At 38.9% G+C, this 59,760-nt stretch overlaps 1 protein-coding gene across 1 annotated transcript; it reads left to right on the plus strand.

Annotated features, from left to right (window-relative positions):
- The first annotated feature begins 5,932 nt into the window (after positions 1-5,932).
- On the plus strand, positions 5,933-46,821 carry LOC103049251 (sodium/calcium exchanger 3). The gene is made up of 6 exons (XM_015888944.3): positions 5,933-5,993; positions 11,839-11,856; positions 32,052-32,176; positions 33,407-33,506; positions 38,588-38,863; positions 41,453-46,821. The coding sequence occupies exons 1-6, from the start codon at positions 5,975-5,977 to the stop codon at positions 41,827-41,829; spliced, it is 915 nt and encodes a 304-aa protein (XP_015744430.2). The 5' UTR covers positions 5,933-5,974; the 3' UTR covers positions 41,830-46,821.
- Positions 46,822-59,760: the final 12,939 nt, after the last annotated feature.

A 59,760-nucleotide genomic window follows, 5' to 3' on the forward strand; every position in this document is an offset into this window, starting at 1 on the left:
AGAATAAAAATAAAATAAATAAAAATGTCCTGCATGTATCCCATCCTGAGATCAATATGAAGTATAAACATTTTAAGTATAAACATTTTAATAAATAGATAAATAAAACCTGTTCCTTCATGAATGTGTCTTCCCACGTAAAGCCATCTGTATCAGATGGAGAGCCATCATGAAGGGGCAATGGATTTTCTTTTTTTAAAACTAAAAAGTTCCAGCACTTTAGTTTTTCACATAGGAAAGGTATCCATTCATTCTTACTTCCTATTGATTTATTACAGAGTTCACCACAGACTCTTAGAACAGCTAAGAAACCATTAAATAAAATTAATACTAAAATATAATTATGATCATAAGCAATTAAATGACCCATAGCCATTTAAAAAATCCTAAGGAAGCATAACTAGGCTGGATGGCTTCTCACACTATCAGTTTTTCTCTCTTCCCGCCTCTCCAAACAACCATCTTGAATCCTAGAAAAGGTCATCAAGGGATCATTCTCAGCAGTGTGGACAATGTTGAAGTTGTAGTGGGAGAGGTAATTGCTTAAAATTATGCTTCACTGAACTCCTTTTTACACTGACAACATGAAAACTAACTAAATAACATGCAGTTATAATTTTAAATATGTGTTGGTCCAGGTAAAATGTCAAGAGTTATTCTAGCCTTTGCTATCACAATATATTCTTTCAACATTTACTGCTAATGTAGTATGTACCTTTTGTTGTTCTGAAATCACTTAAATGTTATTCCTACATGGAGAGAACATATTTTAAAAAAATACATCTTGTACCTATGTTTCTGTTCTTATAGTTTCTAAGAGATCTTTTCGTTTTTGAATTGGCAATGTGGGTGTTTCAGGATGTTGAAGCTTGGAAAGGTAGCATAATCACTGTCTTCTTCTGAAGTATGACAAGACTTTCATCAACAGTTCTAGCTGGGTTCCCGCAGAGATATGCTATTCAGAGAAATTAAGTAGAAATTCCATCCAGAATATAATCTCTCTAGGAATTTATAAAAAGCCTCCTTTTAATTGTCATTATTTATTGCAACCCACCCCCCATCCTCCAAATGTAATGAAAGAATGAATCTCTAAGTGCTTATTTGACAAGTTCAAAACATTTTATTACTTTATAAGCCAGCCTGCTCCAACCCAGTGATATGCTGAGACAGAAAAGCTGTGCTGTCTGAGAATTCTTAGTCGTATAAATCCAGCATATAAGGAATGGTAGATTGATCTAAACAGTCTCTTGCTATTTGGGAAAGAAAGGACATAGTTATGAAGCTAAAATAATGCCATAATTAGGACAATTTGACACTTTGAAAGAATTCTGATGTTCTAATATTTTGGATTGCTAAATATAGCCTTATAATATTTAGCTTTCATTGTCCAATAGCTTTTGAAGGCAGTAAGCTGTTATAAGCATTGAACCAGGCTTTGCTGATCTTGAACAAGGTAAACAAGTTTGAACCCAGTTGGAAACCTGTTTGGGAAATAGGAAATACAATGAATGTGGAACTTGAAAAGATGTCTCAGAAGTAGACAATCACAAACCACTTCCATGTGGTTGCCAAAAAAAACCTTACATGGATATGTTCACATAGGATATCTAATCATACTCTGATGTATCTTGGTTTTCAGGAGGGATGAAAGTCAAACAAGATATGCCATTCAGTGGCTGAATTCATATCAAACCACTCCTTTTAAACACTTTGTGGGATGGCAGTTCATTTCTGTCAGGGAACTCAAATTAAGTCCTTTTTTGTTCTAGCCTCCAAGATCATCAAGGAGTTTCTGTGACAAACATTGGGATTGAACAGTTTTTGCCCTTTTCCAGAGGTCTGAATATTTCTGCTTTGTAAGATTTCTGTACCTGGCTGGGTTGCTTTTCTAAAATGGGGGTGTTGAGGATCCCCTCTATTCATGAGATTTAGGGTTGGGAGCCAGGAAACAGTGTTTCCCAATCATCACTACATTCCTGGGAAACAGCCTCCCTCTGGAAGTTCAAATGGCATCCACTTCGATGGCCTTTAGGTGGGTAGTTAAGACTGAGCTGTTCTTCAGAGCCTTTGATGCCCAGGAGATCATTTGGTTGAAGACACCAAGGTGGATTGATTATTATATTTGTTATCATGTATTTCATGCATTTGTTTTTGTTGGCTGGCTGAGTTCATGGGACTCTGTAAACAGCTGGGAATCCTGATGGAGTCTGTGTAGTATATAAAACTACCATAAATAGATAAGGGGGAAAAAATAGCATCCACAAACATTGATGGTTTTGCTACTGAATATCTGTGCACAAATGTGGTTCTGGAGACCACAGAAGGCAACTGGGATGTCTGAGGCAGATCTCTCTCCAAGCCAAGTGTATAGTGGCTTGGTTCACACAGAATAGCAAGCCATGAATCACAAGTCACACATCTTAATGGCTGAGTATATATACCATCCCCAAACCAGACAAGCACATTATGACTTAGTGCAATGTGCAAATATATACCATTAATGTGTACTTTTATTATGTAAATAGTAGCCTTGAGGAAGGCTGAGCAGCACTGGGACTGTGGAGGATAGGAAGGAGGTGTTTTAGTCTTCTTTTCCACACTGGCAACAAAAATTACCCCTCTGGAACAGCTACTGGAGGCGTCCTTTGAAATACAAATAGTAGCTTTTCAGGGCAATTTTTGTTGGGATTACAGTAGGGTGGGAAAGAATTCCCCCACAATCAGCATGGCATATATTTCTAAACTTTTCAGTTATTAAGAAAAAAGCACTGGGTATAGATAGATAGATAGATAGATAGATAGATAGATAGATAGATAGATAGATAGATAGATAGATAGATAGACAGACAGACAGACAGACAGACAGACAGACAGACAGACAGACAGACAGACAGACAGACAGACAGACATTCTGATATGCTTTCTAATATTCTAGTAAAGAGCAGTTGCTTAAAGCTGCATCAAATTACTTAAAAACACCTTAAATGTACACTATGCATTGCATGAAGTTACAGCTTGTATAAATGCAGCCATGTATTTCTATTTTTAATTAAATGTGTAAGCTGCCAGTAGAGTTCTAGATATGAGTAAAGAAATGACTGGATATCTGAGATGTTTTTGCCAGAACATATTTTAACAATCTGTTTCCATTGTCTGTGCAAATCTTCTTCCAGAGTAGCTAGTCAGGATATAAAAATTTAAATCCTTTTGGTTTTTTTCATAATGGGTGAGTAAGCTTTGACCATCTAAATTCTCTCTTTTCTCCCTCTTTTGCCCAGCTTGCTCACTCCCTTCTCCCCATTATGACACTTATTATTTTTCCATTCACAGCAAAACTATTCACATCAAGGTAATTGATGATGAGGAGTATGAAAAAAACAAGACTTTCTTCATTGAGCTGATGGGTCCTCGAATGGTGGATATGAGTTTACAGAAAGGTGTAGTACTGGCTCTCCCAACTAACATTAACACTCTTTCCTCTTTTTCTTCTCTCCTACCTTTCTTTTCTCACTATCAATAGCCTCTTTTTTATTTTCCAACTGCTCTATCCTTAACACTGCTGTATCTGCGCAGCTTGTCACATGGTACTGATGGAAATGAGCAAGATGGTGCTTTCTTTAGCTGAGAATGCAGGGTTTGTGTGTGTGTGGGTGCGACTGAGGGATGTCAAAGCATATTCTTGAAATAACTGGGCACTGGGATGTTCAAATCCATCTTTGACACTACAGAAATAGGCCATGGAGCTCCACATTTCAGCATGATGCAAACATATATGCATATTGGAAATCTTCCGGCTAAACCTGCACATAGCATTCTGCTCTTAGCATACCAATCATTGTCCCAAGATCTGCACGCTAATAATAGTTTCCTGCTTTGCAAAAGAAAATGGTTATTCGTTTTTCTTTACAAAGCATGATGTTTTATGAATCGGTGGACTAACTTGCTAATATATCATTCTTGTCGTCTTGTAAACTCAGTTGGCATTTTTACTTTAAATCCATGCTGGTTCAATGTACCCTGGAAAGGATCTAAATATTTCCTCTAATTAAAAGCTTTTTATTTAAAGATAGAGTTGGCTGAGAAATAATGACTTGGCCCAGTTCTTCCAATAATAGCATATATGGTTGAACAGAGGTTGGAATTTGGTCTTCTCACATGTCCTGATCACTACTGCACATCCTTTCACACGCACGTGTATACACACACTTGCTCATTTTTCTCTAGATGGCCTGTCCTCAGCATACTTTTTACAACCTTACAAATTGTTAGATTCAGAGACTAAGTTCTGTTGTGACATTTTGTATGAAGCGCAAATATTTTTTCATGGAACCACCCAAAAATGCAGCTTCAGGATCAAACATTTATTTTGATATTAGCCTGACATCTGTGTGGCCGACTGATACGGAGGCTGCTGGCAACAGCCCGTGGACAGAAGCATAGATGTGGGGAAGTGGAACACATACAATATATTTTTTGCACAAATCCCTTTCCCTTAAATCAGTGTTGTCCAAACCTGGCCACTTTAAGATGAGTGGGCTTCAACTTCCAGAATTCCCCAGCCAGCCATGCTGGCTGGGGAATTCTGGGAGTTGAAGTCCACTCATCTTAAAGTGGCCAAGTTTGGACAACACTGCCTTAAATGCTTCTTCATTGTCTGTGTAGAGAGATTTGATCAGAAAATGGTTGCAATCAGTCTACATATGACTATATATGAGAACTGAAAATCATAATTAATCCTAAAAATACATTCAAGATTTTCTCACCATTCTGCATTTTATATGGGAGAGTTCCAAACATGGTACCTGTTGTGGCCGATACAGATTTCTCATTTGCTTTAAAGAGCCAATTTAATGTTGTACTTCAGTTCTCAACATTTTGTTGATATTCTGTATTTTATATGGGAAACCATCAGTATTCATTCTTTGTCATTCTTCATGTTTAATTAAGAAAGAAAAGAAGAGGCAGTAAAGTTTCTGAGCAATTCTGAGGCATGTTGATGTAGAAGTAAATGCCATTGAGTTTGATGGGGCTTACTCCCAGCTAAATGGGTATAGAATTGCAACTTCAAGCCTCATCCTTATTAGGGTCTCTTTCTTTAGTGTCATTTTATGATACTCATGCAGTTGTATTATATTCTGCCCATAACCTTATAACACTGAATTTCATGAACACTGAGCAGTTCAGTCAGCAAAAATGAATTATCAATGCTCAGTAGAAACTACTGTGTCAAGCATGGGGAAAGAAACCAGCTTCCCTTGCACAGAAAAAGATCTAGATGGGAAAGTCCTGGCCTGTGTTTTGGGCATGAGTCTGTCCGTGTGCGTGCATGTACTGTATGTTAAAAGGATATTTTAATGCTGTCTTATTGCACTCTCCGCCCACAGTTCAAAAGTGATGGCAGCGAAATGGTGTGAAAGAGAGAAAAATGGGCTTTTTACCTAACATTTTACCTAACAAGGAAGATACTTGTCCTATCTCTGACTGCAGGCTGCTCTGGATTAGCCATAGTTCAGCCAGTTGATAAACTGTTATTACCATGTGACATTTGACTAAATGTGCTGCAGAAGTCACCTTCCACTAACCATCAATATAGACCAGGTTCCTCTTCCTCACTCTTTGCCTCTCCCTCCTTTCCTCCTTCCTTCCTTCCTTCCTTTCTTCCTTCCTCTAATATTCTCTAACTCATCTAAAGATCAGCTCCAACTGATATGTCCTAGAAAGCAAGTGAAACACCACCAAGACAGTGGCAGAAACAGCTGCATGTGAGAAGGTGTGGTGGTGGTAGTGGTGGTGGTGGTGGTGTCGACCGCTGCTGCTGCTGCTGCTGCTGAATTTGCTTCCAACCAGGCTACCCGCTGTACACACATCTTTTTCTTGTTGTCCCTACAGGAAGACCATAAGGGTTAAAATAGTAGATGAGGAGGAATACGAAAGGCAGGAGAATTTCTTCATTGTCCTTGGTGAACCGAAATGGATGGAACGAGGAATATCAGGTGTGAGATCCTTTTTTGAAAAAGAAACCAAGCAAATGCAGATTGCAAAAACAACCTTTTTTGCTCCACCTTTTTCTCTTTGATTTTTACACAAACCAAGTTTTATTCTTTTCCCTCCTATATTCTCGCTCTCACCCTGTTTCGGTCCCATCTCTGCATTTTTGAGCTTAGCTTAAGATCCTCCTTTTGTGCAGTGCTTGTGCCTTACAGGCTGTTTGAACTTCCGTGCGTTTGGATCCTTCCCCTTTTTGCTCTCCTTTTTCCCCTGTGCTCCTTTTGGTAATATTTTTGATGTAATCTCATCTCCCTTTCTTATGCTGAGATGGAAAGTCCTTTTCTCAGAAGAATGTGTTAAATTGCATGGCTGCCTCTTCAGCTTGCTCCCCAGTTCTGAACTTTGCACAATGGTCCCATTATTATTATTATTATTATTACTACTACTACTACTACTATTATTATCATCATCCTCTTCATATGGCTTTGTAATTAACATTAGCTACTGATGATTTTTCTTATAAGTATACATGGATATATATATCTATATATTTCAATCACAATTAACAAGTGCTGCCAACAATAACAGCACAGAATGTTTGCAATTAATTCCCTTCTGTGGTGCAAAAAAAAAAATCTCCAAGTGGAGCAACATACTTTATAATAGAACTTCATAGAACTAATGTTAGAAACTTCCTCACAGTTTCATCAAAGACACATAAGCATGTCAGCAACAAAGCACTCTCTCCAAGATGGAAGTTAAAACACGTTTTGAGGCAGTCTTCCTTAACCCACTGCCTTTCAAATGTGTTGGACCACTCACCAGAAGGCCCATGTTGGCTGCCATCCCTAGGAGTCTAACATATCTGGAGGGCCACCATCCTGGGGAAATCTGCCTTAAGCTGAATCTGTTGACCTGCTTGTGGATCCCAGAAGTTTCACAAATTTGTCCGCCCTCGGATGTCTCAAGAGTCTCTACACAACAGTTCTTCACTCAAGTAGGTCACATCAAGAAAGTTCTAGTGGGCTTTCAATTGACAAGCAAAATATTTTGTATTCTCCATCACAAAATGTGAGCAACTAATAAAGCTCACCAAAAAAGATGCCTATAACAATGCATAGAAATTAAATGATGTAGATCAATAAAGAATATTTCATACTATACATTGTACAAAACACTCAGATTAGACTATTTTAGCTTTCTGAGAAAGGTGGTTTACCACTGATGCGTCAGAACTATGGAGCTAACTGTTGAAAAACAAAGAAATAACAGCTCTTAAGTATTTGTAATACCAACATACTGCTACTGCTTCTATCATTAGTTTTATGTTTTATTCTGGACCATCCTTCATTCAAGGGGCAATATAAAACAATTGTCCAAAGACACAATGCAGTTGATTGTTACTTAAAATTAAGGCATTTAAGCTAAATACAAAACCCCTTCTTTTTGAGCTTGGAAGTCTGTCACCAGCCATCACTGCCAGGCTTTCAGGACCCAAATTTTGTCACTCTGATGATTCTTTAGTTATAAATCTCCATCGAGTCCTTTCATACTCCAAATTTCTGAGTTCACACCTCTCTCTCTCTCTCTCTCTCTCTCTCTCTCTCTCTTTTCATCCCTACACCCTACCACCACCAGCCCACGCACACCTTGGGTACTTGGAATTTTTCATGTGATCTCTGTACAGCTAACAGCAATTCATATTAATGTGAAGTTTAAACGGTTTAAGTCATGAGAATATGCTGATACTATCCGAAAGGGGGAGAGTACTCGATATATTATGCATTCCACTGAGATGGGGTTCCGCTGGAATTGGAGAATCACAGGCTAGAGGTTGTTTGATTGTTTGCTTACTGGTGCAGTGTATCCACCGCTTCAGTCCTAGTGGACTTTAGGCAGTTTATTGATATTCAAATAACAGTAATAAATAATACACTTTTTTACATTAAACATTACTCATTAAAACTACAATAACAAATAGGTAAGTGCTGCTGGCTCCACAGTTCCTTAAGACCTTCCAGAAAAGCCAGTTTTTTATTTACTGGGTATATACACCATTCCAGTCAATAAATAGCTGGTTTACTTACCTCATCTACTCATCAGATTAAAAGGACACAAAATCATTATAACAATAACAACAACAACAAACTGTTACCACTGGGTAACAATTAATACAACAACAACAAACTGTTACCACTGGGAGGTTCCACAGTCAACAAATATTTCCCTACAGAAGAAACTATTCTATGTTTCAGATCTCAAAGACTCGCTGAAACAGCCAAATCTTAATGCCTTGTGGAACACCAAACACAGAGGGAACAATCAGATGTCCACTATTCCAGAAAAGGGGGTAGCGATAGAGAAGGCATATAAAAAGACATTTTACAAATGTATGCCATTCATACACAGACACAATTATCATTAAAGAGATTCTGAAAGCCAGGATTCTCCCTCTCACACCAATGATGGGCAATAACACACTGTGCACTCTGACTAAGGGAACTGAAACAACTTAAGAGGAAGTTGATGAGCTGTAGAAATGTTGGATCATCTTTCCCCAGGCTAATGTTACATGCCTTGTTAGGGTCTCGTGCAGTTTTGTCTTCTCACATCTTGACTTTGAGAAGAGATGCACTAATGAGTGATGAGAAGAATGTGCCAACACTTTAAGAGACTCCAAGCTTGGGCTCATAAGTTCTATTACAAGCCAGAATTGAGCTGAGTTCTTTTTTTATAGCAAAGGAAGCTGTGGCCCATAAAACCATTTTCCTGCTTCTGTGAGCAGTGTCCATCCCCCAGTACAAAAACTAAAATCCTTCATTCATAGTATTCTTCAAATATTCATGCACCACATTAGAAGTGGACGAGAGATAGGCTGAAGCACAAATGGTAGTCAGAGATCTCAGACCTTCAGGAGATGAATGTTTTAAGTCTATTACTCTTGTGGCCATGCTTGTAGCAAGAAGCCCAAGCCAAACCTCAGGGGGAGAAAATCAGCTTTGGGACCAAGAAGATGTAAGTAATGGAGAGGTATTTCCTTTCATGGGCACATTCTGTTCACATATGCAGGGGGCTGTGGGAAGGTGGATGGGTGGGTTTTTTTTAAATAATAAAAGGTATGTGTAGGAAAGGAAGATTGACCCCGTCCCCTGGTGCTTTCCCCCAGTCCTTTGCTCCAATGAGTGTTTTCTATCCCAGCTTTCCAATAACAGAGGTAGAAAGCAGAAGAATGTTCCAGTTAACTGTTTTGAGGGATGTAGGGTGCCAGCTGAGGAAGAGTGCCTTAACAATCCAGTATCTTCCAGATATTCTAGACAACAGCTTCCCATCTCCTTGTCACTGCCCATGCTGGTTCAGGCTCATGGGAATTGAAGTCCAAAAACTCTGGAGATGGACTGCCCCTGCTTTCTACTTCTAAAATATGACATTCTTGCCTTCATTTTATATTTGAAAATAGCCCTGTCAAATCTAGTTCCATCCTGAATTTCCTCCTGCCAAGTTAAAGGTACAGTCACAACACTGTTACAATTCAAATAGCCTTCTGGCTGCTGTCTTGAACAAGCATCAAATGGCCCTATAAAAATGAATTTATTTAAAAGGGCATCATTAACAATTCCAAATTCTGTTTACTCAGTGTACTTGGATAGGTTTTAAGTACTGGGCCCCTTCTTTAATGGATGTTTCTGTGCAAAACTCATGCAGGATTATTAGCAAGATGTGTCATTTATTCAAGGTCAACAACTACAAAGAGATTCAGGCTTCTTTTTAAAGGCCATTCCTTGCAACACTATTCTCCAGAGTCTCCGATCTCATCCCATAAACTTCTGTTAAGCCTGAAGCAGCAATCAGATTCTTCAGTTGCAACTGGCTGGGCCAGTTAATTCATGCAGCCTACGTGAATTTCACTAACATCGTATTAAGTGAAATGGTATGGTATAGATTAGGTTTTCTCTACTCCTTGGAATCAGATTATCAATTACAGGACAAATCTGTAAAATTAAAGGGGCAAAGTTCAGCTCCTGGTTCACACTGGTGGGTAATTTTTACTGAGACAAGTTTTTATTCCAAATGGTCATACTTCTCCAGATTCTTCTCAGAAAATCAAGGTAATATTTCATCCTTCCTGCTAAAGCTACTTTTCATATAAACAAATATAAAAAGGAGTACAGATGAATAAATCAGAGGGAACTTAGAAGTTAAGAGAGTTGTCTTTAGAAATAATTGCACAAACATAAGAAATTAATTCTCAATAGAAAATAAAATTCTAAGAGTCATATTGAGATATGTGAAATAGAAGGGAATACAATGAGATTAAATTAGAAATCTTAGCAATTAAAAGATCATTTATAATCTAAATTAAAAATACTATGAATAAAGTATGCCTATCAGAAGTATACTATCAGTTGGCAAATAGAAATTAAAAGAACCTAGCAGTCTTAGGATGAACTGATTATCCTAATCAGCCTGGATAGACCAAAACCATAAACTGACAGTTCAGAGTTTAGCATTAAAAGCCATTCCTTGCAATACTATTCTCCAGAGCTTCCCATCTCAGCTCTTTATCTCAAGAGACCAAGAGAAGCACAGATTTGTTTAAATTCCCAAGATCACTTCAAAGTTCTGTAATGATCTATACCTTATACAATGGAAGTTTTAAAAAGTCTAGACCAGTGTTTCTCAATCTTGGAAACTTTAAGATGTGTGGACTTCATTTCCCAGAATTCCCTAGCCAGCCTGCTGGCTAGGGAATTCTGGGAGATGAAGTCCACACATGTTAAAGTTCCTAAGATTGAGAAACACTGGTCTAGACAATAGGTTATGGGGAAGGCATCAATTATTCTTCAATTTAGGGCCCTGTTATAAAAATTACTTGTGTCTGGGAACTGTTATAAGAGGAACCTCATATTTAACACAGTTGCTAAATGAGTAGGACTGCCAAAAAAAACCTGGATGATCACAAGATGGCAGCAATCATTTAGAGATTTCTGTATCCCTTTGTTGCTATCTGGCAGGCTAGTTGTAATAGCCCCATGGTGGCAAAGCAAGAATGCAAGCGAGGTGAGGTGATATTTCATTCCCCATTGAGTGACAGTAATTCAGCTAAAGCGATACAAATTTAATTTCTAAGTGTGAATTGTTGCACTTCCATATTACTTTTTACTGAAACCAAAGTTATTTCCCTAGGTGTTGCCAATCTAAAGAGTTTTAATTGGCGGAAATACCTTCCCTAAGCCAGTAGCTGAGAGCCAGTTTGGTGTAGTGTTTAAGGAACCAGGCTAGAAACCAGGAGACCAGGAGTTCTAGTCCCACCTTAGGCATGAAACTAGCTGGATGACCTTGGGCCAGTCACTCTCTCTCAGCCCTAGGCACACCACTTCTAAACATCTTGCCAAGCAAACTGCAGAGGCTAGCCCAGGCAGCCACCAGGAGTCATCGCTGACTCGAAGACATGCACACACACAAAGCCACTAGATATTTGGGGCGAGTTTGGGCTCATCCCAGATTCTGGCCTTACACTGCAAATTTGTACACTGATTGCCTCCACTGTCCTCACCTCTTCAAGTCCTGTCCCTCCCACCCCACTGCCTGCACCTTTGTTCATGAGGGAAAGGGGGAACCTCTGAAACCCTTACAATCGCACCTGTTTGACACAGCTTCATCTCCATTTTGTGGCTCCTACGCATGCTTACAAACCTGCTTCTACCATGAGGCTACCAAAAAGCCATTGTTACATCAAGCAAGCTCATTATTATTTAATACAGTTATGTGCAAAATGCTTATGAACCTGTCATACAGAAAATAATAACTCTGTCCCTTCCTTCCTTTTCTTTTTTGTTTCTTTTTATATAGCTCTTCTCTTGACTCAAGGTAAGTCATTTTTTTTCTCCTCTCCCCCCTCCCCCTTTTCTGTTTTGATTTCTGCTCTGTCCTTTTCATATCTACCACCTAGATTTCAAATGTTGTCTTTTGTTGGAATGACTTCGTACTTCAGGGGTCTCACTACAACATTTAGTACCAATACTAGTGTTGAGAATATATGAACCTAAACTCTTGCTACAAATGTAAAGGAAGGTGTCCAGCTGGAGAGAAAGAACTGAGGGTCATGGGAACTGGGGCTGCATCTCTGTTCTCTGCACCCTCGAGGGAACCTGCCACAGGCCAAGGTGAACCCGTAGTGTCAAATTCATTTTGCACAAATGAATGTGATCATATACAGATATAGTAGTCTATGCAGACAAAAAGAATGATTTGTTTTCCTGATTTCAGCCTTGTCATTCCAGCTTAGTGAGTGGAACACAGAATGACGGTATGCCATTCCAGAGGCATCTTCAAAATCGGATGCTTTCATCCAAATGATGAAGCAGCACCTCATCATTGTGCCACACGCGCCGTACCTTTTGTATGTTTGTGTAGTGTCACAATGCTTCTACAAAGGGGGCGGGACTTAAAGTACAATGATACTTTTGTCATATCTCTGCACCATTTTGTTTGCATGGAATGAGAGGGTAACGGGTGGATCTTGAGTAAACAAGTAGGAATAATCATTTCTAGACTTGAGACCAGTTGTCCAAAGTGATCGCATTGATGACTGTTTGCCTCCTACAGCAGCCTTCTGGTCCCCTCCGGATGTGTTGGACTACACCTCCCATAATCCTCCCCATATGGGAATTATAGTTCAATAAATCAGGAGAGCTGCCCTCCTGATAAACATTTATTTATTGTGGTACCTCGGTTCACGAACGCTTCTGTTCACAAACAATTTGGTTCACGAACAGCTCCGTTTGCAAAATTTTGCCTCCGTTTGCGAACGCCGGATCGGGTTACGAACAGGATCCACGGCCATTTTCCCTCCCGTGACACGTGGTCGCGGCTTCCTGTAGGAGGGGGACTCTCCCTCCAAGCAGTAACCGCCTCCCCATCCGCCTTCCTGTCCTCCACACCAGAAGTCGCGTCGAGCAAGGTTAGCTTTCTCTCTCTTCGTACTGTCATATTTTTGCGGTTTAAAAACAAACAAACATATGGTTCAGAACGGATTAACCGTAGTTACATTGAACCTTATGGGGAAATTTGATTCGGGACACAATCAAAAATCGGTTGGCGACCAAATTCGGAGGGGTCAGAATGGATTAACCGTATTTACATTGAACCTTATGGGAAAATTTGATTCGGTTCACGACCATTTTGGTTCGCAACCAGAGTCGCGGAACGAATTAAGTTCGTGAACCGAGGTACCACTGTATTTATCTGATTCATATCCTGCCTTTACTTTGTACAACTCAAGGCGGTGTACATAATGTTCCTCCCTTGTATTTTCCCCACAACAACAACCCTGTGAAGTGGGTTGAGCTAGGAGAGAGTGACTGGCCCAAAGTCAGCCAGCCAGCTTTCATGCCTAAGGAGGGACTAAAGCTACAGGTAAGTGTCTCCCAGTTTCTAGTCCAGCACTTTAACCACTACACCAAACCACTTCTCTCAAACTCTCAAGCATGTGTTGAAGACTGAGTTTTTATTCACTTATTCAATTCATATTTTACCTCTCTGATCTAGTAAGCACTCAAAAGTGGCTAACAAAATTTAAGAGCACAAATAATATGAAAAGTTTGACATAGATATTAAAACAGAACAAATACTAAAAGTATATAGCAGTTAAAAAAAACTGGTGAAAGAGATGCATCTTTACAGATTTTTCTGTGCAGTGAGAAAGTGAAGATCAAACACAATTCTTGAGGGAGGGCATTCCATGGCCTGTGGGCTATGCAGGAGAAGGTCCTCTCCAGATGCTAGAATGATAGCCTTGAACAGCAGAGGCATCTTCAAAAGAGGCTCTCCTGCAGCTGTTAATGACTAGATAAAGTCATAATGAGAGGTAGTCTGCCAGATAAGGTGAAGCTGTTTAGTGCTTCAGATACCTTAAATTGTTCCTGGTAAGCAATAGGTAACCAATGCAGAGCTTTCATTGCAGGCATAATGTCTCTACATCTTTCATAGATTAGCAACCTAACTGCTCTGTATTTTACACCAACTGCAACCTCTGAACACTTTTCAGCATATAGAATACATTATATTAGTTAAGAAGGGATGTAACCAAGATGTGGATAACTCTTGCTAAATTCAGCTGACTCAAGAAGAAGGCAACAGCTTACAGACACAATTGTGCAAAGGCATCCTTTATTATAGCCACCACTGGCAAATCCAGTGATAGTTAAAAATCAAGGAACACTCCCAAATTATAAACATGCTCTTTCAGGTGGAGTACAACCATGAAGTGTATAACAGCCTGAACTTCAATCCCAGAGCCCAGTTCACTCTTTACCAATAGCACCTCCATATTGTCTGAATTAAATTGCAAGTCATTCCACTTCCAGACAATTAGTAACAGACAATGTACAAGGGTATGGATTGCTTCCTTGAAATTGGATACTAAGGAGTGTTTGGGTCCAGCTAATCAACCCTAATTACCAGGTTCGGGATTTGGTGCAAGGTGAACAGAACACCAAGACGAAAATCAGACTTTTTCTATCCACTTTATTTTAGAGCTCAAGCAAACTGGAGACTCCCAGCTAATGGAGGGAGTCCTGATTACGGATTTTACATAGCTTATATACTTTTTCTTCGCAGGATCCACGTGACAGTTTAAACAAAGAAACCAGTTAACTTCTTACAAACATCTGTTTCACCAGGTCACTGTGCCTTCAACCAAAAATGGGTTTTTTTTGTGTCCTTCACAACATCCTCCTGCTATACATTAATTATTACTCATTATCTATCTTAAACTTATCTTAACCCCAACCCCCTTCCCCTTATCCTATCAGGAGAATAACATTACAGGCATATAGATCTTGTATGTTCTGTCAGTTGCCCAAGCCGTGACCCCTTATCAGACTGACCACAGCTGGTCTCTTCCATCTCTGCTATAGCATCAAGAAAATCACAAATCATACAGTTATTTTTATCTTCAAGGATACAATGAAATCACTAAATAATATAGTTATATTTAAAGCTTAAAGATTACAAAAACAAGGTGGTTACAAGGAAACCATAAAGTACATAACTATCTTTAAAAATTGCATAGGCATGTCATTGGGAAGGAATACATCACTCTTGACAAGAATGTCATTGGGAAGGAATACATCACTCCCGACAAGAACACTGAGTACAGTTTCTATCACAGATGCACACATTCTCATATGCCAGCCCACCACCCATGTCTTCATATGCAGGTTCAACTTCCATATACTCAGGTTCACTATCAGATTCAGCTCCCACGCCCATTCCTACAGGAGCAATAGAGCTGGGTGTCATCATACTGACGACATCTCCACTACAAGACTTCAGATGATGTCTCCAGCAGTTTTGTATAAATGGTGAGTAGCATGGGAGACAAGGTGAAATTCTTTGGGATACCATAAATCATTGGCCTAGGTGTTGAACTGTACTCTGGATGTAGCATGACATGAAGGTGACCCACAACAATATCATTTTCAATGGTCTGAAAATCCACAGAGAAGTCCAGGATAACTAACAGGCCACAGCCTCTACATTCATTTTCTGGCATAGGTCATCTACCAAAGTGACTAAAACCATTTCAGTGCTATATCCCAGCTGAAAGCCCAATTGAAATGTATCCAGAAAATCTGTTGGTTAAATATGTCTGGAGTTATGGGGCCACTACCTTCTCAATTACCTTTCCAAGAAATTAAATATTTGAGACTGGCCTATAATGAACAAATCTCCTAGGTCTAAGGAGTGTTTCTTTGGCAACACTCTTATTACTTCTTCCTTTAGGCAGGAGAGAAACATCTGTCTTGGAAGGAAGCATTGATCATCTCCCTTAAATATGGGTCGACACTAATCCTATCTTGGCCAATTTAATCAGCCAAATGAGCATGGGGCAAGTAAATACATGAGGATGCTTCATATCACATCCACCTCTTCAAGATGTACAAATAAAAAATAATCCAAAATAAGAGAACAAATCATTGTCAAGGTTACATGCCCACAACCTGCCCCAACGCTGCCCATATCCACCAAATGTAACAACATGGTTTCAGAATTAGCAGACTGCTGGACAAAGCATCTTGTCAATGAATTGGAATGTTTATGGACCTCTCTACTTCTCTGCCTTCTAGGTCTAGCCTGCTGTACTACAACTTAGACTTAAGAGATTAATTCCATTAATTCCATGTTTCCATGGTCCATACCAGATCTTGGATAACAGATGCTTTATCAGTAGTTGCTCTGGCAGTCCTTTTTCAACAGCATCCTACCTTGATAATATTCTTTGCTCATCACATAGGAAAGCTTTCATTTAGCTAGGTTTGATGTGCTGCCTTCATCCCTTTACAAGAACTTCTCTGCCCCTGTCCACTGGGGGAAGTCAAATCAGTTGTTCATGTTTTCCTGTATTGGCCCTTTTATTCACTTGGCAAAAGGACTTAATTTTGCCTGTATTAACCAACTACCACAGGAATTTGGAGGATGGCTTTATTCTCCTTTTAGCGGTTAAGTCAAGGATGACTTCTAGGAGCATTATTATATAGATGTAATTAAAATATATGTTTAAATAAATGAAATATCTGTCCTGCAACTGCTCTTGCATTAAAGAGCAGGATTTCCAAGTTAGAGTTCGATGGGGCCACCATCACTGCCATCTTTAGTTAGATTACAACCTAGTAGTTCCAAAGATAAGAGTGCCTCCCTTCCTTTAACATTATCACCTTATCTCCTCCTGCCAGTTGCTACTATAATTTACTACCATTTTCCATAACCTGCTCTCCCTGACCTTCCTGGCACACCTCTTAATACCCAATGACAGCTCACCAGCAGTCCACATTCCTCCCCACAGCCAGAACCCACAAAGACATAAAAAATGAAATGAAATGCTTTCAGCCACTCATGGTAGAATCTTGCAATCTTATAATGCAAAGAGGAAAATTCTTAGCTTCATACCCACCAAGCAGCCTTTTCATAGAACAGTTTATATAATCCAGAACTATAGGGATAATGGGTTCCTGCTCAGGAACCTGTTGTTGTCTGATTTAAATAATACCACTGAGAGAAGCACTTGAAATCAGTCCATGCGCAGTATAGCTAAGTTATTTATGTTTTGAGGAAATGGAGAAATACAAAACAGAATGGTTTTGTTTTTTTAAAAAAAAGTGTCAGAGCAGAAAGTTTTGAGTAGGCCAAACTTTGGAGGAGCCTGCTGGTTGTTTTCTTCAGAGCTGAAAGCAAAAAATAGAGATTCTTACCACCACCACCAGCCAAACAGTTGCAAGACATTTGCTGCCTTAAGCAGAAAAGATGGCACCTCCTTTTCATTCCATGTACTGTAGTGTACATTAACCAACCACACCAACATTTGAATCTTATCTCAGTACTGATGATGGGAACAGTGCAGGAAACTTTCATGGATAGAAGGAAAGAAGTCTCTGCCAGAAGTCACTTGGGCCCAGAACTTACACCGTTGATGCAACCACAGTGGAAATAATTATGTAACTCAGCTGCTAACCTCAGTCAACATGATGCTCTTTATTTTATTCTTTAGTACTCAAGGGATTTATAGCTGTGGCAAAAACAGTTTATACAACAGTATGTGTGTGTGTGTGGTGTGTGTGTATACATACACATACATTACTATATATGAATGAGCTACTGTTTATACTGTAAGTGTACACTCCATCTTAATATAGAATCAAGACTGAGGAAGCCAGTATGATTGGTGACTTCTTGTGTGTATATAGGAAAGGATTTCTACAGCCATCTCTTTGCTAGGTTGTACAGTCACGTGAATCCCCTGTGTCCCAAAAAATCATCATGAGAATAATGGAAGTCTAAATGTTCTCTTCTTAGAATTCTAGCAGCTCTTCATTTCAGAAAATCTGTCACAGCTGTCCCCATAGTAATTGTGTAGCTCTAATTCAGTAGTGTGCTAATTTAATTAATTCTCCTTGAACCAAATAATATGTATTAAAATGATGCAAATCTCATGGTCACATTTTATCTCTTTTGCCAGAAAGCACTGGATAATTCACTTGCTTGCCTCTATAAGAAGTTGCTCTTGCCTTAATAAGTGAGGAACTGGAAATTCTGACCATGCTAGGAAAGAAGGGTGCCCAGAAGATTGTGCCAAATCCTTTTCCACACCACATGCACTCTAGGTAGCATTGTCTTGCTTCAGATGAACTGTCAAGTTGCTATTTCAATTAACTTCTGCAGTTCGTCTCCTTTTCATAGGTTGCATTGACATCTCTTGGACATGTGGACATTGTGCTTCAAATTCTGTTAATCTGTGACAGATCAAATCCAGAGCAATATAAAAATGCATCTGTTACTGCACAGGACAGATCATGACTAATAAGTAAAGAATGGAGATGACATTTTCACTTACTCTATGTCATGTTAGATTTAGAAAATGCAAGCATTTCAGGAGTGCTGGAAAAAAAATTACACTGAAGATTACAGTGAAGCTTGTCATCATCTTTTTGTGTGTAATTCAGCTTTCTCCAACCTGGTGTCGTCCAGATGTGTTGAGCTTCAAATCCGATAATTTCCAGCCATTGCATCATGCTGGCTGGTAATGATGGGACTTGAAATCCAACACAGCTGAAAGACGTACAACTAAAGAACGCTACTTTTAATTTTTGCCCTTCCTCTTTCCAATGTTCTACACTACATAGGTTTTTTATTGGCTTGACTCTTTGGCTTCCCCCTCCCTCCCTCCCTCCCTCCCTCTCTTATATTCATATTTTCTATCTTACAGTTTCTCTGTTCTTCAATATTTGGCAATCCTGAAGATCTGCCTTCTGACTTTTCTTGAGTTTCATGTGCAAAATGTGTTACATTTTTTGCAGAACTAGCAATACTTACTAAGATAGTTTTAGAACAATACAAATTAAAGCATACGTACCATACTGTGTGGGACACAGTAAAGCAGGTATACCACCAGCCATTATATAAAATTAATACTAACTTGGAACAGCTTTGTAATGTTAGCTACCATTTCAACACCAGTCACACTCATCGCTGTCTAGAGGTTTCATTCCCATGGCTCAGCATCCCAGGAGTGGAATTCAGACCCTCTAGCTGTTGTCCCATTTCACTTTTTCCTGCTCCCAGGGAGGGGCAAGAAAATTGGCAGCATCATTCATCCAACTCCTTGCTTCTAAAAAGATCAAGACATGCCAATTCAGCCTTTTAAATGGCTTTTGGTCATTTTAATATTTTAATATGGTGTCAGTTCAAACTTTATGCTTTTATCTAAGGCATTGCATTTATCCAATTTGCTATTCACCACCCTGATGATAAGTGAGGTGAAAAAGTGTGCCACAGAAATGGCAAATGGCAGTCTTCATGGCGTGTCTTATGACCAAAGTCTATTTACATACATTAGGTGCTTAATTAAGCAGGTGTTTTCTTTTTTGTCCATAAAATAAAGCAATGATGTTTTTACATTTGGTTGGGAGCCTATTTCAATAAGAGGAACTTCTCAATCTTCCTGGAAATGCATTGTCTGTTTCTCCTTGTCAAGAAAGAGAGCATTTTATCAGCTTCCTGTCCTTTAACACTTGCTTAGATCTGGATGAGAGGTGCTAAAATTGGAATTCTTTCCTTCCTAACCTTTTGAAATACCTGTAAAGCCAGGATGGGAATCAAGGAAATGCTGACAGTTTCGTTCCCCTGCTTGGCATCTTCAGACTAATTGGGGTTGGCAGCTAGAAATCTAGGGTGCAATCCATGTTGAAAGCTGAGTACCAAGGTTTATGCAAACAAATCAGGAATGGTTAATTATTTAGTTACAGTTTGGCAGTGTTCACCTTGACAGACTTGACCTGCCCCTCCGCAAAATCATTAGCTTTTTTCTCCTGCCTTATGGACATTAACCTGTTCTTGAAATCCCTACCCCTTGAAGCCTGCAGGTGATTGTGCTCTGGCAATAGCACAGCTGGAATTCCTTTCTTTCAGACGTTCATCTATTGCTTCTCTTATCTTGAAACAGTGTCTAAAACTCATGTTTTCAGTGTGCTCTACAGTATTCAATTGTGGGGTTTTGTTTTATTGTGCCTTCCTTCCCTTCTACCTCCTCCCCCCACAAGTGCATATATTGTGCTCTTTGTGAAGTTCCTTGACTGCCAGAAGCAGAAAAAATTGGCTTCTACAATACTAGTAATCGATGCTATTGTTCTTACTGTTGTCATCCTATGTTTTAGTCAGCAGGAGAAGAGAGTTTTGATTATTCAGAAGTATGGGGTATGTGCAGGCAGTTCAGAAACTATCATTCAGAGGCACCAGAATTTTACTAAGAGTGAAACAGCATGAGCAATTATGTAGACAAGGTGGGGAGGGGTTGCCAAAGAGCTCAGTGGGACCCTTTCACTTCTTAATTCTTGGGAGAGCTCAGTGGGCCATACAGTCTGTCAAATCATTGCAACCCACTCAGGCATTACCAAGTAATGGAGAACTCATGATCTTGCAGCCCATTTGCATGGGTATGAAGAATGTATGCCTTGATAAGTGCACACCTCTAAGCTATTCTTGGATGCAGCATTGTGGACCAAGCCTGCCTTGTCTCAGAATGCCTTTTATCAACTTACACTGGAGAGAGATAATGACAGCAATTATTTGCATTCTAATAACTTCATATTTGGTTTATCACACCATGTTATATGTGGACTGACTTTGCACATGGTCCACAAACCAGAGCAACTAGACCCAGACAGAGGAAGGCATAAATATGTGGTTGGTTTTCTCTGTATCTCCACAGATGTTTTAGATAATTTTTCTCCCATTGGTATGGAGAAAATCAATAGATTCACTTTGCGATGTACATGAATAACTTACTTGATCCCATGCAGCTATTTCAAGTGGTCTCCACAGGGTGGCTCTAATATATATTCTGGCTATTAGTGAAAATGAGAGTTAAAGTCCACGGAAGAATTGTTCAACTAAATAAATTGTTCCCATGCATATGGCCTTATATCCAAGTTTCAGTATCATCCAGAAACTGTGACATCAAAAAGAAGGAAGAGCCACTGCAATCATTATGAAAAACCATGACTTTGATCTGGCCTTTTCTCCATTGTGGTTTCTAAGGGTGCTGATAAGTAAAAATCATTTTTCCCTCTACCATGATGACCCACGTGGTAAAGAATATACCCTGTTGATTCTTTCTCACTCGTTCTAACACACAGGAGAACATTAAAGTATTAGGAGCCTGACTGGCAGTCATAGTAGTCTCTACTTTCTCCCATGTTCTTTTGTGCAACTATTTCTTACTCACTGTTAGGGTTTTTTTTAATATAGTACAGAATACTGTCACAAAGACTGTATTTGTTTTTCCCACACAAAACTCTTTATTGTACAAAATTAAACTATCTTATTCTATTATTTTCCTATTACTATAAGTTTACAACTACTCTATTTCTATTATTTAATCTATACATTTCTATCTCTGTGTTCTATTTCTATATTCCTATGTTAGCACTATGCTCTTAACTATTTCTTATGGAGTCCCTGGGGTTCTCTGAACTTGGTTGTTTTCTTGCAAACATTTCATTACCCGGCTAGGTAACATCTTCAGTACTAGAAGGAGCGATAACATAGAGATAAACAGCATCTACACACTATTCAAAAGAGACAATAAAAAGGAAACAAAAGACCGGAACATCCCCTCACCAATCATCACCCAGATAAACAGAGATTAACACCAAGATTATCACCAGACATACAATCAAGCAGTAAACAATACCCTAATCAAGGAACTACCAAGGGGGGGCGGGGAACCACCAACACAGGCAGGGCAAGCCACTGTATATAAACAGAGAGCAAACTCCACCCCCTTCTAGCACTGAAGATGTTACCTAGCTGGGTAACAAAATGTTTGCAAGAAAACAAGCTCAGAGAATCCCAAGGATTCCACAGTTCAACCCTGAGCTACACATATTCTCTTCTACTGGTAACTATTTCTTCTTTAAAGCTTTCCTTTTCCCCCAGGTCTTCAGCTCTTGTAGCCAATCTCAGTCCATTTGCATGTGAAAACCCTTTTCACTCCTTTACAGACTTGTGAATGGGCTTTTCTCTTCCCCCAGCACTCACAGTCCTCTGTTCGTAGAGCTGGTTTGTAGAGCTCTGCGCCTCAGCTGCTGCATGCAGTTGACTCGGTTTGGTTTGCAGGCCTGCTTGGTTTTGCAGACTCTCTCAGCTCTGCCTCTCAGCAGTCCTGCAGCTCTAAGACTTGACTCTTTCTCTCGACACACCCACACATATGCTTGTTTTCAGTTTCCTTTTTATGAAACAAACGCTCCAGTGAAGGAGAGGGTGGGGCTGTCCTAACCCCTCTTACCAGGTAGCACCAAAACCCAGCAGGGAAAAGAATACCTGCTGGCTCCAGGTATGAGTGCCCTCTTCCACACTCACACAGCCTAAGGAAGGGGATTCCCCATTCCAGAGATTTGGTGGGACGGATACAGATGTTGCTGTGGCACTTTGATATATTGCTGATGCCAAAAGGTGGAAGGATTTGTTTCTCTTGCAGTGATAAATCGAGATGGCATTGCCTGAAACGGGAACACTTACGTGCTTTGTAATATGTGCTGGCTCTGTAGAGTTAATAAACTTTGTAGCTGGGATTTTATGTTGCACCAAAGTTTTAATGATATATGAAGTCTATGCAGGGTTTTTGCTTCTGAATAATTTCTTGAGGTCAGGAATCATGCAGGATTTATCATTTGAAGCACTTTGTGCTCACGGAACAACCTGAACGCTTCATACAGAATACAGAAGGAACCCTCCATGTTACACTTGCTTGGCGTGCCAGCTCCGAGAAGAAAGGTCAGCATTCAGGAGAGAAAGGGGAGAGGAGAAAGTTCAGAGGAAAAGATGCTAGTTACCATAGCTACAGAGCCTACTGCTTTTGCAAGCACTGGTGTGGGTCATTTCATGTGACACTGGCAGGGTGGTCGCCCCTGGAATGCTCTTCTGAGATAGCGCTTGTCTTTGATGGGAAGCCAGGACTGGACTGTTGCTGTTAATTACTACAAGTTTTACAACACCTTGGCTGTCTATTGATTCCTACTGGCTTTGTGATCACTCCCAAGTCAATATGTTTTTAAAGATTAATTTAAATGATGCCCAACTGAATATTTCTGATACACAGAAAGCCATGATATAAATTCTAAGAGCAACAATAACAACCACAGAATTTAAAATTGGAAGCAGTTTTTGCAATATGATGGCACATAAAACATTTGGATTTTTTTTCCTGAAAGGCAAAGTCATTGTGTTGAATAGAGGTTATTACTTAGTAAGGGTTGTCGGACTGCAACTGGTACTGTCATGTTTTCAGATGGATTTCCATTTTCATGAAAGTGGCAACGGTCCCAGGCAGGTCCAGGGAGTGCTAGGTAGGGGAAAGCTGTTCTTGAATATTTGGCACAATTAGTGCTATATTCAGGCTCCTTAGATTTCTGCATATGAATTGTCTTGTCTCAACTTGTGGTCCGGTATCCTTCCCAGGCTCTGTACAATTCTACTATTACACAATTTTATGTCACAGATGTGAAGGGTAGACAACTTCTAGGGTTTTGTACTCAACCCAAATTTCAAAATTGGGGCGGGGGGGATGAATTAAACTGCAATTCCAGTATGTATCCATGTATTTTGGGGGATAGTAAACCACCTCTTTGAAAAATAATATATTGCTTTATTGAAATAAATGGAATATAAAGAAGAAAAAAGAAAACAATAGAATGGTAAATGAGAATAAACAATGGATAAAAGCAAGTAAGGGCACTTGGGGAGAGGGAGAGCGAAACATAATATATTTAAGCAACTATACTCAGTATTGTTACTGAGATATTTGTACAAATGTATGAAATCTACAAGAAAAAAATAATGTGGCTAATTAATGGAGAGGATATTTGAATACATCTGTGCTTAATTAAGGGGTTCTTCAAAGCTCTTTTCTGTTTTAATTTTCTGCACTTTTATATAGCACTTATGCAAATAAAGTTTTTCTTTAGTTTTCCATTGTTTGGATTGCCACAGTACTGTACATCTGGCACTAAGAGCAAGTGTTGTGTTATGTTGCAGCAATTAATAAATTGTAGGAAAAACAGACAATGAACCATCAGCAGGATTAATAATAATAATAATTATTGTTGTTGTTGTTGTTGTTGGACAACATTCAGCACCATGGACAGGGCTGGTTGCCTATAAGCCTGGTTCTAAACTGAAATTCCAGCAGGAATTTTGAAATATCTTGGTGCTTAGTATAAATTACACAAGACTGTACAAGCATCACATGATAAATTATTTGGTATATTTCAGTCAGATTTATCTCGCCAATTTACTTTCTTTCCATAATTCGCCTCTTGATATTATCTTTGTTTCTTGGTTTTCTCCTTTAAGCTCTCTATTATTTGCCCTCCCTCTTACCTTTAAGAATTTAGATTATAATTTCCTCAGACAAAGGTAGGGTTTTTTTTATTTATTTGTGGGTTTTTTTCTTATGTACTGTATATTGATAATGCTATAGAGAATATAGTCACAAAACATTTGTGGCGTCAGCACAAAAGTAACAGTTCTGTAAAAGTAATTACATCCATGCATGTAATATAATTTTTGACTTAGTAAAATAGAGAAGATGAAGGAATTAATGGGTTATAGTCAAGATATATCTAGAATGGAAATCTCCAGTTATGAAATGTAACAGGGGTTGTGGGCAACTGCATCTGTCCAGCTGGTATTGGGATAATTTTCCCAAACGTTTTCCCCATGCTACAATTGACTATAGCAGTTGGGAGATTTTTAAAAATTTATTCTTGAATGGACCTTCAAACTTTAAAATCATGATACAAGGCAATAAACCCAACAATTACAACAGTGAGAAATAATGCTGTACAGATTTAAGAAAAATCCTGGGAGAACATATTTTTTAATAGTAATTTTATTAAAGATTACTATTTACTTTACAACAGTAAAAACTAATACAAACTGAAAAAAGATAGAAGAATAAAAAGAAAGAGTAGAACGGGGAGAACTTGATTTCTTTTCATTTTTTCTTTGTCCCTTCTCACAAGATTCTTCAAAACTTTAACAAGCCTCTTTTGTGAATCCAATATAGGAAGATTATCCAGGTCACTCTCTTGGTTTATTGTTTGTATATCCCTTTTAATTATTAAGACATCATCCTCTTTCTTTTGTATGTCCAGTGTAGCATCTTTTTCCATGTCATTCTTGTAGCTTGTCATTTTTAAATCCACTTTCAGATCTGTCTCAGTTTTGTCAAGTAGAACTTGTTCTTCTTCCACAATATCTTTTAGACACAGCCTCTCCATAGAGACAGATGTCTCTGTTGACAATATTAAAATTAACTTTTGTGTCCATTGTTCAAAAATATCCTTCAATATGTCCAATGTTAGAATATTTTGCTTCATTCTATAATTGTAAGTCAAGTTTATGTGTTCAATTGTAATCTTTAGCTCCCTCTAGTTTCCTCTAGTGTCCAATTTTTAAAATCTTATCTTACTTTAAAAAAAAAAAATCAAAACAAAACCATTTTCCCACAGGAAGGATTCTTTATAATTAATTTCAAATTCTTATTTCAAATTTATCTGGACCCTTAGTCTGTTTTTAACTTTCTAAAATCAAAACACCCTTTTGTTGTTTATTCCAAAAAACTTCTTTTAAGTTCTTAAACTTGTAGATGAAACTTTCTTTCACTAAGGATTGAAGGAAACTCACCCAGTGCTGTCAAACTTGTCAACCCAAAGGTTTCTAATAGCTGAAAAACAATTAACAAGCAATTTCCAAAAGTGATTTAAAAAGGAAGAATGCAAACCCAGTGTTCTTTTGAAGGCACTGACTGTGGTTTGAGCAAGATGGCTATTCCCTCGTCTCCCAGAGCTCTAAACCTGCCAGAGACCACTATCTTGTAGTCTCCTCATGAAGAGCAACTGTCTGGAGCACTTGTGGGCAATATCAAGTCCTCTCCTTGCCCAGAGAGGGATTATGAAGAGCCAGTCTACTCCCCAACTCTTCATTCTGCCGTGATCATCAGCTCCACTTTTAGTGGAGCTGTCTTCAAGTCTGCCATTCTTCCTCTGGAAAACCTGGCAAACATATGAATCTTCAGCTGATTGGCAAGTCTTTGCACAATCCTAATAGAGTGAGGAGGTCCTGTATTGAAAATATTATCTCTGGTTGCCACAAAGTGAGTCCCTGGTAAATATGGCATGGTCAAAGGGGCAACCTCATTAGAACTTAATAACATAGGGTAAATTTGATGGGGGAATTGGATTTCCGACACTTTTGAAGAGGGAAGTTTGTTGTAGATCTTTCAGTTCCACCTTTCAGCTCATCAATTAATTAATATTTCTGTATTTTGGGTATCCACTTTTGTCACTTAGATACCACAAGAAGGGAGGGGAGGAGAGGAGAGGAGAGAGGAGAGGAGAGGAGTTGTGTTGTATATAAACCCCCAACTACAACCAGAACTTATATTGACTGATGAGTATGGTAGATATGTTGGGGTGGAAGTTAATTTGTATGGGGTTAAGACTCTGATATTGGGAATTTATGCCCCAAATGGAGGATAAAGCAATGTTCCATAAAGGACTTATGGACAGACTAATGGGTTTTTCTTATGAAAATTGGTGTTTGATGGGAGATTGGAATGGAGTGATCTCCCCACAAGTAGACAGAACTTCTGAGAAAAATATTAAAATTACACAAAGTAAACAACCAAAAGATTTTTTTTTAATTTGATGGACAATTTAGAGCTTATTGATGCATGGACACATAAAAATGGCAATTCAAGAGAGTATACTTATTTTATGAAAGGCATAGATCTTTTTCAAGAATAGATATGATTTGGATTTCAAATAATTTGACTACTAAGGTTCATAAAATAGAGATATTATCAAAGACCTTTTCAGATCATAATCCAATGAGTTTGATTTTTAAAGGAAAACCCAGTTCTTTCATATGGAGGTTAAATGGAGGTTAGGAAGAAACAATACTGGAGGATTGTACAAAAAAATTAAAAGATTTTTTAAAAAATAATCTTAATAAAGGTACAGACATAAGAATGGTTTGGGACGCAAGTAAAGCTTTCATGAGAGGTTACTTTATACAACATAATAGTGAAATCAAAAAAGAAGAGGCAAGAGAAAACACAAGCTGGATGAGACAAAAAAGAAAAGAGGAATTAAAGATGTTTCCAGAGAAGACAAATATTTCTCAACAAATTAAGCTTCTACAGTGACAATTATCTATGTTAACACTATGGGAAATGGAAATAAAAATGAATTATGCAAAACAAAAAAATTCTGAGTTTGCAAATAAACCAGGGAAGTGGTTGGCATGCAAATTATGAAAAGAAAAAGAAAAAAAATGATATTGAAATTACAAGATGGAGATACTATAATAACAGATAATGTGGCTATGCAAAAAGTATTTCATCAATATTATTCCAATTTATATAAAGGACAAGAAATGTCCCTGAAGAAAATAGATGAAAATAGATGAAGAAACAACATTTACTGAAGATTACAGAGAAACAGAAACGGATTATGAATGGATCCATAACAATAAAGGAAGTTTGCGAAGCTACTGTATAAAAAAGACTAAAACAGGAAAGGCGCCTGGACCAGAAGGCTTCTTACTGTAAATGCCTTGAGGATGAGCTTTTACAACCTTTACAAAATACAACTGATTCATTTTACAGAGGGGAAAGATGCCAGAGAGCTTGAAAGTGGCTAATGCAGCATTAATGCCTAAGGAGGAACAAGATTTGAATTTAACATGAAACTATTGGCCAATATCATTATTGAATAATGCCTATAAGTTGTTTACAATGATTTTGGCTGAGAGGTTGAAAATAATTTTGCAAGAATTTATTCATGAGGATCAATGTGGGTTTTTACCTAAAATACAGTTAAAGCATAATATAAGAAATATGTTGGACCTTTTGGAATACTTGGAACAACATAATGAAAAACAAGTCACATTGATTTTCTTAGATGCAGAGAAAGCCTTTGACAATTTGAATTGGGCCTTCCTGTTTAAAGTTTTGGAAAATATTAATTTTGGAGAGAATTTTATTGAATGGGTAAGATCAATCTATACTTCACAGAAAGCACAAATAATTGTCAGTGGAGATCTAACAAAACCCTGTGAGATACAAAAAGGGACAAGACAGGGATGCCCACTGTCTCCTCTCTTGTTTATTTTGGTTTTTGAAATACTGAATAGTGATGTAAGACAAGATGAGAGAATTGTGGGAGTAAAGATTAAAAAATAAACTTCTGAGTCAAGGGCATTTGCTGATGACTTGGCATTGATTCTGAAGGATCCACTAAAAGGAATAGAGACATTAATGGGAAAATTAAAAGAATTTGGTACAGTAGCAGGTTTTAAGATTGATAAACAGAAGACGAAGATGTTAACAAAAAATATAAAAATAGAGGTACCAAAAAAAATTGATTAAAAAAATGGGTTTTAAGATTGAGAAAAAAGTAAAATATCTGGGTATCACCATGACAAATATGAATTGTATGTTATTTCAAAATAATTATGTTAAGACATGGAATGAAGTTTAAAAAGATATGTTGAGATGGAAGAAATTACAAATGTCATTGTTGGGGGGAATTTCTGTGATAAAAATGAATTTTTTGCCACAATGATGTTTTCGTTTTGGACAGTAACTGTTTTGACAACTGATGAACCATTTAAACAGTGGCAAAGGGATATATCTAAGTTTGTATAGCAAGGGAAAAAAACACAGGTATAGGGTGCTACAAGATGCAAAGGAAAGAGGAGGACTGGTTTACCTGATTTGAAATTGTATTTTGCAGCTTGCTGTTTGGTTTGGATGAAAGAGTGGGTGTTGCTGAGAAATAGACTTTTCGAGTTAGAAGGACTTGACCTGAGATTTGGGTGGCGTGGGTATTTGTGGTATGATAAAGTTAAGGTTAATGTAGATTTTAAAAATCATTATGTTAGATGTGCCATATTGAGAACATGGAATGGATACAAATCCAAGTTGTTCCTGAAAATACCTTTGTGGCTCTCAGCACAAGAAGCATTTTATAGGTGACAAATAATAGGCAAACACAAAGGGTTAACATACCATGAGTTACTAGAATTCTATCAAGGGAATACAAAATAAAATCAAGAGAACAGCTGATGGCAGAGGGACATAATTGTCTATGGTTTTCCTATTTACAGTTTTCAGAAAGATTCGAAGTAGACAAAAGAATTTACGGTATTGTATATTCTACGACTGACTTTGAAACAGAATTGTGTACAAATGATGAACATGTGATTGCTAAAATGTATAAACTTTTATTGAAATTTGAAACAGAAGAACAAGTGAAAGAATGTATGATAAAGTGAGCTAAAATTTTTGGTTATAATATACAGATGGAACAATGGGAAAATATGTGGTTGAAAGGATTGAAATTTAAACTATGTTATAATCTTAAAGAGAACTTTTATAAAATGATGTACCATTGGTATATGACATCAGAAAAATTATTTAGAATGTATAAAGGTACAGTACTTCAAATCTATGTTGGAAAAGTGAACAACAAGAAGGGTCATTTTACCATGCTTGGTGGACGTGCAAAATAGCTAGAAGATTTTGGGTTCAAATGCATATACTGATTCAGAGGATTTTAAAGATTAACATACAAACATACTGAAACCAGAACTTTTACTCTTGGGACTGATGGATAAACATTTGGAAAAAAGTCATGGAACTTTGTTTTTATATATGATAACCGCAGCAAGATGGAAAGATTTGTCAGTACTCACAGTGGAGGAGTGGTTGCTGAAGGAATGGTTGGTGAAAATGATAGAACTTGCTGAGATGGCCAAATTGACCTGTTTGATTAGAGAAAAGACAATATCTATATTGATTGCTGACTGGAAACCCCTTATGGACTTCTTGTGTAAAACAGAAAAAAATAAACTTATGATCTATGGGTTTGACGATTAGATAGGATAGATTATAGAAAGAAAAGACAATGTAACTTTAGAGAAAGAGATAAATCTACATTTGTACTTACAACTGCTGTAAAGAAGATCAGAAGCCATTTCTTTTTTTTTTCTTTTCTATTTTTCTTCTACCCTTTCTCTTATTTTTTTTTTCTTTTAGCACTTTAGCTTTCTCTTTTATTTCTTCCTTTTTCTTTTTTCCTTCTTTCTTCATTTTAGTTTGTATTAATTTTTACTCTTGTTTGTAGAACTTACAATAAAATTATATTTTAAAAAAAGCTTAGACACCACGTGAATCTTGTTTTTCAAAAGGACTCCCAAAGTTAAATGGATGCCACCTTTCCCCACTTGCTGAATTTGCTAGTAATGTTAATAATGTCTGCTATTGTGCCAACTGTCTGTCACCACAGACAAGCCCACAGTGGGATCCATTCTTGAGCCATTTATAAGCTGAAGTACATGGTGCCGATGCTCTAATGCACTTTGATCTATTTTTCTCTTCCTGCCCTGAAAATAAAATTTTACCCAGCCTGCTCATCAATGGAGCTTCTATCCCATTATATGTAGATGAAAACTGTTTATTTTGCTGAAAATATGTGCATTTTCCTCCTCTTTATAAGATACAAATCTCTCAGGAAAGACAGAACATTAATAGAATAAATTAAAACATAGGGTGAAATATATGCAAATATAAGCTGAAATGTCTATGTGTTTACATCTCAGTAGAAGAGGTTAACAAAAACCAGCTGAAGGTTTTTTCTTCACTGCAATATGAACAAATAAGTAAAAAAATATTGATGTTTTCATCCAAGTCTTTGCTTTTGGAGAGTGAAAGTAATGATTGATGCATTCATCTTTTCCAAGCTGGGTTGATAGCAATAAGTGCCACAAAAGTACACAATGATTTCCTTCCCTTGATCAATTTATTTTATATTGTTCTTTTTTATCTACTGCAATCTTGAATTGTTTCTATAGAAACTTAATATATTAAGAATTACTATGATTTTTCTTCATGAATAATACTTAATAGTAGTAACTGCAAACTCTGGCATATCAGAGTTGTTCCAAAAGAATAAATAAAAGCTTGATATTTTGAGAAATACATTTCACTTGCGGGGGGGGGGGTTCTCCTTTGAAACATAGAAATACTTGATCCAATATATATGTACACACACACACACACAGACTTGCTCATGGCAAAGTAAGAAGCAGAGAAAGGAGAGATACACATGTATGAATCATATTTCAGATAATAAGCCCTCAAAATTACCTAAATAGGAAATTAATGTTTAAATTACCAAGGCCACAACCCAGCAAAAATGTAAGCATGATTAAACTTCAGAGGGTTATGCATACAATTCTGTGCTGGATTATATGGCCCATAGGTAACACTTAAGTATGATATTGCAAACAGTTAAAAAAGAAAAACAGTTCCAGTATTTTCTGTAAGCCTATTTGCAAATAGAATGAACTTACCCTTCCCTTACCCTGTTTCAGATCTTACCACGTTAAAAAGCAAAACAAAACAGAACAAAAAAAACATAATGAGAAGAAAAATCGATTGGTTTTATCCTCTGCCATGCTTTGCAATACAGGACAATTTCCTGTAAGATTGAAAATGATTTTCATATAAGAGGAAACTGTTTGGTAAACAATGGACAAATGGCAGAAATCTTCATAGACAGGAAACAAGCAGCTGTTGACTTAGAAAAATAGCCAGGATTGGTCCAGGATTTCAACCTATGGGTTAACATATATAAAGGGCAAGATTGTGGTGTGCTTTTTGATGAGTTTCATCCTAAGTAAAACTACCTAGTTTTCTGCAATAAATCTGCATATCAAACCTTCTGTCTGCCTGGGAATGGGGTGAGACCTTAATCATCATACACTGCTACAAAACCTGGATAATTCTGGGGAACAGTTTATGGAAGAAGGCAGATGTGGCGCTTGGAAAAGGAACAAAGCCACTTTATTTCCCAATCCAGCCCTTTTGCCATTACCTTCTCCCTTGTTCTTTTAGTAGTATATCAGATACTTACTGTATATCCATGTTTTTCCCACAGAGGTGACAGAAAGAAAGCTGACAATGGAGGAAGAGGAAGCCAAACGTATTGCAGAAATGGGAAAACCAATACTGGGTGAACATCCAAAACTGGAGGTCATCATAGAAGAGTCCTATGAATTCAAGGTCAGTGCTGTGCACCAAGAGCTTTTGGCAGGAAGTGAGGGAAGGAACAGCAGGAAAGGAGGTACAGTAAGCAGAACTGGTTACAAGAGCTAAGCAGGACAAAGGAAGGAGGCCAAAAGGAAAAAGGGAGGGTACAGGAAAAGAAGAGGGTTGAAAAGGAAAACTAAGCTAACGCAAAAGTCCAGGCTAAGTCCTGGTAGGGAAGAGAAGAAGAGAATGAGAAGAATAAATAAAATGAGATCATAGAAAGGGAAAGATGAAAGTCTGAGCAAGTTTGAAAGAAATAAAGTAGCAAATGTTTTAAAGAATATAGTCCTACTTAACAATAAGAGAATGTGATGTCCAGAAGTTCCACAACTGTCTTCTGATGAATGAAAAGTCCTACATCTAAATATATTCATGAGTTCAAGATATATAATGTGAGAACCAACTTAACCAAATGTGTGGTCATTTTTAGCTAAAAGAATTATCTCATTGATATATGTGAGAAATTAACTGGGAAATGTGCTAAATTTTGTCCTGCTGTTTCCAGTTGTTAATCCTTCCCATGAAATGACTCAAGGGCCATACTGACATGTCCTTACATCTAGCTCAATGAGGTTTCTATCTCTATGAAAGTTGGTTGTCCTGGAAATTGTTTTTAGCAACATGTCTATCTAAATCCAGGTCAAATCTGCTAAGACTCACTGAACACTGTAGAGGAACCTGAGTATGCTAGGTTCCCACAATTATGAAACAGAATTATGAATGGGAAATAATTTATCCATTGGCAGGGTACACTGCAGTCTGTGGAAAAGCAGAGAAAAGGCTGAGAAGGAAGAATTATATTTACCAAGGAGGGAGAAAGATATATATGAATAAAAAAGCAGAAAGTGCCCCTTTTCTTAATGAAGCAATCGTGACTTTGGGCAAATAACTTGTCATAAAATGAACATCCTGATGTATTTATAGTTTGACCTTTATTATCTTTTATTTCTTTTATTTACTCTTTCATGTCTATGGCTTCAGTTAGCTTCTTGAAGTTGATGCTTTCGAAAAGGATTAAGACTATAATTACAAGAAACCTTATAGAGAATGGAAATTCTGGGTCATGTGGTCACAACACAATTGGAAGGCATCTGCTTGGAAAAGCTACCTAAAATCTTCATTCAGCCTCCATGTTGACTGAAACATGCTCCAAAGGAAGGCCTGTAATAAAACCAGTATTCTCTGTGTTCCTATAATTGACAGAGTACAGTGGACAAGCTCATCAAGAAGACAAACTTGGCTTTGGTAGTAGGAACTCATTCATGGAGAGACCAGTTCATGGAAGCCATTACTGTCAGTGCAGGTGAGACAGTGAATGCCTTGGACTCAGCCAAGGGAACAGTCACCCACAGGTAGAGAGGGAACTCTAACATGAATTGCTACAGGAGTTTTTATGAAGCTCTTGCTCCTACCCAACTGGTGTTATGACTGGTGAAAGATTTTATCTTTATCTTGCTTGACTTGCATTTTGGTTTGAAATTTTATTCATCCGTACATTGGATAGTGAATAAGCATATATTTAAGTCTGATAATAAAGAACTTTAGATTAGTTACTTGTTTTTATAACTAACACAGTTATTTAACAGATACACATAATATAAAAATCACTGTATGGTGAATTTTTCAGGTATTGTATCATGATAATAAGAAAATATACAGTTTAATAAAGAAAAGCTTTCACTGATTATTAGAAAGCAACTATTTTTTTAAAAATTCCTGTTACTGTAATTTTCCAGAATCAGAGTAACTAAATTTAAATTGTTCCCTTAATTCTCAGTGCCAGTAATTAAAATTAACCCAGCACTATTAAAATTGTTCTTGACTGATCAGTTGGGTTTAATCTTGAGTAAACCAGCTCTTTTTATTTAATTAATCTAATAGAATCTAATGAGTTGATTTATCTATTCAATTAAATTAGAATGCTTAATCCTTTGGATAGATGTTGGCAATTCATTTCAACACATATCACAGAAACTGCCTCCTCAGATCTTAGTGATAAACAGTGCTTTAAATCCACATACTTCTATGGCTAGGCATTCTAAGCGCCTGCTTTAAATGAACTCCATAGTTTGCATGTAGCCATAGTATCCTGTTGCAAATGTTACAGAGTGTATCTTAGCTGGATATTAGCATTCTTCGGAGGTAAAGAGTTCATTTCCAACACGCCTACAGTTTCTGCTGCTTGTGAGCTTCCCAGAGACAATGGGAAAAGAGCAAGGAAAATCCCAAGCATTCTGTTTATGAAAGTATTCTCACTACCAGCTGGGGGACTTCCTTGCTTAGGGCATTTTGTATGTCAACACTTGCTATGTCGCTCTCATTCCTCTTTCTTTCCTTCCCTACATGAGCATGGCTTAGGGAGTCCTCTGCCTGCAGCCCAAATCACTCAATCCCCAAAGTAAAAGCCATCACGATCAATAGGATTTGTTTCTACGAAGGCCTCTTTTGGATCAGAGTTCGCTGTTCCCACGCCTCTCCCTTACCTTTTCCCAGTTTATTTATTCCTCCCTTTGTGATACTTTCAGTAATAGTGCATGTTACTGAACAAGTTCTTCTCCAGATCACTCTATGCAAGTCTTCAGTCTAGGATTTTGCCCTCATCCATGGCACCCAACTGCCACTGCCTAATATGCCAAAACACAGTAATGTTCAGGTGGAAATCACTTCCTGTTTTATCTACTACTCTTACTGTGTTGATACAAAACTTGCCACTTGCAAAGACAGGCTGAAAAGCAGGGGTTTCTACATTTTGTGTCCAATGGGTACATTTGAGATTTTGAGAAAGTATCACAGGCACCATCACAATTCTTTTTTTAAAGCAGAGTGATTAGAAATCAGATCACCCTTTGCCAGCTACTCCACTCTCTTGCTTTCCTTTCTAAAAAATCCTTTGAACTCATGCATAGCACAGAAGTATCCTGCAAAGACAAAAGGGGAGGAAGGGAGCTGAAGACTAGAACCTTGTTGCTTTCCAACTGACCAAGATAAGTTTTGGAGAGCCCAGGAACTCCCTCCAATAGGTAGAGTCATGAAGCTTTAACAGGTGTTTGGGTAAATGCCTGACAGTGCTGTGATGTACAGTTGGGGAGCGAGACATGGCTAATCCCAAGAGTAATTGAAGGAAGCCATTATCTCAGGCAAAATAAATTAATTTCATTTTTCATCCACATTTTCCCAGTGAAACCAAGTGTTTAGTGCAGGAAACCTCTTGAACAAGGTAATCCATTTCAGGTCCATCTTCCAGATACAATGCTGTTAGATGAAATATGTTGCTAACTTTTATTTATTTGATTGATTGATTGATTGATGGATTGATGGATTGATGGATTGATTGATATGGCTGTCCATCTCACAGCAGTAACTCTGGACAGCATGCAAAGTTAAAAACAACAGTGTAGATAAACTATCTCAATCATAATGTCCAAAGTTACAGATAACAAGTCCAGCTGATAAGAAAACATTAACCAGCAAAGCCCCAGTACCTGGGGGAACTAGCTATATCATAGAAACTCTGAGCCCTTTTGATTGTTCTACGCATGTCAGCTGGCAACTGAATTTGAGCCTGATTCCAAAGGAAAGACTGCATTCAAGGGTGTATGCAAATTCCGGCTGCGAGATCCAAATCAATAGCAATGTATTTACCAAATTATCATCACATTCTTTTTCCTTGCACACCACACCCATCATAAGATACATACACAAAGACATTGGAATGAAGGTAAATTGGGATCACCTAGTACATTCTTGGTCATCAGAAATAGATTGTCATGGAGTTAGCAGAGATGGCTAAATTGACTTCCTTGAGTAAAGAAAAACAATATCTACATTTATGGCTGACTGGAAACCCCTTATAGACTTCTTGCATGAAACAAAACAAAATGCACTTATGACTTGTAGTTTTGATGATCAGGAAAAAAAACTGGATAATAGAAAAAAGTGAGCTTTTTGTAATCATAGAGTAAGAGATAATTTTGTAATTTATATTTGCTGCAAAGGAAATCGGAAGCTTCTATTTCTTTTTATCTTTTCTTTCTGCACTTTTGTCTTTGTTCTTTTCTTCCTTTTCTTCCTTTTCTTCCTTATTCTGTTTTAGTTTGTGTTAGTTTTTATGTTGTGTTATGTTGAGAGAGAGAGGGAGAGAGAGAGAAGAAATAGATTGTCACAGATTGATTCCTGATTATTTAACCATGGTAAACAATGGTAGCAACCAAATATTACTGAAACAAAATTGGAGGGAGATTAACTAAGAGAAATGTTTGTGGGGAAAAAACTGTTTTGAGATTCAGAGCAGATCCTTGGACTCAAGAGTTCTTTAATCCCAAGCATACATCTTTTGAATCAAGCTCCAGTTAAGAGTCTTAAGGCACCAGTAAAATACAAGGAAGAGCTTGTCCCTTCCTGAATGTTATTGTACTGTGAGAGAGAAATCAAATCTTGTAACTTTGGGCACTGAGAAGCATGAGCTCTTCTGTCTTGTATCTAGCACCAAATACTGAAGTTCAACTACCTTATTGTACAGGAAATAATTTCTTTGAATAATTTTAGTTCAAATGCTTGCTTCTTCTGAGAAAAGATGAAAAAGATCGCCTGCCTTCAATCTTTCCACAATGCTGTCACTGTTGCTATGGTAATAAATGTGGCCATTCTCTGGGTGCTCATATAAGAACAAAGTTAAGGACATTAAGTGTTGCTTCCTTTGCTGTTACCCATTTTCAAGCATTATGTTATCATTACAAGAGGTGAGGAACCCAGTGCAGTCTCCAACTGTTCATCCCTGCTAACTCTCCAGAAACTCATAAAATCAGAAAGAATGAAAGTGCACTTTTAACAGTGCCTTGCTTTTTCTACCACTCATGAAAGTTTCTGACTAGAAAAAGACTTTCCGTGGTCAGCTTTGAGGAAATTGAATTTCCTGATCCTCCCTCAATATACTGACCTATATATGCCACACCACTATTTTGGATTTTATAGAGGTCATCTATAACTGGATACACAGCCTGTCAAGAAGCATAGAGATATGCAGTGATAAGCTCCTTGTGTACCTTTTGGGAGGTAAGAAGAGCAAGGTAGGGGTTGAATGCTGCAGGCAAGAAAAACAATTACCACCAAGGAGCCTCTAAAGGCTTCGTGTCCATTGGAGGATTCAGAAAACAGTGCAGTTTCGGGAAGAAGATAGGGGACAGGATCAAGAAGCAGAGGCTCAGAGAAAACAGCCAATAAGCAATGTTCATTGATGAAGGAAGATTGGGAATGAGGAGACCAAAGCAGGACAAGGTTCTGGATCAAAGACCAGTGTGGCACTAGACAGTGGTTTCCTAATTTGGTGCCTTCTAGATATATTAAGATGAAAACTCCAGCCATATTGCATCCTCAGTATCTCTAGAGGGCAGCAAGTTGTGGAAGGCTATGCTAGACATTCCCAAGTAGCTGCATAGAGCATATGCTGAAGCTTCTTAGGAGCTCTCCAACAGCCTGGAGATCAGAGAAGAAGCCTCAGCTCTAGTAGGTGGCCTTATTTATCCCTTAACCTGGAATGTTTCCTTTGCAGTCAGATGTTGGTTCTAAATACAGTGGTACCTCTACTTATGAACGCCCCTACTTACGAAATTTTCGAGATACGATCAGCTCCGGCCCCAAAAATTTACCTCTACTTACGAACTCGCCTCGACTTACAAGCCATTTTCTGCCCGTTCCACGTCGTCCGCGGCATTTTCCGCCCGTTCCACGTGGTCCGTGGCCATTTTTCCGCCCGTGCCACGTGTTCTGCAGCCATTTTTCCACCCGTGCCACATGGTCCGCGGCCATTTTCCGCCCGTTCCACGTGGTCAGCAGCCATTTTTCCACCCTTGACGTGTGGTCCGCGGACGCCGGAACGGATTAACGGTAATTACATTGAACCTTATGGGAAAATTTATTTCGACTTGCGATCAGCTCGACTTGCAATCAGAGTCACGGAACGGATTAAGTTCGTAAGTAGAGGTACCACTGTATAGAAATGGCTGTGGGCCATATGGGCCAGGCAAGAAAGATACTCTTCTGTTGAACATATTTAGTTATCTAAATGGCTGTTTTCATACAGAGCCTTTTCAAGGGACGAATCAGTCATAGATGCTGCTAGTGTAGCAGCTTCAAGCACAGACATAAACAATGAAGAAGTCTGGAAATTGATATTCTCTGTGTCCTGTTCATCTGATGTGCAAATTTGAAAGCAAGGTACACTGAGAAATGAATAAATAAACCCAGCAGTGCCTCCCAGAGCAACCCAATAAAGCAGTGATGGTGTGACTTTCTAACCAGCTATCACCCCGATATTTCTAGGCTCGGATAGCTGGGGTTTTGCCAGCATCCACTGATTTGAGGCTCTCTATTTTGTCTTTCCCACAGCAGGTGATGAAGATGAGGATGAGACTGGTGAGGAGCGCCTGCCCTCCTGTTTTGATTATGTCATGCATTTCCTGACTGTCTTCTGGAAAGTGCTCTTTGCCTGTGTGCCCCCAACAGGGTATTGCAATGGCTGGGCCTGCTTCGTTGTGTCCATCCTGATCATTGGTATGCTCACCGCCATCATTGGAGATCTGGCCTCCCACTTTGGCTGCACAATTGGACTCAAGGATTCTGTGACTGCCGTGGTCTTTGTGGCCTTTGGCACTTCAGTCCCAGGTGAGGAGGTTTCTTTCAGATGGGCAGGTTAGCACCATGTGCCTTCTTACTACTCCATCACTAACAGGGCTTGCAAACGTTAAATTACTAACACAGAACCATATGCAACTTCCTGGAAATGTCCCCCCAAAATGACATCCGCAAAGAATCCAGGCCTAGACAAAGAGAAGAAGCAGGGCCATCTGAAAGCCAGTTACAGAATATTCATAAGGAAAAGTGGGGAAAGGAAATTATGGTTGCTCTATTTAACTCCTTGCAGGTATGTCAAGTAATAAAAACAGTGAAGAACTATTTTGTGACACCCATCAGCTTGTTTGGAATTTATGATGTATTACGCCTTCGAAACACATGTACGTATAAATAAAAAATAATGTCAGCAAATGATAAAGTGCCTTATACTTAAGCAAAAGTTAAAAAAAAAAGTAAAAAAAAGTAAAAGTAAAGAGACTCTCAAGAAGTCTGTTACAAATATTCTAATTGGGCTTCTTAACAAGGAAACTGTTAGAAATGATCCTTTAAAATATTTCCTATTGGATTAGTTTGTGGAGTAGGGAATATTTCAGATTAGTACTTTCCCTCTTTGCAACAAAACTAGTGGCCTTGACTGTGCATATTAGTACCAAATGAGACTAGTTTTTAAATAAATCACTTCTACCAAGCAGTTTACCAACTTTTTTCATTTTAATGCTAAAAAGAAGAAAAGTATAAGAAAAAGTATAACACACATGTAAAACACAGCGATCGTTTAACAACCCCAGTTACTAGTAAGACTAAATATTACATGTAGTTTCACGTAGTCAAGAGAGCCAAAGGCCATGGAACACAATCCAGAAACATTTTAGAGCTTTGTCCTTTCCTCCACTGAATAAAAATAAACAGGGTTGCACATGCTGTCAAATACTGCTCCTCAGCACCATCTGTGGTCCCACTTGCCAGCTTGCTGATTTTGACATACACACACCTTGCAGACACCTCTGAGGTCCATCTTCAGTTTACCTACCAAATCTCTCTGCGTGTAGATCAAAGTATGAGAAGGAAACATCTGCATGTACCGTTCAGTGCAGGAAAGGGGGAGGTTACAACTGGAGCCTCTTCAGGCTTTCATCTAAACACCGGAGGGCTTGAAAGCGGGTGGAGGAAAGATATTCATGCTATTTCCAATTCTACTTACTAATCTCCCCAAATTCCACATTGGCGATCTAAGAGATGTTGTGCTTACTTGTGCTTGAATGGAACAGAGCAAGATCCCCAGTTGAATACAAGCAGGTAAGAGTGCAGGAGTGCAGCTCTCCTTCAGACTTCTTGGTTGGGGAGAGTATGTGATGGGGCCAGTGTATGCATCTCATCTACTTTGAAGCCCTACTTTCAAAGCCTCATACAAATGCTTGAACTGGGCTGCAAAATACAAAACTGCATGAAGGAAAGCAGACCCACGGTTTATGCTATTATGTTAGTGTTGTTACTTTGAAGCATTTATTTCCAAGCCATATAATCGGTTGCAAGTTTTTGAAAATAAAGACTGGACCACTTGTTCATAAGCACTGGAGCCGTCACTGACTTTCTGACAATACAGATTGCTAGAAAACAATTGTAGGAACTGAGCTGACTTCATGCCAATAACAGTTACAATGTTAGTTTATAGTGATCAGTCTTCCCAACTGGAAACATTGCAAGTGTCTTTGAATGGCAACTCTTAATTTTCCTAGCAGGATGGCCCTAGTTTTGAGAAGGCTGATATAGTGTTAAATATGGCTTTCTTCATTTCTCAATCCTGCATGTCGAGACTTCTATGAAATGAAAGCATTCTATAATCAAACACAACAAATACTTTCTGACCAAATGTGTGGTTATCAATCTTAATCTGAGGCTGAGTTCGTCATAAACCATGTTTATCTGGTTATACTAGTGAAATGTGCAAGGGGAAATTAGCAGGAAGTGTGTTTAGTTCTTTCTACTATTTTATCTTTGTCTCCTGCTCTCTTTTCCCCTTCTACTGACTGCATACGTGGAACACCAGTTGGGAAGGAAAAGATTAAGTGATCCTTGATCCACAAAGAACTTAAAAACAAGAGTTGTACCAGACAACCTTGTTATCTTAAAGGGAATTCATGAATTCTGTTTGTTATGTGGATGAAAAATTATGATACAGTTTCTTCCAATGTGAATATAAGCAAAGTGATAAGCTGGTAGTTTGACAGCTACTGTCTTCATTAAAATCTGCAAAATAGGATGAGGCCCCTCCCACAACTGGTGCCCTCTAACTGTGTTGAGATTACTGCTCACTGGATGTTCAGGAAATTGTAGTCCCACCACATCTGGAGCATACCAGATTGGGAAAAACTGAGTTAAGGCCTTGTTCTCTCCATGAGATATCATTAGTAGGATTGATTAGACTAAGTGCTCTTCAGCACGTGTCTACCATCATGTGAGCTGTCATCTGAGCACACTGATTCACCAACTTAATGTTGTTGGCCCTTTCTTTGTCAGCCCTAAAAAGTATCTTCATCTTCTTCATGCCAGAGTTGAGTTTGTCTTCTTAGTTTTGGGAATACTGCTTGAACTCATGCATTTGTTTCTTCTCTCTTCCAGACACTTTTGCTAGCAAAGCAGCCGCTGTTCAAGATGTTCATGCAGATGCTTCCATTGGCAATGTCACAGGCAGCAATGCAGTCAACGTCTTCTTGGGCATCGGACTGGCATGGTCAGTAGCCGCCATCTACTGGGCTTCTCAAGGAGAGGAGTTCCATGTGTCAGCAGGCACTCTTGCCTTCTCCGTAACGCTGTTCACCATTTTTGCTTTCGTCTGCATCAGCGTGCTATTGTACCGAAGACGGCCTCATCTTGGAGGGGAACTAGGAGGCCCCAAAGGATGCAGACTTGCCACAACTTTGCTTTTTGTGAGTCTGTGGCTACTGTACATTTTATTTGCTACCCTGGAGGCCTATTGCTACATCAAAGGGTTCTAAGTCATGGAGAGATGTTCAAGCCAGAAAGGAGGCCTTCTCCTCCTTTGATACCTCATTGAACACCAGTCCTAAGAGTGTTGTCTGACCAGGAGTGACAGCTCGCTATCAATTTTCCAGAACTGCCCAGGCTAGAGAGTGACTGGGCTTCAAGAAGGGCAAAACTATCATTATAAAAAGTAAAAACAAACATTAAAATAAAGCCAACATCAATCATTCAGTCAAATCAGAAACATCAGCAGTTTTTAAAGTACCCATCAGCTGAATTCTGCTGTAAGACTCCATTTACAAAATGTCATGTATTCAGATGACGATCTTATAAAGCATTTGGGTGGTTTTTTTTAATTTGGGGATGGTGAATCTTACCTGATCTATTTTCCTTTTTTTAACACAAAGAAAGGGGCTGAAAAAAAAATACATATTCGACCCTCATGCCACCATCAGAGCTGGAGTTGAAAATGCTCTATATTTTTTACTCTATATAAACATTTAATTATCATTTTTTCACTTTGTTTTAGAGTTATAGTGCTATTGTATTTTAAATGCAAACATAAGACATATAGACATGACACAAACACGTACAGATACACAGACAAAAAACTACTGTTGAAAGTTGGAGCCTGTAGCAAGTAATACACCTCCCTGGGTTACCAAAAGAAGAAGAAGAAGAAGCTGTAATGATATTATATGTAATGTGTATATTTTGAATATGGCAATTCTCTTTGTGTAATTAACATAAAGCTTTTAGCACTGCAGAATTAAAAAATATATATAGTTATTTATACACAGTAAAATCAATGCAAAGGAAAAAATCTGCAGTGTGAAAAATACAAGCAAAAGAAAACCAGCACAAGTTTATTACTATTATCATCATCATCATCTATTTGTTCCATATACAGGTAGTCCTCGCTTAACCGTTCGTTTAGTGACCATTCAAAGTTACAACGGCGCTATAAAAAGCTACTTACGACTGGTCCTCTCACACAACTGCCACAGCACACTCAAGGTCATGTGCTCACGATCCAGGCGCTTGGCAACCTGCTCACGTTTACGACGGTTGCAGCATCCTAGGGTCACGTGATCTCCATTTGCAATCTTCCCAGCTGGCTTCCAACAAGCAAAATCAGTGGGGAACTCTGTGATTCACTTAACAACTGTGTGATTTGTTTAATGACCACAGTAATTAGCAAACCACCGCAAAAAATGTAAAATCAGTGCAGTCATGTGATGTTTCGCTTAACAACCACCCCCTTAACAATTAATTTTCCAGTCCCTTTTGTGGTTAAGTGAGGACTACCTGCGTGGAAAAAGAAGATTCTTTTTTAAGTAGAGATTAATTTATGTAAATACAGTTCTCACACTTTTTGAGTGTTAAAATGGAACTCAGAATCTTTCAAGAATTAAATTGTTTTGCATTGATTTTGCTCTGAACACTAAAGAAAGTGAGAAGAAATTATGGCAATATCTCCATAGCCTTGTCAAATTGGATAATGGAATCCCTCTTTTAACATCAGGTTGTTAAAAAACCGAAAAAGCTGCATTCAATTCTATTACTAAATAGTAGTGCGGTGTTAATTTAGTAAGCCTCATGTTCATACATATACAACGTATCCTTCCCTTTTCTTCCTCCAGTGTGACTACAAAGAGATTGGAAAACTTCTAGTATCAGTTAATTATAATTGGTCATAACGTCAAACTTGGGACAACTCAAAAATTAGTGTAACTATGATTGTCCAAAGAAGCTAACTTAAATGTGATTTGCAATTATGGCTTGTTCAGGTGACAAGAACAGGGAAGGATGATGCACATAAAGCAATTATATTTTCATAGGAAGAGAAGATTTCTGATTTTGATTGCCTGTTATCAACATTAGCTAACAATGAAACTAAAGTAGGAAACATCTCCAGTGCATTATGGCTAATCTACGTTTGGCCATTGCTTTGTGTTCCAGTGAGATAACCTGTGAACCTCTTTAAAGACTTTCAGTTGATGCTGTTATAGAGCCATTGTATTTTCTTGGAAAAATTATCATCAGTCGTGAGAGTTTGCAGAGGGGCCTCCATTGTTTTCCTAGAGAAAACACGAATATTTTTCCAGATAACATGATGCAGTCCACATATATAGATACACACACACACGTGTGTGTATGTGTGTGTGTGTATATAGATATCAACCGCTGCAAACTTAAATGTAGGGTTGATACTAAAATATATCTATCCCTGGACTCTCTCACACGCTTATGCACACAAACATGCATTTCTTAAGTATAAGGAGCAAGGGGGGAGCTAGATTTTTTTTTTCTTTAAGAAAAATAGATGTAAAAGAAATGTATTTCTTTTTCTCTCCAGAAATACAAGGGCTGTAAAGGAACATTCTTAAATTTGGAACTCAATGGCAAGCGAGCAAGAAAAGTGGAGTATCTTTATTTTGTACCTCTTTATAAGCTTTCTCAAAAGCAGAAAAGAAGTTTATGCGCATTTGGGACTGAGCCTCTATATGAGGAGTGGCCCAAAAGAATGCATTCCTGTGCATGGAAATAGATAAAAAACGATTTCAAAGAGTTATGACAATGAATGAAAAAGAAGTATTTATTTCAATATAAAAGCAGAGTTTTCATACCAGCCATACTCCATTTTTATCGTCTTATCCCATATATACAGGTATACTTAATTCTCTCAACCTTCAAGTTGGGGAAAGACGTCATCCCCCAGGGAAATTGCTAAAAAAAAGATCAGATTTACTCCTGTCAGGTATTAGATTTGCACAAGGTATGAATCTTCTCAATGGTTATGTGGCTGAGACAAAGGATGCACCTGTAGGAATAGTCACCGAAATATGACGACTTGTCACACTGGGGTCCTTGGCAGGTGCCCAATGGCATAACCAGGATTCCCTTTTGGATGGAACTGCGAGCTACTTTGTGCTAGTGCAGGCATTCTGATCTCTAAGCCAAGCATTTTGTGCAGCAAAAATGCTTTTCCCATCTTTCATTTGCTTGTTGCAATCTATTTTAATGTTACCTGCTTGAATTCTTCAGGATAGGGAGGGGGCAGACCTGAAGTCCATTTTAATAAATCTCTTGGTTCCTGCTGTACAAAAAGTCCTGTACAAATCCTTGACTTTATAAGTTATGAGCTCTTCTGGATATAAAAAGAAGAAGAAAGATTGATATAATTTTTTAGAAGATCAGAATTTTGGAGAGTCACTATAGTCAGCTAGAATCAGTGTGATTTAATGATACATTGTCGCAGCATACCTTGGTACTAATTATCTTTTCACCAGAGAAAAAAATGTTCTCTGAGCCACTGTCCTTCCTTTGATTTTCCATCTGTGTCCTTGGGTTTTATTTGTCACATTTGTGTTGTACCTTTCCCCAAAGAAGCCCAGCACAGTACAAATGAAGCCTTGTTTTATCCTACAATGACCTTGCAAGGGGAGTTAGCCTGAGCTGTCTGTGTGGCTGCCGAGTGTCACATTTGGGCTTGCAGTTAAGTCCCCTGAAGCTTTTACAGGTCCTTTGTTCAGTGCAGTGAATGTTGTCTCATCTGCCTCATCTAGGAAGTTTCAGCTCACAGCTGTCAATCATGAGCTCCATACCAGGCAATGGCCTGTCTATTGATTTATTTAGATAGCGTCTTTGGCCTTCAAGGTTATCAGGTGAGTTTTATTTGATTCAGCCTAGCTCCCCCGTTCCTGGTTGATAAATGGCCTTGGGTACAATAAAGCCTGTTAACCCTGTCTGCTTGTATGGTTTCAACCATATTCCCATCAGCTTCTTCATTATGACCACTTTGTTGGGGAGAGCTGGGGGTATGCACTAGCACCATGACATGGTTACTTGCCATGTACTTGTACTGAGAAGACCTGTTCTAGGCTTACTTTCTCCATGAAGTGTTTCCTCATTTTATTTTTAACTCATTAAATGCAAGAGAAATAAGCTGAAATTTTGTGCTGTCTTTTTTCTCCCAGTGAAGGAGATTTCCGTTCCTTTCCAAAGTAGTCCCGGCAGTTTTTTAAAGTCTTAAAATTCTATTTTATCAATTTTATTTATCCTTACTTATTTTGCAGCAAGAGAAACCACAAAAATTAAAAAAGGGAAATCAATATGTAAAGTAATATTTTAAAGCCTAAATTATGAAAAGTTTGCAAAGACAGTTCAAAGCTTACTCAACCTCAAGATTATTAAAACTGTTAGCAAAGAGCCATTTCTTTATATAATACATGAACTAGTACAGTCTTGGGGTTAACAAATCTTTTTTGGCCAAGTCTTCTGCAAAAGTGAATGTGAGAGGCCTTTCCCAACAGGAAGACATGGGAATACATAATCCAGAAGTTTGTGTGTCCCAGTCCCCCAACCCTGGCTGGGTGAAGAGGCTGATAACCATGTCCTGCTTGGGTCCTGAACCAAAAAAATCATTCAATTAGTCAAAAATTAGGCCTCGACAAAAAAGGGGCTGCTTATGCCTTCTCAGTTTAGAGATATCTCTGTCTATTGAATCATCCTTTAAAAGCTACGTACATTGTTTTGCTCAACCCAATATATTTGAGTCTGTGACCCTTTCTTTTTGTAGAATAATCTTCTTCCTCTTGGAGGCTCCTGCCAACCAAAAAAGAAGACCATTTTTCTTGATTTTTGCTTTTCCTTGTGTGAGGAAAATAAGTTTTCAGATGAATGGGATTGTTTAAATCAAATTGAAACAAGGAATTTGCAATAGCCTGGAGCTGGCTTATCACCTGGTTCACACCAGCCTGTTGTAAATCTTATCAGAACATATCTATTGCAACCCAGGAATCTGTCCTCAAGATGCCAATGAAGGAAGTTTTCATCCTGGCATTTGGCATCCTAAACTGCCCCCTCCTTTTGACCTGTTCCTTCTCACTAAGACAATTGTTTCCTTTGAAGTAGACAGCAGAGGGGCAAGAAGTAACTCGAGATCTAGTACTCATGAATATGCATGCATGCATCATTTCTTCCCCTTTTCTGAAATGTGTAAATATCAGTGCATCTCTTTTGTTTTCAGGGGTGTCTCTCACTATCCTTTTGGTGGGGTCCCCTCCAGTATGTACTGTTTATATAATAAACACTGCAGTGAGCCTTGATTATTTGCTTTGGGTCCTGCGTTTTGATTCTGCACCTGCACGTTCCTCAAAAATGCCCTGGTTTTCTAGAGGAAGGGAAGCAGCATCAGTGAGACTCGTTTCTCTTTCTTAATGCCAGTAGAAACATCACCGGAGTAGCAAACCAGTCACAGGAACAGAAGGTCCAGTTGTAAGTTTATGTTCTCCACACTGAAACAGGTCTTCTGTTTGAAGAAGTAGCTAGGTTGGTAGGTGTTATGAGCTTTACTTGATGGTTGTGTTTTTAGTTTTATGCTTTTGTTGGAATTGTTTATTTTTATGATTTTTAATCTTTGATGTTTATGGCGGTGAGCTGGCCAGAGTTTATGATTGGAGAGGCATATGAATTGTATGAAATAAATGAACAAATTAGCTGTTAAGGATGGCAAGTGAAGAAAATATTTGCTTTATCACCGCTAGGAGATGCTCTGACCCTTTAGTTAGATTTGTATTCTGGATGTTTGTTTTGTTCAAAGAAATTATCCTCAGAATCATGGATGTGCCTAAGTATTCTGCAGTTACCAGGACAACTGGCAGTTAAAATACAGCACTCTTCCAGCTGGAAGGGATCAAATATAAAAACGGATCAGATCAACATTTATATGTTCTTATAATGGCCAATCAGTCAAGATGCCCACAAGTAAGATTTGAATGCAGTAGCTGGGTTCCCCATAGCTTGTACTGAGGTTACCTTATTGAACCAAGAGAGTTTCTCCAAATTCTCCTCATCAGAGCGTTCTCCCTGGAGATGGGGCACGGGGTATAACTTTGTGGCCAATTCGTAGGTCCAACAGCTGTTTTCCTTTCAGTGGGGGATATTTGCAAGGTTGTGGCTGCCCCTGCTTCCAGCAATACAATCCCAGGGCAACATATAGCTTTAACTTATGTATGCTATGTGGTGCATATTTGTTTTTAAAAATTAAGCAAAATAAAATGGATAAAATAATAAAGCCAGGAAATTATTTGAAATGACTATTAGAAGTTAGGGGAAGGAAGGATCATGTGGAAGTACAGCCCATCAAAGCCCAAGTTTCTTAATTTTCTTCAGCTCTTCTTTTCTCTTCTAACTTCCCTTTCTGTTTAGATAAGCTCTGCTAGGCAATCGTGTTCTTATTAAATCAAGGGAGAAACTCAGGAATTTCAAAGAACTGAAGTCTGTAACTGCTACTTTCAGCAGTTACCCTCTATTCCTTTTTTTAAAATCTGTCTGAAATCCATGAGGGTTTCAATTCTAGTCTTTTAAAGCTCTGAACACTGAAATTCTTCAAGAGACAAGGTCACTTTTCCTCTATTATGTTTCATTAGAAGATGGTTAAGAAAGCAAGAACAAAATATATGCATTGGTATACATTTGATAATGGCATGCATACTATTTTCCTCATGCAGACCCAGTCACACCCCAGTATATCCTACTACCATTTCCTATATCTTCACCTAGTTGATCAAAACTTGAGGCCCTCCAAATGTTGCTCCCAGGATCCCTGATTAGTCAAGATGGCTGGAGCCACAGGTTTCCTGACTCAGTATGTCACTTGAACCTCAACAGCATGGACGCAGAACCATTTTCAGGTCAAAGACTCCACTTGGTAGTATCAAGAGCCCCACCATCAAAAACTGAGTAAGGGAGAGGCTAGGCCTAAACAGGGGTATCTGCGGGGGGAGGAGGTTGGTTAAAAGATATCAAAATGGCAGCTACAAGTTCACAATTGAAGACTGTCCTTGCGTGTGCCACCATCAGCCACCATCTTGACTTTTTTGACCCCCCAGGATGCTCCTCGGCCTAGTTTGATTTAATTAAAATTAAATTCAATACACTGAATTTGATTACTTCCAAAATATCTTTTTAATGTTTCCTTTGGCTCATGTTAAAAATTATTCTTCAACTGCAATGGTGTGGGCCACATGTGGCTTCAGGGCAGCAAGTTGTGCACCATCCCCTAAGTCCTATATGGAACAACTTCAATGATTTTTCTCAAGATGACAGAAGAATTTGTCTCAGATGTGCAAGGCATTCTGAGACCAGCCCTTTGGCTGAATCACTAGAAAAGAAGAAAGTTTCTTCTAGAGCAGGCTGTGAGGTATGGGCATTTGGACCTCATGAAAAACAAAGGACGAAAAACAAGGGATCGTTCATCGAAACCGAAAAATTAATTATATGAAAATAATTTAATAAATACTACTTTAACAATACTATGAACAACAACAATGGATAGTCCCCTCGGCCCTTGGGGGTAGATATTAACCACTTTGGAGAACCCTGATCTCTCAGGCAGCCTGCCATCCTGGCCTTCCATGATTCTATAAAATACAAGCATGGATTTTCTGCTCTAGTAACAGCCTGAAGACAGGCTCAGTTTGAAGCAAGCTCCCCTTCTTCTTGTTAATTCTCTCCCAGCGTGATTCTACCCAGAGGCATTACTTTATTTTGCTACACCTGAACTAGTGTTGCCCTTTCCTCCACTGCATGGAGAGTTTCCATGAATTAATTTAATGAGGAAATGGTATAGTGCCGTTCACTGTGGCAGAACTAACCTTGTTCACAGTATTAGCCAGGTTGAAAGAAAACAGCAGCTGACTCTTTCAGTGCATCTAAGTTCTTTCTTGGCACCTGCTGATGGGACACCTGCTGAGCACTTTTAGTTATTACCAATATCTAAAAATTATGTAGATAGGCTTGATTTTTAATTACAGCCTTTATTTTTGCACTCCTGGGGTCGTAGTCCCTGCTTTTATGACCATGGCAGCTAGAACCAAAGTCTATACTCTGGATGAGTCATTGGTGGTTTTTTTGTAGTTTGAAGAAAAACAAAATCTTTAATTTTGGAGCAAACATCAGCATCTGGGTACTGGATCCACTGGTGAGTTTTCTGCAGCCTTAAAAAATGCTTCCCTCATCCCTCCATGTTACAAGAGGTCTTTTTATTCCCCAACAGACAGATGCAACTGGGGGTACTCTTCCAATCACTGCCGTTCCATACTGCATCTGTTTAATTTTTTTTTAGATTAATTTTATTGAATTATGCAATCAAGCCCAGATGAGATTTCATATTAATGTGCATATTATAAAAATGTACATAGTGGAAACCAAGAGCATAGCATGAAACTATCAAACATGATCAGTTTGGTAAAATGCATGGGAGCCTAGCCACAGGCAGACACTTGAACACTCTTCAATAATCAATACTCTTACAGCACAGTAAGGTGAGCTAAGAAGTGGTATTAGGCTTGGTAAAGGCAGCCTGGGATTTTTAATCAACCTCAGCAGGCTGGGTTTGGGCATCAATTAAGCCCCTGAAGTGGACTCACAGCCAGCAATCTGTACGTGACTTCGCCCGCATCCATTTTGCAGTCCCTGAGCAGCTCCAGCTTGCGCAACTGCAATTCAGTGACCCAAAAAACCCCCCGATTTTTAGTGTGTGACAAAAATAAGAGGCTTTAGACACTCATTTTGTCCCTTATCACTGCAACTCAGTCCAGTTTTCAAATAGAATATAAAGTTTGGTCTTTTCCACTTAAGGGTACCATTTTGCTAGCCATCTACTCAGAGGCTAAATAAGTAAGTAAATGTGAACCCCAGCTTCAAAGGAGTATATCAAAATGAAGAGAAGATTTTGGTTACTTAAGGGAGGCCCTTGAATGGTGATGTCTACATTTTACGATTGATTGGCTGGAGGGAGCACCAACCAGCTAATTGTGGTCCCTCATCAGCATTTCAAAGTCAGCAAGAGGGACATTGCACTACAACTTCAAAACATAACTGGGGAGTAGAAATGCCATCTGGAAAAAGTCTTGGTTCCATGGTTGAACTGTTCTTAATGTTAGGATTTTTCTTTTTCTAACATCCAATTGGTTTTGTTGATTGGTTTTGATTTAATGCAATGTTGAAAGCATTAACACAAAAGTTTCTGGGTTTTTTTGATAGATTGATTATGTGCCATCAAGTCATTTTCAGCTCCTAATGACTGCATAGATAGATTTTTGCCAAGATGATCTATCCCTAACCTGTTCTTTCAGGTCTCCCAACGGTGCACTCATCGCCTCGGTAACTGAGTCCATCCTCCTTGCTGCTGGTCGTCCTCTTCTCTTTCCTCCTACCTTTCCCAGCATTAGCACCTTTTCTAGAGAGCTGGGTCTTTGCATAATGTGTCCAAAATAGGACAATTTCAGCCTGGTCATCTGTGTCTTGAGTGAGAACTCTGAGTTGATTTGTTTGGTGATTCATGGGTTTGTTTTCTTGGCTGTCCACGATATTCTCAGGAGTCTTCTCCAACACCAAAGTTCAAAAGAACTTTGAAATACTCTTCCTATCCTGCTTCTTTAAAGTCCAACTTTTGCTTCCATAGAGTGTCACAAGAAATACCATAGCTTACATGATTCTGATCTTTATAGGTATAGACACATCATGGCATTTAAATATCTTTTCTGAGGACTTCATGGCTGCTCTACCTAGTGCTAACCTGAAGCATATTTCATGACTGCTTGTTCCTTTACTGTTGATGGTTGATCTTAAAAGGCAGAAGCTATCCACCACTTCGATATCTTCATTTTCAATTCTAAGGCTGGTTGTTCTACTTATTGTCACTAATTTAGTCTTCTTTATATTTAATTTTAGACCCATTTTTTTCACTATGCTCTTTGACTTTTAGTACTAGGGCTTGCAGATCCTTTCCATTTTTGGCTATCAGGGTAGTGTCATCAGCGCAGTCCAGGTTATTGATGTTTCTTCCTCAAATTTTAAAACCATGCTCATTTTCTTCCAATCCAGTTTCCCTTAATATATATTCTGCATAGAGGTTGAACAAATAAGGGGAGAGTATGCAGCCTTGTCACGCTCCTTTGCCAACCTGGAGACAGTCCATTTCACTATGTTCTGTCCAGGCTGTGGCTTCCTGACCTGTATATAAGTTTCTCATGAGGACAACAAGATGTGTTTGTGGGGGTGCAAGTGACAAAATATGGATTATGATTTCATAATGTAAATCCTATGACTTATGTACTTGAATCCAACATGAACACAAGTATGACTAGTGCGATTTGCATCATGACTACATTATTTCATCATTATTCAGTCATCATGGCTTTTACCAGATACTTATGCATGGGAACCCAAATTATTGTGGATCATTCAATAAACTTGAGATGCATGAACTGATTGAACAGTTAGCTGTTTTGGACTACATCTCCCATAATCCTTCAGCATTGATCATGCTGTTTGAGGCTGATCGGAGTTATAGCCTATAACATCTAGAGTATAGTAAACTGAAGATGACTGATACAAACATTTGACCAGCAATAATCACTGCATTGTTTACCAGATTACAACCCTGGTAGCTGACCATCTGTCCTCCCTGGCTAAAAGAATACCTGTGTTCTTACAACTGCTTAAAAATCTGAAGAAGACATGTCTAATGCAGTCTTTAGTCATTTTTAACCAATCAAACCATTTGCCTAAGGATGTGGGAAGTCCAGTTACTTGACTAAGTATCTTCAGGTACACTCCAGGAAAACACTGTTCAGAGTTACTTTATGCTGGGTGCCTGCATTCAGCAAGGAGCTGGATTCAGTGGCCTAATTGGCTCTTCCAACTTAATGACTACATTTAATCTTTATTTTGTATTTACAATTTGTAAACTGGCCTGGGAATCTGACTGAAGCACAGTATTAAAAAAAAAATACTTCCAACAGTACTGGCACACACATACCTTGCATCTACACAATTCAACTCAGTATCTTCTGGTGGATTCTGCCTTGGTGGGGCCAGGCACTTAACAAACTTGCTAGATGGCTGGGAAGAGCCTGGCATTTTCTTTCTTGTTCCACAATGCTCCAGAATGATGCTAACTTGGATAAGTAATAGGAAATTAAAATAAGGGCAGAATCCACTAGGGCAGAATTTTTTTAAAGAGGTGTGGGCCCTTCCAGAATGGAAATCTTGGCTCTTGCCCAAGTATGCCAGCTGTTGGAGCCAGCCCTGAAAGCAAGCTTGAGGTATGCTTCAAGGGTTTGCCAAGCAACTAATATTCATTAAAATCCTTAGCACTGTGGCCTGGGAATTACTAATGAATGCTATCAAACAAATGGGAAACATCAAAATAGTTTGAAATGCTACTCAGCAAGTGAACATCTAGCCCAAGATGAAACTCAGTGCATAATTTTTCCCTTGTTTCAATCCTTCTCACTTTCTTTTCTTCTTTCACCACTTTCCTTAAGAGTCAGAATCCCGCAAATTTAGGAAGAAGAGGTTCAACACTTCTCTCTCTTCAAGATGCCACTGCTTTGGCTAATAATGATTGAGCCAATGAAATGTTGCTATTTCTCCACTTTATTGCATCTGCTGATAGCCACCCAGGGCCTTGTTTAGGGTGATCTGCTCCCAATTGTGGGGGGAGGCTGGGCCACAGGAACATCTACAAGGCCATAATGAGGAATATTCATGCTATCTGGCAGACAAAGTCTCTCAGATTCACTCTGACAGGGCAAGTCCAGGTAAGTTGCCTAGGGCGCAGTCTTGTGATATTTGGATTGAGTTTGATTCTGTTATACCTGAGGAAGTGGACAAGGTCCTTCTGTCTGTTAGTTCAGCCACCTGTTTCTTAGACCCTGGCCCTCCTGGGTTATTAAGGCAGCCTGGGAGATCACAGGGTGGGGCCATAAGGTGGTTTCAGCCTCTTTGAGAGAGGGGTTGGTCCCACCAGCTTTGAAGGAGGCAGTAGTATGTCCCTCCTCAAGGGGTCATCACTGGGCCTCTCCCTGTTGGATAATTATCAGACAGTTTCCAATCTTCCTTTTTTGGGGAAAGCTGTGGAAAAGGTGGTTGGATGACAGCTATAGAGGACCATGAAGAAAATGAATTATCTGGACCCATTTTAGTCTGGTTTCAGAGCAGGGTACAGTATGGAGACAGCTCTGGTCACACTTGTTGATGACCTTTGGCAGACCCAGGTTGAGGGTGGTGTATCTGCTCTTGATCTCTCAGTGGCTTTTAATACTGTTGACCACAGTATCCTTCTGGACCGGTTGTGAGGGTTAGGAGTGGGAGGTACTGTGCTCCAGTTGTTCCCATCCTTCTTCAGCAGTTGGTTCCAGTTGGTGTTGATGGGGGTGGGAGAGATCACATCTGTAGCCCCTCATGTGTGGGGTGCCTCAGGGCTCGACACTTTCCCCCTCCTGTTTAACATCTACATGAAACCACTGGATGAGGTCATCTGCCAGTTCAGGGTTCAGTATCATCAGTGTGCTGATGATACCCAGCTCACATCTCAACCCTGAGCTGCACAGGTAAAGCTGTCAACATACTAACCTAGAGTCTGGAGGCCGTTAGGATCTTGACAAGACTGAGTGGCTGTGGCTGTTGCCCACCCCCCACCCCCGGCATCATGGATGTTACCATCATCGCTCTTGGATGGGGCTGCACTTCCCCATTCAAGACTGGTACACAACTTGGGGGTCTTTCTGGACTCGCAGCTACCGCTCAAAGAGTGGGTGGCAGCAGTGGCCAGGAGGGCCTTTGCATAAGTTAATTTTGTGCACCAGTTGTGTCCTTTCCTTGATTGAGAGGCCCTTCAGACAGTTACTGATGCCCCAGTTACCTCACAACTAGATTATTGCAATGCACTCTACATGGGTCTGCCCTTGAAGATCACCTGGAAGCTACAGCTGGTTCAAAATGCAGTGGTGTGAGCAGTAATTTATTTATTTATTTATACTTTAAATTTTTCAGTATGACAAATTTGTCAGTATGACAAATTTCAGTATGCCCATGTGTCACCACTGCTCCGTGAGCTGCACTGGTTGCCAGTCAGCTTCCAAGTGCAATTCAAGGTGCTGGTTATTACCTATAAAGTCCTATATGGCATAGGTCCTGGATATCTGGGAGACCGCTTGTCTCCATTTTTGCCCACCCAGTACATTCGAGCAGAGTGGGTGCACTCTATTAAACGTTGTCATCTTGTGGGACCAAGGAAGCGTGCCTGCTCTGTCATAGCCCCCACCCTCTGAAACAGCCTTTCCCCTCAAGATAAGGTCTGCATCATCTCTCCTGGGGTTCCAGAAAACCCTTAACACCTGGCTTTGGTCCCAGGCCTGGGGTTGATGTATCAATGTATTATTGTATTTCTGGGCCCCTGTTCTGTTTGATTTGTGTTGTTTATAAGATCGTGTTAGTCTGGGCTGTCTGTGTGTTTTTATGTTTTATCTGTTTTTATGGGTTTTTGGTTTTGTACATTGCCCGGAGTCCATTGGAATTAGGCAGCTATAATAAATAAAATAAAGAAATAAATACATGAACGAACGAATGAATTAATGAACAAACAAACGATATAAACCCCACTTGGCAAGGCTTGGGAAAAATGTCCATAGGGCTAACTTTTTCTCAGCTGTGTTCACCAGCTGCAGAGCCCCATATCCAGACCTGCACACTTCAATTTTGTTTTTCAGTGACACTGCTATATGAACATGTTAGCATTGCTTTCCTGGTTGTTAGATCAGGCTATGCAGAAGAAATGCTTTCATCTGCTGTGATGTTCTTAAGCAACCTCTGTGAAAGTAGGAGATACAAACATGCATTTTTTAAAAACAGCAGGCTATTTTTGCCCAAGGAGATAGCAAGATGCATAGTAGTAATTTGAACTCTTTAGGGAGCAGCAGAATCTATAATCCCATTGAGCAACGGATGACATTGAAATAAACAAGTCCATGTGTTTCAAAATAGTCAGTGAGAGGTAATATGAAAGCATCCAAAATCTTCATCCAGTGGTTTCTAGTGAGGAATTCATATTTGTTGCAGCAAAACCTGATGCTTATAGCATCTTAAAGTGGAACAGGTTGATATATTATATATACAATGCAGAGGACTTTGGACATCACTGTGGGATATTCTGCCACCTGAGTCAAAATAATGAGTTTTGATCCCACTACATTAAGTTGTAACACAGTTATCACAGTCAGATTTCATTTGCCTCTGATCTTGTTGTGTGTGTGTGTGTGTGTGTGTGTTCAAAGACAAATTCCATGTCAAGTGAAAATATGATGAGAAACTAGACCAAGGAAGACTCTTACTTCTGAAATCATAGAACAGCCAGACTTATTAGCCTAGATATTAAGGGTCTCTGTAGCAGCAGAGGAGATGGTCACTGCATCAGAATTACAACAAACAAAACTCATAGCAGATTAGGAGAGTGCATGCACTTTTGAAATTGCAGTGCAAGCAGTGCTTAATGTCAACAATTATATACTGGGATTTGAACTCAGGGAAATGCTATTCAGTACAGAAGAAAGGCCTTTTTATTTTTTGTGAGGGAGAAAACCCACAAAACAAAAAGAAGGTCAGAACTGGCCTGGGGCTGCCAAGAAAAGATTCCAGGCAGTCGGACAATGGCTCAGAATGTTGCTGACTGCTCCATTCTAAGCCCCACTCCTTCCTGGTCATGTGACCCAGATTTCAGCGCATGCAGCCTGCCCTGTGCTTCCCAGTATACACATATGCATTAACATGCAACACAAGGAAAAAGCAGAAGCAGTCACCCACAGATGTAACACATTACTTCATTACACAGAACAAAATACAGACATCTCCTATGGGCATTGCTGATAAAGGGGTTGTCCTGCATGTATTCCCTACCTTGTTTTTAATGTCTTAATACTCCTCAGCTGCCTTCTCTCATTCTGCCTGGGGTGAATGGGGTGGCCAAATTTGTGTTCCTTCAAAACTTTTCACATTAGGGTTAGGCTTCCAGAGAGATCTTTTTACATCTCGCTTTTTTCTTTTTCTTTTTTTTTACTATTCTGGTAGATTCCTGTATTTGAATCTTCCTTAATCAGCCATCTACTGGATTAATGATTGCATTTTGATGATTTTTCCTAAAGATGTTTTGACCCCACCCCCACCCGCATTCCACTTACCTTTAACAATTCCCTACTATAAACTGTAACTTACAAATTGCAGTTTAAATTTACACTTTAATGAACAATGTGGTGTTGATTTTTTTTAATATTTCACTCTTTACTACTATCTTTTGCATGGACTCAGCAGTATTGAAACTATGGATTCACCTTTTGATTTATTTAGATATTTTATCTGGGAAGATTTGGAAATAGCTTCTCAGTGTGAATCACCTTTCATACAATAAGGCAACTTTTTTACATAGCTCTTCCTCCTTGCCTCCTTTTACAGAGAATCTATTAGTCCTCCCGTCTCCTTCTTTGTCATGTCTTTCTCCCATCGATCCCTTTGCAGCTGAAGCTACTGAACTGTGCAAGAGAGTTCAGAGCTCTTTCACAGTTTAACATAAAGCACTTGCAAGCGTCAGTTCAGAAATTCTTTAAAATGTCAGGTAGTTTCAGATAAGATTGCTCTCAGCTGGTTGCAGAGTTCCTCCCACATGATCTTTCTAAATCCAGAGTTACTCCTCTTCATTAATTCATAATGTACTCCCTTTTCTTAGGACATTTTGCATTTCAGAGCCAAAACTCATGACCCCTGAAAGTGTGCTACTATCACCCTCCTGTACATAGGTGGCATCTTATGGTAGTATTACAATATCCAGTTCTCTCTGCTTTATCCTACCACCCTTCTGTATAGGGATGTCTGTTTGCATGCATATTAGAGTGGAAGATTTATATGTGTGTGTGTGTGAGAGAGAGAGAATAATAATGATGTGCCATCAAGTCATTTTCAACTCCTAATGACTGCATAGACAGATTTTTTTCCAAACCTGTTCCTTAACCTGTTCTTTCAGGTCTCCCAACGGTGCATTCATCACCTCGGTAACTGAGTCCATCCTCCTTGCTGCTGGTCATCCTCTTCTTCTCTTTCCTTCTACCTTTCCCAGCATTAGCACCTTTTCTAGAGAGCTGGGTCTTCGCATAATGTGTCCAAAATAGGATAATTTGAGCCTGGTCATCTGTGTCTTGAGTGAGAACTCTGGGTTGATTTGTTTGGTGATCCATGGGTTTGTTTTTTTGGCTTCCACGATATTCTCAGGAGTCTTCTCCAACACCAAAGTTCAAAAGAATCAATACTCTTCCTATCCTGTTTCTTTAATGTCCAACTTTTGCTTCCATAGTGTCACAGGGACGTTCCATGGTTTGCACAATTCTGATCTTTATAGGTATAGACACATCATGGCATTTGAATATCTTTTCCAAGGCCTTCATGGCTGCTCTACCAAGTGCTAGCCCGCAGCATATTTCATGACTGACTGTTCCTTTACTGTTGATGGCTGATCCTAAAAGGCAGAAGCTATCCACCACTTCAATATCTCCATTGCCAATTCTAAGGGTGGTTCATATATGATTTCCCATTGCCTCTTTTCAGGATGCTTCATGGTTTGAAATTTATTTTATTTTTGAGAATCAACTAAGATGCAAAGGGATGTGGCTTCCTATCAGAGTGTGTGTTAATTAAATTAATTAAAAGTAAGAATGTTAATATTTAATTCATGTAATTTCATTTTCATCCCATTTTAAAATCTGTTTTTGTGGGGCCCTGGTCCCTTTTGTAATGCAACCCCATGACTTGCCTTTCACAGAAACAGAAGATATCATGGAAACAAAATAAATCATACTTTAAATTGGCTTTACATCAAGTGGGTTTTTAAGGAAAAACTGAGAGGTTAAATGAGGTTGTTCATAACCTGACTCTAGTGAATGGAAGACCCAGCACTAGTCCAGCCTCCTCCCTCAGTTGCTAAATGTGAATAATTCTCTAAACTGGGAGTGCTTCAAAACGAAACCTTCATTGTGCAATTCACCTGCCTCCCTATGGAATTTTACAGTATCATCTGCCATTTGTAACCTCCCATATCTTCATTACTTTTTACCACAGAAAAACCCCTTCTATGCTGCTAGCAGTCCATCTGTAAGGGCCCTTGCTGTGCCCTTGCCATTTAGGATGTCCCTTATTCTCTCAGATAATGTCTCACTTCATATTGGACTGAAGGTCTCTGTGTGAAGGCTTCATAGCTACTTTTCTGCCAGTTATATAAGGAAATATTGTGTCAAACTGTACAGGTAGTCCTCAACTTACGACCACAATTGGGACCAGAACTCCCATCACTAAGCAATGCGGTCATTAAGTAAGTCACACCCGATTTTACAACTTTTGCCATGGTCATTAAATGAATCACCATGGTCGTTAAGCAAATCACATGGTCATTAAGCAACTCTGGCTTCCCCCATTGATTATGCTTGCCAGAAGGCCCCTGGGAAGGTCGCAAATGGCGATCACATGACCCTGGGACACTGCAACTGTCATAAATACATGCTGATTGCCAAGCGCTCAAATTTTGATCACATGACCACAGGGATGCTGCGACAGTTGTAAGTGCAAGGACTGGTCATAAGTCACTTTTTTCAGCACCATTGTAACTTCCAATGGTTGTTAAACAAATGACCATAAGTCGAGGTCTACCTGTATTCAGTGTTGCTGCACTTGGCTTCTGATATCCTTAAATACCTTGTAAAGAAAATGTTGGACAGATCAGAGAAGGAGGTGGGGGTGGACAGGAATCCTCTGATGCAGTAGGTAAATGTTTAATCAGGATAAACTATATTTAAGATACATGTCTTTGAATTCAATATGCTAAATAAAATGAATATTTAAAAGACTGATTCCTTTTTCTACAAATTCCTTGATAAGACTACATTTCTAACCTCTGCAAACATTAAATCCCAAAGCTTGACTGCATTTCTAACTCTGAACCCCAAGGCTCCAAAACCATTTCTTCCCTGTTCCCCAGTCCAGATCTGGATCCAAAATGAAACTTGAGTTTCCAACCGCTCCTTCCAATCTGCATTATTCAAACAAAATCAGGAAAA

The sequence above is a fragment of the Python bivittatus genome, unplaced genomic scaffold (assembly GCF_059951505.1).
Source record: "Python bivittatus isolate LINGU-HERP-01145 unplaced genomic scaffold, Pbiv_v1 ctg000480_np1212, whole genome shotgun sequence".
Classification (NCBI taxonomy): Eukaryota; Metazoa; Chordata; class Lepidosauria; order Squamata; family Pythonidae; genus Python; species Python bivittatus.

Coding starts and splice junctions, on each gene's coding strand:
- LOC103049251 (XM_015888944.3), top strand. Junction 32,177..33,406: donor AAGAGTCCTATGAATTCAAG/GTCAGTGCTGTG, acceptor TATAATTGACAG/AGTACAGTGGACAAGCTCAT. Junction 33,507..38,587: donor AGCCATTACTGTCAGTGCAG/GTGAGACAGTGA, acceptor TCTTTCCCACAG/CAGGTGATGAAGATGAGGAT.